At 32.1% G+C, this 72,089-nt stretch overlaps 5 protein-coding genes and 1 pseudogene across 5 annotated transcripts; 2 read left to right on the top strand and 4 right to left on the bottom strand.

The window, feature by feature from the left end:
* Positions 1–9,440: 9,440 nt before the first annotated feature.
* LOC110651654 (zinc finger protein ZAT10) lies at positions 9,441–10,776 on the bottom strand. Its single transcript, XM_021807045.2, has one exon. The coding sequence runs from the start codon at positions 10,355–10,357 to the stop codon at positions 9,623–9,625; it is 735 nt and encodes a 244-aa protein (XP_021662737.2). The 5' UTR covers positions 10,358–10,776; the 3' UTR covers positions 9,441–9,622.
* A 12,425-nt stretch (positions 10,777–23,201) lies between these two features.
* LOC110641270 (ATP-dependent Clp protease proteolytic subunit-related protein 1, chloroplastic) lies at positions 23,202–29,387 on the top strand. Its single transcript, XM_021792935.2, has 9 exons — positions 23,202–23,558; positions 25,726–25,841; positions 26,024–26,227; positions 26,321–26,425; positions 26,576–26,638; positions 26,963–27,074; positions 28,583–28,644; positions 28,768–28,950; positions 29,031–29,387. Exons 1-9 carry the CDS (start codon positions 23,330–23,332, stop codon positions 29,112–29,114), a joined length of 1,158 nt encoding a protein of 385 aa, XP_021648627.2. The 5' UTR covers positions 23,202–23,329; the 3' UTR covers positions 29,115–29,387.
* Positions 29,388–30,965: 1,578 nt separating this feature from the next.
* On the bottom strand, positions 30,966–35,653 carry LOC110641278 (mitotic checkpoint protein BUB3.1). The gene is made up of 9 exons (XM_021792944.2): positions 35,339–35,653; positions 35,102–35,232; positions 33,907–33,989; positions 32,996–33,262; positions 32,753–32,828; positions 32,188–32,268; positions 31,587–31,665; positions 31,402–31,502; positions 30,966–31,328 (listed from the first exon to the last, which is right to left on the bottom strand). Exons 1-9 carry the CDS (start codon positions 35,459–35,461, stop codon positions 31,241–31,243), a joined length of 1,029 nt encoding a protein of 342 aa, XP_021648636.2. The 5' UTR covers positions 35,462–35,653; the 3' UTR covers positions 30,966–31,240.
* Positions 35,654–39,815: 4,162 nt separating this feature from the next.
* LOC110641272 (uncharacterized) lies at positions 39,816–50,226 on the top strand. The gene is made up of 9 exons (XM_021792937.2): positions 39,816–40,139; positions 40,716–40,796; positions 41,394–41,514; positions 41,605–41,699; positions 47,035–47,106; positions 48,279–48,527; positions 48,672–48,780; positions 49,367–49,553; positions 49,818–50,226. Exons 1-9 carry the CDS (start codon positions 40,116–40,118, stop codon positions 49,903–49,905), a joined length of 1,026 nt encoding a protein of 341 aa, XP_021648629.1. The 5' UTR covers positions 39,816–40,115; the 3' UTR covers positions 49,906–50,226.
* A 1,055-nt stretch (positions 50,227–51,281) lies between these two features.
* Positions 51,282–54,207, bottom strand: LOC110641271 (MDIS1-interacting receptor like kinase 2-like). The gene is made up of 3 exons (XM_021792936.2): positions 52,749–54,207; positions 52,068–52,480; positions 51,282–51,429 (listed from the first exon to the last, which is right to left on the bottom strand). Exons 1-2 carry the CDS (start codon positions 53,857–53,859, stop codon positions 52,098–52,100), a joined length of 1,494 nt encoding a protein of 497 aa, XP_021648628.2. The 5' UTR covers positions 53,860–54,207; the 3' UTR covers positions 51,282–51,429; positions 52,068–52,097.
* A 5,609-nt stretch (positions 54,208–59,816) lies between these two features.
* On the bottom strand, positions 59,817–64,876 carry LOC110653049 (probable leucine-rich repeat receptor-like protein kinase At1g35710; annotated as a pseudogene).
* Positions 64,877–72,089: the final 7,213 nt, after the last annotated feature.

Below are 72,089 nucleotides of genomic sequence, written 5' to 3'. Positions count from 1 at the left end.
AATTAAAAGCAAAACTCCCACACGCAAAGAATTTCAAGTATTGTTTATTGGGTTTCTTAATGTGAATGACTTGTGGATCAAGCACAATTAAAGCTCACCCATTAAGCAACGAGTATCCCACTATCCAACCATATATTAATTTATCTACTACATCTCTTACCTAAACTTCTATCCTAAGCTTTAGGAGGTGTCCAACTATGGTTTCTTCCCATTCTTTCTTACTCCTACAAGTATACAAGGACATTCATCCCCTTTTATCCTTATTTTTAATTAACTTTATGTTGAATATCACATTGAAAAAGCTATAAAATGTTAAAAGAGAGTAGGGGTGAGCAATCGATTCAAACCGAACCGAACCGAATCGAATCGAATTAAATTATCAAAACCGAACCGTTAATTTTAGAAACCGAACCGAACCGAAATTAGTGAAAAATCGAATCAAACCGAACCGCTTTAATTCGGTTCGGTTTAAACTGATCGGTTTGATTTTTGATTAATTTTTTAATTTAGACTTGATTTTCAAGTTATTTGGTCTAATTTTAACTTTGGTTTGAACCTAATAACCATTAATCAATGAAATTAAATAATTAATATATATATATAATTAAATATAATTCATAAATTTTTCATAAAAATAAATTAATTCAAAAATCGATTCGGTTCAATTTAGTTCGATTTGACTATATAAATCACTATTCGGTTCTGTTCGGTTTAACTGATTTTTTTTTCTCTTCAAAACCGAACCGAACCGAAATAACCGAAATTTTTATAAATTAAAATCGAACCGAACCGATTAACTTTTAAAACCGAACTGATTGAACCGAATTGAATCGGTTCGGTTTGGTTTTTCGGTTTGAACCGTATTGTGCTCAGCCCTAAAAGAGAGTACAAGAGAGGGAAAGCTAAATCTAATTAGTTTAATCTATTTTGGTGGAGGTAAATTCAAACTCAATAATCGAATTATGCCAATGATTTTCAGCACTCTCCGAGTCAGAGAAAATATCACATAATATCAAATTATGTTACAATTTGGAAATCAAAAAGTATGGTGGGTAGTGTCACAATAAACTAATCAAACCTAAGTGGATCCATGGGCTAGTAAAACTTCTAAACACAGAGCTAAGCCACGAAAAGAAAATAGGAAACTCTAAATAGGCTATCACATGCAATTCAAGTGACAACTAGACTTAAAAAATTTAAGTCTAGTCAAATTGCATTTGAGGACGGAGTGTTATAGTCTCATATTAGAGCTACAAAATGTTAAAGAAAGTATAAGTAAAAGGGACTCAATTACCTAATTAGTTTAAGCTATTTTGATAGAGATAATTCCAAATTCAACAACTAAATCACGCTAACAGTTTTGAGTACTCTCAAAATTAGAAAAAATATCATATTTACTGCTCCACATTTATAGAAGTCTAGTCAAATTGCATTTGAGGACGGAGTGTTATAGTCTCATATTAGAGCTACAAAATGTTAAAGAAAGTATAAGTAAAAGGGACTCAATTACCTAATTAGTTTAAGCTATTTTGATAGAGATAATTCCAAATTCAACAACTAAATCACGCTAACAGTTTTGAGTACTCTCAAAATTAGAAAAAATATCATATTTACTGCTCCACATTTATAGAATTAATCAAAATTATTATTAAAACAAATCTTGCAAAGCCCAGTTGCATCAAAATTACTACTAAACGAGGCTAGGCTAGATAAATACAAGTTAATAGTAGATATCTAAGGGCTATTATATATGTAAGTCAACTAGACAAGGCCAAAGCATTGGACTTGAATCCCTTACAACTACAAGTTAATAGTACAAATCTTAGGGCTATCATATTGCAAGTGGGTTGGTTTTTTAATCACGTAGGGCACGGTAAGTACAGGACAAGTTGAGTAATCCAATTTGGGTTTGATTATTTCAATGATGCAGGCGCAGAACTTTAGTACTCCAGGGGCAGGGGCGGGGATGGCGATGAACCAACCTCAGGCAAGCGGGTCAACGGGTGGTGCGCCGGCACAGCCCAGACAAAGGGTGAGGGCTAGGAGGGGTCAAGCAACTGATCCACACAGCATAGCTGAAAGAGTAGGGCTTCTCGCTACAAAATTTTGGTTGGTTTTTAATTTATTTTGTAGCTCAAAGTCTAGAGTTGTACTTAAAAACACTTTATCTGTTTTATTCTCTCGCGTTTTCTGGGCAACCAAACGAATCAGGCACTGTTTGGGACTATAAATAATTTAATTATTTTAGAAATTTCACAACTAAAATATTTTAATTTTAATTTATTTTTTATATTTTTTAAAAAAAGAAAATATTTTCCTTTAGATTCCTAACATTATTATTATTTTTTTTTTTTTTCATTTGCAGTTACGTAGGGAGAGAATTGCAGAGAGAATGAAGGCCCTGCAGGAACTGGTTCCCAATGGCAACAAGGTAATTTTTCTTTTTAAAAAAAATTCGTAGAAATTCAGAGTCAGCTCCGACTGGGAAGGGTAACTGCTTGGCAGCGCAATAATCGAAAAATTAAAGGGTTATATTAGGGAGAGAATGTTGTGCAATTCACATAACGGTGAAATTCCATGGAATTGTACGTGTTGCTGTGTGATTTCTTTTGGTAGGTAGCTGTCAGTAGTAGAATGCATTGTAGCTTATTTATTTGATTGATTAGGTGACCATCCCGTGTGATTAGTATTTCCTACTGGGATGCATATTTTCCGTGCGTACTTGAAAAAATGGGAGCTGTGAAAGCTAGGTTGGCGGAGAACCGTACTCTGATAAGGTCCGCAATCGCGGGCGAACAAATCGGGATAATTTTTCGGTGCTACTCATTCTCTAATTACATTATTAAATCGATCGTGTTAGTAATGAGAGTTGAAAGTCCTCAATTTTCGGAAAATTAATCAGATTATTTTATCGATCATATCTGAATTTAATTAGAGTTAAATTTAATAATATTTGTAATTACTTATTAATTTTTGGGAAACAAGAATTTTGATGTGGAGATAACATGTATGTGGAATTTTGATGTGGAGATAACACTGCTGTGTGGATTAATTAAGTTTTGAATTGAGTTATTAATACATAATTTATCATATAATATATCTTTTAGCTATACATAAATTATATAATATTTAATTATAAAGTGCATATATAACTTAGGATTAAATATATTATATAATATAATAGCATATCATATAAAATACATTTTAACTATTTATTAATTATATAATATTTAACTATAAGATACAAATATAATTAAGAATAACCCCAGGGGTGTGGTCGAGCGGTAGGGGCTCGTCCTCCCTTAAGCAACGTCCCGGGTTCGATCCCAGGGGTTGTGTATGGAACACTTTAAAACCTGGGGCCAGCTATCCTGCCCTTCGAGGCACCCACAAGCTGGTGCAGGGGGATTAGTCTGGGCTGAGCAAAATGTGTAAAGGCCTGGGATGCCTCCTTGAGAATGCATCTAAAAAAATATATATATAATTAAGAATTAATATATATATATATATATATATATATATATATAAAAGATAATAGTATATTTATAATTATATATATATATATATATATATATATATATATATAAAAGATAATAGTATATTTATAATTAAGAATGATAAGGTAATTTAATTTATTTATAACTAAAATTATTAAGAAAATATAAAAAAAATGAAATATAAAATTAGATTGTATTTATATATAATTATATTGAAAATATATAATATATCTAAAAAACATAAAAAAGCATATATATATAAATTCAGTGCTTGGTTTGATTTCGGTTCGGTACGGTTTTGGTTTAATTTTGGTACGATTTCGGTTCGGTTTTTAGTGAAGAACCAGAACCAAACTAAAGTATCAAAATAAATTCGGTTTAATTCGATTCGATTCAATTCCTATCGATTCGATATGATTCTTCGATTTGGCTCAATTCCCCAATAACCGTGCACAGCTCTAATTTTTAGTTGAATGAAAAAAAAAATAAAAAAAAAACATAAAAAAAGGTCTTCAAGTCCACATAGCTCCCTGTGGACCAATCACAATTATCTCTGTTCATTAAATAGTTATTGAATTAATAATTTATTAATCGAATGTCTATATATTAATTATTTTATCTCCTTTAAAGATTTTTAAAGTAATAATAAAATTACAATTATCTCCATTTCCTTATAAAAGACATCATTTTAATGTAAAATTTCAATAAAGAAAATCTCATAATGTTTTTTAAGAAAAAAAAATGGAGATCCAAATGGAATCATGTCTGAGATGTCGGAGAATATCCCCGGTGAAATGAGAAAAAAAAGAAGCCAATATTTTGGTACGATAAAATCACAATTATTTTTGAATTAATTATTAGATATATTTTCTCACAAAAAAGTGGATCATTCTTCTAATATAAAAAATAGATCTTATATATTTATAAGAGATGAAGCATGTACGTCAAATGTATCTAATAATTTTTCACCGAAAACTAGAAAAATCAGCTCCACCTTGCACCTTGAGAAGGAATTTTTCACCTCAACTTTGATTCTTTACAAGGCGAAAATGGGAAGTGATCCTCACTCTCGATCCACCCCATTGCCATTCCGCAGACAATTATGAATTATATAGCTTGAGATTCATGCCAAACCACTCGTATATGGTACGAGAGTGAAGTTGGTGTGTTCTTTTCCAGGCGTGCATTCTCACACCCCAGAAAGGAAGAAATGATGATTAGGGCTTTCAAGTAATCATGTAAAACTTTAAGGCTTTGAGTTTGGACATTAAAATCTGTGGCCCAATTCCTTGATTTGTGTTTACAAACTTATTGTAATAATCAACTTTGCCATTAACTTCAAATAAAAACTTAAAAAAAAAAAAATCGTAACTCATTAAGAAAAATAGATTAATGAAGATGGATGTGAAGTTGATTTAGATAACCGCAAAACAACAAAAGAAACATCAAAATTATTAAAAATATTAATTCAATTATTGGAACACCATAAAGTAGGCTTATAAAAACAATTTAAGTAGTGGCCTTTTCAACCCAGTCCGAGTTGCAGGTGGATTTGAATTGAAAACTATGAGCCATATATATATATATAGATTATTATTATTATTTTTTTTTTTTTGAAGATAAATAAGCATACATAGACTTAGAGAAATTGTATTTGCTGTTTAGAATGAAAAAAAAAATAGCATAAAGAGGATAGCAACTTGCAAATAATCCAAACATTAACAACCAACTAAACTACCTGATCATAAATAATTAGGCCCCCTCTTCTCTTTTGTCGAGTGATGATAATCTTTTAGCCTGTCAGAATGGAATATATATATATATACATGAAAGTAGTAGTTTCTTCACCTGTTCTTAGACCAAATTAAAATCACAATTAAAGAAGATTTGAAACTTTGAAAGACTACTGATGGCTATCTGTTGATGAAGTTGATGTTTTTATAATTATAAGGTGGTAATGTAGGTGAGGACTTGACCTCACATCACCTCATCTAAATTATATATATTTTTTACATGAAAGTTGATATTTTCTTCATCTAAATTAGATATGCATATACTTAAATGTTGATTCAGCTAGTAAAAGAGATTCATGCAGTCTGAAAATTAATCTAGCAGCATATTTAAATCCACTTGTATAGAAGTATTTTGAAATCTTTTCAGATATGTAAACCTTTCAGACATGTATGGGTATAAAAGAGGTAATATTTTCTATCAGTGATATCCATTTTGTATGGAAAAAAAATAAAATATGGATATGGTTGAGTTACTGCATTACGTTCGTCCAGCGAAAGGGTAAAGGCGGCCGACATATAATTAATATCCATTTATAAAATCCCATTTCATATTTCCCTTTCCAATAATTCAAGACATACATGTATATATATATATATATATATGTAGAATGTCATTTCATATAATAATCTGTTTAACATATATATATATATATATATATATATATATATATAGATTAGAGTTATTAAACTTAACAAGAATAATTAAGTTAGCATTCAGTTTAACCTTCTTTTTTTAAATATATTGCTTTTTATTAGAATTTTATTTTTCCTTTTTGCTTTAAAGACAAAGCAATCATAAAAAAATAGCTTTTTTTTATTTTTATGATATTAAATCATTTATTATGGTGCAATTGAGATAATAATAATAATAATAATAATAATAATAATAATAATAATAATATAATTTTTTAATTTGGGAGAGAGCGCTGAGTAAATTTGTTATTAATTTATTTTTAATTTGAAAGTGGTTGAATTATTTTACATATCAAAAAAATTAATTAAATCAATATTACGATTTATTAGATATTTGAAAATCAAGCTAAGTATGAAATTCCGTCATTCTATCTTTCAATTTAGCTGGAGGAATATTATCAAGAGTGAACTAAGGACTAAAAGTTGGCCTGAGGAGAGCTTTATTTGGATTTTTTCCATCAAGAGTACTAGTTAATTGCTCTAAATGAGGCCATGTGATCCCATCATTAGAGTCTGTTGAAGTTGCCACCAGCAAGTTTGTGATATCTGCTAAATTATTTTTTAAATTTTTTATTTTTTCAATATAATAATAATAATAATAATAATAATAATAATAATAATAATAATAATAATAATTGAATAGGAATAAGATCATTTTGAAATATTACTTTTTATTTTTTTTCTTTTTATAAAAACAGTTTTCTTAATTTTTATTTATTTTAAAAAATCAAATTTTAATGTGTATACTATTTATTTTCAAAAAAAATAAAATACAAAAAATATTATTTTTACACCATATAGCACAAACGGTCAACTTCAATATATGACTCGTCAATTTTATTTTTATTACAATTAGCTAGAAACAATCCAATTAGAAAACAAATTTCTAACAAGGCAGAAATCAACACTTAATTACCAATTAAAAGCAAAACTCCCACACGCAAAGAATTTCAAGTATTGTTTATTGGGTTTCTTAATATGAATGACTTGTGGATCAAGCACAATTAAAGCTCACCCATTAAGCAACGAGTATCCCACTATCCAACCATATATTAATTTATCTACTACATCTCTTACCTAAACTTCTATCCTAAGCTTTAGGAGGTGTCCAACTATGGCTTCTTCCCATTCTTTCTTACTCCTACAAGTAAAGTGTTATATACTACATATACAAGGACATTCATCCCCTTTTATCCTCATTTTTAATTAACTTTATGTTTAATATCACATTGAAAAAGCTATAAAATGTTAAAAGAGAATACAAGAGAGAGAGGGAGAGCCAAATCTAATTAGTTTAATCTATTTTGGTAGAGGTAAATTCAAACTCAATAATCGAATTATGCCAATGATTTTCAACACTCTCCGAGTCAGAGAAAATGTCACATAGTATCAAATTATGTTACAATTTGGGAACAAAAAAGTATGGTGGGTAGTGTTGCAATGAACTAATCAAACCTAAGTGGATTCATAGGCTAGTAAAACATCTAAACACATAGAGCTAAGCCACAAAAAGAAAATAGGAAACTCTAAATAGGCTATCACGTGCAATTCAAGTGACAACTAAATTTAAAAAATTTAAGTCTAATCTAATTGCATTTGAGGAGAGAGTGTTAGAGTCTCACATCAGAGCTACAAAATGTTAAAGAAAGTATAAGTAAAAGGGACCCAATTGCCCAATTAGTTTAAGTTATTTTGATGGAGATAATTCCAAATTCAATAACTAAATCACGTAAATAATTTTGAGTACTCTCAGAATTAGAAAAAATATCATATTTACTGCTCCACATTTATAGAATTAATCAAAATTATTATTAAAACAAATCTTGCAAAGCCCAGTTCCATCAAAATTACAACTAAACGAGGCTAGGCTAGATAAATACAAGTTAATAGTAGATATCTAAGGGCTATTATATATGTAAGTCAACTAGACAAGCATTGGACTTGAACCCCTTACAACTACAAGTTAATAGTACAAATCTTAGGGCTATTATATTGCAAGTGGGTTGGTTTTTTAATCACGTAGGGCACAGTAAGTACAGGACAAGTTGAGTAATCCAATTTGGGTTTGATTATTTCAATGATGCTTCAGTTCCATGTACTAACCATAAAAAAAAAACTAAATTATTATTAAATTATTAATAATTCATAAATAGAATGTATATTAAACTGTTGATTTAATGATTGAATGTCTGTTAAAGATTAAAAATTTAAATTATTGCCTAGTTTTTTTTAAGAATTTTTAATCAATATATTTAAAAAACATATCGACTTATTATAATCACGAATGGAAGTAAAGGAAGGGGAAAGGAATAGGAAAGCTCACATGTGTTGATTGTTTCTACGTGTTGTGCAAAGTATAAGGCTTGTTGAGCTCTTGGATTGGACCAAAAGTGAGCTTCCTCCGCATTTCATTTTTTGGCACCTTCCCTCTCCCTTCTTTATTCAAAGACTTCCCCATTAATTTTTCTCGTTTGGCCAGCTCTGTACTACGTGAGCATGCATTATCGCTTACTTAATAAATTTAAATTTAATTTTTTTATTAAAAAAAACTCTTAAATACTTTTTAAATAGATTAAGTAACATTTTGCTGAGTTGATAAATTTAAATTTAAATTTTTATTTTTTTTTAATTTTTTTATTAAAAAATAAAAATTTTTAAATGCTCCTTAAATAATTTTATTTTACTTTCTTTTACATCAAAAATTATACATTAAGAACGACCATAAATAGATTATAAAATTCAATAATCATATATTTAATTATATAACTGAATTCAAGTTTTTTTTCTCTTTTTTCTTATCTTTTGACAGGAAAATTAGAAGAATAAGGATTGGACCTGTGCTTAACAAGATTATAAATAGAAAATTAAATAATTATATTGTTAGGTACAAAAATACCAGAAAAATAAGTTGTGGCGGATAATACAAATTGTTAGGTACAATGAGGATTGATGATAATGGGAACATGTGCGTTACAGGGAAATCCACACGGAAGATTAGTGGTTCCTAACCCATCACTAGAGCTGGTTCTTCATTGTAAACGCCACTACTACCATCGTGTATTGATGTGTGCCTGCTCAGCTGTTCCCTCGCTGTTCACGCGTCTCTGACTTTTCCTAGTTTCTCCTTCTAATTTTAGCCATGATTAATTATTTAATTTATGAGAAGATTTATAATCTATTTTTATAATTACAATTTTCACTTTTTAATATTAATAATTTTTTAATTTTAATTTTTATTATAATTTATTTTGATTAACAATTTAAAATTTTCTCTCAATTATAATAACTAATTAAATCATAATATTAATTTTTTTATACAATTATTTTATGGGGTTTAACTTAATTTTTTGAAAAAAAAAAGTTTATGCATTGAAATTTGACACTTGCATGCTGCATCATTGCAAAATAAGTGAGATTAACAGAATTAAATCCTGTCATTAGGAAGACGATCCAAAAATATCAAACATCAAACTAAATTTTATTAAATATTGGAGCAAATTTAATGAATGAATAAATGACCAAGAGTAAAAATACAACAAAGAAGATCACAAAATGAACAAATTCTGCACAGAACCATAAAAAAAATAACTCCAATCAAGAATCTTTCTAATTAACCTAATGTGCAAGCTCTGTATCTCATCAATCTTGCAAAGAAATTCCCATTTCAGTTTCTTCTTGCTTAAGCAACAACGATAATTTTGGTTTCTTTCCAGGCAGTGGACTCTCCACTTCTTGCTCTCTGAAAACTTCTTGACTGATTCTTGGATCATTGAACTCAGGCATAGCAGGCACGTTCAGGTCAAATTCGAAGCCGCCGCCTCGGCTTTGACTTTGACTCTGACTTTGGCTTGCGCCACCTTCCGATGAGGCTACAGCGCTGCTGCTATTGTTGTTGCCACCACCAATAGGTCCTTCATAGTGGCGGCGCTTGTGGCCACCTAAGGCTTGACCGGTGGGAAAACTCTTATGGCAGATAGAACACTCATGGGTCCTACCACTGGCAGTGTTGGCGGTGGCGGTAGAGGTGGAGGAGGAAGAAGGATTATGGTTGGCGGTGACAGTGGCAGTCTCAGAGGAAGATTTTTTATGGCTAGCCTTGTGTCCACCAAGAGCTTGATAAGAAGGGAAAACTTTGTCACAAACCGTGCACTTGTAAGAAAGAGTCAAAGCTGGCGGTTTTGGTGGCGGTGGAGATGAAGATGAAGCTTCTTTGCCGCCACCACGAGCAAGCATGATGAGACAGAGAGCGAGATACTCATCCTCGGTAGGAGGGGATTCACTACGAGGCCTCTTGGATCGTTTCCTTTTGGTCCAGGTATCCTCATAGTTTATAGGAGTGGCCGTGGTGGGTGAATTTAGAGCTTCAAGAGCCATAAGAGATGAATTCTTGAATTCTTGATCTTAAATTCTTGAATTCTTGAAGCTAGAAAGTGTGAAAGAGGGAGAGAAATCAAAAGAAAACAAAGGTTTATGAACTTATGAAAGCTGTTTTTCCTATGAAACGTGTGAACAAGAGATAGGAGAGATGCGTTGAGTTTAGCGGAGAAGAGGGTTTATGCATATGTATATATAGGTGGAGTAGGAGAGTTAATGGGGAGAGTGAAGTCGGTCAAGTGAGCTTATCAGGAGAAGAGAGACTAATTCCAAGTCAAAACAATGCTACGCCTGCGTTTTTAACCAACAAAATGAAGAAGAGAGATAGTATATGGGCAAGTTGAAGATGTGGGTCTTCTGGTCGTGTGGTGCACGCTTTCATCCAGGTCATCAACGACAAGGTGGGGAATGGGAAAGGGATGATTTGGTGGAGATTGGTTTATATTTATCTATTCTTTCAATACACAAATATATAAATCTCTTTATATATTTTACCATCCATGCAATTTTTCTTAAGATAAAATGTATTAACATCTTGAATTTGTGATCAATTGCATTTAAATAAAAATTTATTATTATTATATATTATATTTTAAATTTATAATAAATTAAGTGTAAGTAATTTTTTTATTTAATTATTAAAAAAATTATTAACTAAATTTTATTCATCATGAATCTAAGAAACAATCACGTGAGATTCATATATTTAATAAATGAGTCTTATTATATATTTTATATCTTAAATTTACAGTGAATCGAATCAAATTTAAATAAAAAAAAATTAATTACTATTACATATTATTTTAATTGTTGTTGTTTTTTATGTAAGTTCTAGTTGTGTTGGGGTATCTTGAAAGATTATTCCATTTAGTGACTTGATCTCTTTTCTTTGCTTTTCCTTGTTATAAATGGAAACCGGTTGCCCAAGATGCAACTATTCTCTTTTGTTTGATTTCTAAATTATTATATTTTGTGCTTATTAAATGCCCTTTAAAAAATGGATATTCTCTTCTAATTTTAGATGTGAATTGAAAAGAAATTAACATAAAATTTATAGGAGTCAAATGAAATTGGTACACGTATCATCATATGAAGTATATAAGTTCTTTTTAAGGATTTTAATTTATTATTTTCTGGAAAATTTTGTAAAATTAAAAAAAGAACTAAAATTTTTCACTATTTCTAGCTAAGTGACTATTCATAATTCTTGAAAGTTCATAGGAAGATAAAAAACTGAAAAATAAATGCAATCTTTTGATGAAATTCCTCAATTTTACAAAGAAAAAAAGAAAAGAAAAGAAAATATCTCATTTATTATACCCTCAAAAACCATTTTCGTCCCATGAAAATGCCATTTTTTTGTTTGATTATCACTTCTCATATTAATTAGTACAATGCCATGACAATTCAAGGTATATATATATATATATATATTTCCTTTTCACACTGCAAAATGAAAAAAAAAAAAATCACTCTCATTCTCAATTTCTTTGCCAATTAAGTATTGGTTGTATGGTTAATACTCAAACGTAAGGATGGCAACATTTCAGGTTCCATTATGAGAGACATTATGTCCCACTACCTATCTCTAACACCTTGTTTGGATAGGTGAAAAAAAGAAGAAGAAAATAAATAATAAAGAAAAAGTAAATTTAAAAAAATATTTTCCTTTATTTAGATAAAAAAATAAAAATTAGAAGGGAGAGGAAATTATCATATTTTTCTATAGTCATATTTTTTTATAGTTATTTTTTCTCTATTTTAAAGAGAAAGTAAGAAATTAAAGAATAAAAATAACTTACTCTTTATATTTTTTTTTCTTCTTATCCAAACATAAGTAGAAAAATAAAAAATAAAAAATAATAGAGTGTTTAGGTTTGTAAGCTATAGTAAATAAATAAATAAATAAATAAAATCAAAATTTCTTTCATATACTACCATCTATAAATATAAAATTAAAAAAAAAATAATTAAAACTTGTTTAATATTTAAGGTAGTAGCCAGTCTTTCACTACAAGGCGGAAGCAACGCCCACCCTCTTTCCTTGTTGGTTCTAAAGCTTTTTTTGACCACTTAAAACCATATCTCACACGCCACACGCGCTTATACAGTTACTTGGGGAATCTGATTACTGATTAGCGTTTAGGTTTTTAACTCCTCGTTGTCCTTTGTGTGTAGGGGTTTTGTTAGTTTTCTTTTCTTGTGAATGATCGACAGCTTATCTTCCTTAGGAACATCCCATTGTGTGCCACGTGTGTTCATTTAGTCCGATGATTACTTCTCCCTGTGTTTCTAGAAAATCCCTGCTCCTTCCTCTACTCTGAAATTACCTACTTAACCTTGTGTAAGTTTTCCTGAGATTTTTTTTTTATAATAAAATATAAATAAATAAAATATAAAATTTATTTATTAAATTATAAAATTTCAAATTTCTTAATTAAATTGATAAATAAAAAAAAGAATGAAACAATCATCTTTTTATTCTTCTCAATCACAATTCTGACTATTAAAAAGTATTTTCTCTTTTAAATCAATGGAGGAAGAAAAATTCTCTCAAACTTTCATAAGGATTTTTCCATGTCTTCTTGAGAAATTTATTACCAACTAAATGGAATATCTAAAATAGTTATTTAATTATTTCAGAAATTTGTTTTAATATTATATTAATATAATTTTTTTAAATAATTATAATTAATTAATAAATTTTTAATTTGGTGTGAGGATGAGAAGAATAGAAGTAAGAATTATAATGGATTGAATTTTTACAGGTATCAATCTATCGATATGATAAATTTAAATAATACATAATTAGATTTAAGATAATTTTATATTTAAAAAATAATATTCATAATAGATTTAAATTTTATATATTAGATATTCGTAATTCAAATTCGTTTATATAAATATTTAATTAAATATAAAATATATAATTTTATAATAATATTTATAAATTTTATATTTTTATTTTAAATAAATTGAGTTTAAATATTTTATAAAATTATTAAATTTTAAAAATATAAATTATTAATATTATATATAAACTATTATTTAAAATATATAAAATTAAAGAAATTCAAATATTTTTTAAATAATAATAACAAAATTTAGAATGAGTTCATATAATTAATAATAAATTTTATTTTAATTTTAAAAATATTAGTTAGATTTGAATTTGATAAATATTTTTTTTATAAATATTTTATTCGTTATTATTTCAAAATAAAAATTTAAACTTAAAAATATATTAGAATAATATATTTTTAATTACGAAAGATAAATAAGTAATTTTATTTATAAAAAAACGAATTTAATGCAATGTGTAAAAATAAATTCCTGCTTCACGTTTTATCAGAGTAAGAAAAAAATTAATTACACTTTATATATATCCATATGACACAGCTAATATATATCCATAAGACAGCTAAAATAAAGCAACGAATCGGTGGAAATTAAAAATGGAGAATAATTGAAAATGTGAGCAAAGTGCAAAATAAACATTAAAAATGAAAAAAAAAATTATATGTAATACCAAAAGACTGGAGGAGGCTTACTAAAACCAATCAACTCCATCAATTTGGATTCAATTTAATTTTACTTGATAATTAATTAGGTCGATATATTTTTATTTTCAAATAAAAAATAAAAAAATAATTATTTAAATCTTTAAGGTAATAATTAAATATTTTGTCTATATAATTAAATATTTTATTTAATAAAATAATTTATCTTAATTTTTCTTACTTAGAATCGTAACATTATAAAATTTTATATTTTAGATTTATATTTTATCTTTATTAATGAAAGCTGTCATTTGTTTTTTTTCAAAAAATCTAAATTTGAAAAGATAAATTTAATTTTTTTTTATTTGAAATTAAAATTTATTTGTTTGCTTTTAAAATAAGATTTTAAAAAAGGTTCGACCCGATCTATTTATGCAGTCGGATCGGGTTCAAAGCAAATCCAATTCAACTCCACCTGTGAATTGTGAAGTGTCATAGTACGGTGTATTTTTGTGAAAAAGAAAGAATACAGTTGCAAAAGTACAGTCTTAACTCTGAAGTAGTGATAGAGTGTGAAACTGCTGTATTAGCTCCACCGACGCGCAGCCATACGGCACGCAACGCGTCGTTCTTATTAGAGCGAGCCACGTTTCAGTTCTTTTTGGCTGCCTTAACTTGCTAAAAGTTATAACCGACTATCAATTGGATGACAACCACATCCAGCCGTCCATTTGCACACTTCTGCCACGGTTGCACATACCCACTCTTTGCAATTATTTAAAAAAAAAGCTATTATTTAATCTATTTATTTTAATAAAATTATTTATTTAATTTTTTATTTTAAAATAAAAATTAATTAAATTATATATTTTTATTTTATCTATTTTTTTAATATATTTAAATGAAAAAATTATTATTACAGAAATTAAATAATTCAAATAATTAAATTATATAATAAAATTAGAATTAACATCTAAAATAATCAAACCAACTAAAGGGTAGACATAATTAATTTCATTAAAAATTAAAATAATATTTTTTATTAATTTGAATTATTGTTTAAATATAATATTATTAAATATTTAAGCGACTAGCAGCACCTTGACCTCAAAAAATAAAAGAAGAAGTGATGGTTAGTGTAGTAAGGCAGGTTAAGCACATGGCAGTGTGGACAAATTAAAGATAGAGATGACTTTAAAATAAAGGAAGTTTGTTAGAGTGATATTGTCAATGACTTGGATATAACATAAGTGTATTTGTTAATGGTATTTAATACCCTATTTGAAGATGGGAGAATTCTGTTAGGTTTACATTATTTTCCAACCCATTGGTCCCTTTACTTGGATTAGTATCTAATTTATTATTATCATGTTGAATTATATATTGATGGTGGCTAATGAAGTGTTAATTTTCTTAATTTGTTGTTTGTTTGAAGGAAAGTTTAAGTTAAGGCAATGAAAACCAGGTGCTAATCTCATGGATTTACACCAAAATAATTGTTTTTAGTTCATTATTTATTTTTAAATTTATAATTATTTAAATTAACTTTTTATAAAATTAATTTAATTAGCAAAGAAGTAACGAAGAAATTATTTGTGTAGTGGAGAGTTAAAAGGAGTTGTAATAGTGGATGTAGACTGTAGAGATACGGAGCTATTATGTCATCTTCTGATAAGATGTATCAATTTTTTTTTTTTTTTTTGGCAAAAGGCTATTTAATTTTTTGAAACTAATAGCCACATAAATTTTCAAAGTATCAAAATTCAATTAAATTTTTTAATTTAAAAAAATTAAATAAATATTTAAATTTTAAAAATTAATTAAATTAACCTTTTTACTATTTTTTGAATAAATAAATCATTTAATTTTAAAAAATAAATAAAAATATTAAATTATAATTTACCTATATTATAAATATAGCTAAGACTGTATATGAAGATTTTCTAGCGCATCTCATCAAGCAACATCAAGATTGTAACAACCCAGAAAATTAAAAAAAAAAAAAATTAAAAAATGGGATTGGCGTAAACCCACTATCACAGCAGCTTTAAAAAAAAAAAAAATCAAAATAAAAAACGGAAGGAGGAAGCCCCCCCCCATTTTCTTCTCTCCCTTTCCTTCCCTCTCTTCTTCTTCTTCCTTTCTCCGGTGACCGGCCGGCGACGTCCCAAGCAGCTCCCACCGGCCGGCGACCCTCCGGCGACGTCCAGGACCACCAGAAACGGCGGCAAGAGAGGGAGAGGAGAGAGAAAATGCGCGCACAGTGGACAGCGGCTTTCCGGCGCGATTCCGGCTTCATCCGACGTCCGATCGAGGCGATTCTGGTGGCGTTGGAAAGCTTGTTCCGAGAGCTTTCTTTTGATACCAATTTTGAAGCAAATGGAGGTCGGATGAGTGAGATATGGATGAGAGAAATTTCGGGTTTTTCAAGCTTTTTCGTCAGATCTACGACGATCCAACCGTTGGATCGACGATCCGAGACCACATATGGACTGAGGAAGAGGAGAGGAATATGGTGGTATGATCAGACCCGCAAATGTCGCCGGCGACCGGCGGCCAGCCACCGTGCGCGGTGGTGCCGACGGTGGCTCCGGTGAGCTATGGAGATGGTTCAACTTCTAGAGGCTTCCTCATAAATTTTTGGAATTTTTGAGACACAGATAAACTTCGGGTAAGACAATTTTCATTGTTTCTCTGTCTGTGGAGCATAAATACAGTGTTTCTTAAACAGGAAAAATTGGAGAAAAATTCTAAGAAAAATATATGATGAAAGTAAAATTATTTGGAGATATTCTATGGTGTTTGTTGAATTTTTGAGTGATTGTAGAATATTTTTGAAAAATATAGATAGATTTTAGTTAGATTTTTAGCATATGGGCATATAAGATTATTTGAAATTAAGATAATTAAATTTTATATAATTGGTTGAAGCTTGAGGATGGAAGTTTAAATATGTAAATATTTAATTGGGTTGGATTAAGAATACGTTAGATGTTGGAAACTTATGGAATCGAGTAAAATTCTTGAATAAAATATTCATGGGTGATTAGAAAATTATAATTCCTTTTGCAATAGCCTTATAACATTATTAAGGACCGCGGGGCAAAATTTTAAAATTTTTAGAGCTTGTTTGAGTGGGTTTTTGAAAAATATCAATTATAGGGACTAAAACGTAATTTTTAAGATTTTGAGTATAGTCTGATTTGGAGGGCCCAGGAGGGGCCATGTGATATTAATGAGATGTGATTGTGGAAATTGAGAATTTAAAAGTGTTATTTGAGCCTCTTTGCAGGTTGGGTAGGTTCCAGGTATAGGGGAAACTCTGCCGGATTTCCGGCATGAATTAGGCTGTCTATTGCCTCTTTAGAGTTTTATTTTGAGTTAGTACTAATAAATTTATAATTTAATTATTAGGTGATCGAGATCAACTATTTTCCTGCATCCAGCAGCCACAATAGTCGACGGTGTACTGTGAGTAGAATATTAATTTTAATTGTAATTTCGATATTATTATATGTTCAAGCATGCTCATGCATCACTTATATGCATATATTTATGTAGTTAAACTCTAGGCACGATTTATGTTGCATTCATAACTGTTGATGTGCCATGGATGGAGGTGTGGTAATTTGGAGGCGGTGTGCGTGCGTTGGCGTCGTGTGATGTGGTGTGGACTATGGATAGGGGCGGGGTAGTCACGGCTTGAGTAATTCGGGACCCGATCCTTCGAGGGTAGTCACGGCTTGAGTAATTTCTTTGGGACCTCGATTTGGTTATTAAGTGGAAGTCCGAGCTTGAGTAATTCGCTGGCACCAAGTTGGATTTAAGAGAGCTGTATAGGGGATCAGCTCCCATATGTAATGATTGATACTACAGGGTGTGTGAGTGCTCCAAATTACCTTTTTGATGTTATGATGTGAAAATGATGTTGATGTTGCATTTCACTCTACAGGGTGCATTAGTTTTAGATAGTTATAGAGATTATGGTTAAAATTGATATTTTACTCTCTGAGTCGAACGCTCACTCCTGTTCACCATATTTTTCCAGGCTACAGGAGGAGACATTTTTCAAAATAACCTGTCCCTTTCCTCTCAGGTTATGAAAAGATTACTTAATTGTATTATTATTCTCTAAATTTATAATTTAGGACTCCGCTTGTGCTAGTAGTAGCATTAAGCCTATCAGAGACTGTATGAATTCAAGTTTTCATATTAATAAATGAAAAGAAAAAAATTTTATGAGTTTTAAATGGTTATAAATGAGGTAATAGGGTTGAGCTGGGCTCCCCTGATTTTAGTTTTCTGAAAAGTTTTGGGCTAAGTTGGCCCAAAATGAAATTATAACAGTTTAATTTAAATTATCTTATATGCATATTGGGTCTAAATTGTGGGCCTGGTTATGGATTTGAGGAATAGTTAGGCTTACTACGGGCCTCGGGGGCTTTAAGCTGGCCCAGGTCCTAGTGCCGGTCCGACCCATAGGTTGGGTCGTGACAAAGATGGAAATTTACGATATCAATCCATGACGTCCTGGAGTAGATTTATAAATTGTTACTTACAAAATGGTTCAAAAAGTTTATATCTATATAAGTTTCTTGAACTCATAAAGAAGTTTTTAGAATCATTTTGTAAAAAGCAATTTATCAATAGACTCTAAGATATATCATATGCATATCAAAATGTTACAAATTAGATATGCAGGAGTGTTGAAGAAAACTCCATGAACTAAAAAATCTTCATACATAGATTTAGTTAGATTTATATTAGAGATATATTATAATTTAATCTTTTCTTATCTAATTTTAAAAGTTTAAAGGGTTTATTTGGGTGGACATTTTTCGCTCTTGACGATGTGTAGTAGGACAGTGTATTTGGGTGGCTATGCTAGCATTCACCCCTCGACTCTAATTTCTTTTTTCAATCAATGTGCTCAATTTGATGAAGTAAGAGAAAAAGAGATAAAATTTTATAATTTATTTATTGTTTTAATTATATAAATTTTAATAATAATATTTTATTATCTTTTGTATCAAAATAAAATATAACTAAAGATAAAAGTATTAAATGACTTTTTATATAGAGGTGAGAATTAAATAATTATACTTTTATAAAATTTACGTGTCATAAATAATGCAATTAAATGTAGAGTGTTAAGTGACTATTCAAGTAAAGTTCAACGGTGAAAAGATAATTTCGGCCTAACTTTTTACATTAGTAAATGCTCCACTTATTATTATTATTATTATTATTATTTTAAATAATATCCAGTACTCCATTTTGATTATATATATATAATGTAAAATTTTGAGATATCCGCATACGGCTTTGGATATATATAAGTGACTTTATATTTTTAATATTTAAAATAAAAAATATTTATAGCTATTTTGCATTATTGACTAAATCTAATTGTACATATTATATTAATAAATAATTAAATGTATATTATATAATTTGCTTATAATATTATATTATATAATATACTTAATCATAAATTATATATATATTTTTTATAGTTAAGAATTATATATTTAGAAACAGTGAAAAAATATATTATATAATATATTATGTATTAATAATTCAATTTTAAATTTAAATATTAATTTAAATATGACTTTTATAAGAAAATGATTATATAAAATTATTTCAAAAATTGAATGATATTGAAACTAAAAAACTGATGATCGTACCAAATTGAAACATAAATAATGAAGAATTTAATCGAATATGATAGAATTGAAATCGAATTGAAACTGCATACTCTTACTAAATAAAGTGTAATTTTACTTGATGTATGATAGAATTGATGTAAATATATCTTATAATAAAAGCAAACATTGTCACAATACATTTTATTCCAAAATCACATTTGGAATTTTTTTTTTTTTTTATTCTAAGAACTACAAATTGATGGATATTTTGCCTATGCAGTGAGCCAGGAACAAGTATTTTTTCTGGGTCTAGAGTTTGTTTGAAATTGGTTTGTAAATTCTAATTCCTATTTGTGATGTGTTATTATGTGTTAACCAGTGTTTGTTTATAACAGAAAGAAAATTAAATATGCTCTTGTATTTTCAGTTGAAAATTAAGTAAGATTAAAATTAAAATTTAAGTTAAATAAATACTGAATTTTCTCAAATGGATTCAATTTTTGTTAAAAATAAAATAAAATAATAATTTTTTTATTTTATAATTATAAAATATCATTCAGTAATACTGAGAAGATTTAAAAGGGATTCAAGTAATTTAAAATAAAGTTTAATTTTATTTATAATAAATTCAGAAATTAAAAATATTAATTTAGTTTGAATTTAAATAGGTTAATTCTTACCTATTGAATTGATTGATTGGTGGGACTAAAAATTAATTTAATAAAATTTTTGAAATGATTTTTGATAAGTTTTTTTTTAATCAATTATAGCCGAATAAACTGGTCATATTAATAAATTAGTCAATAAACTAATTCAATGGGCAATCCAATTTAATAAATGAGTAAATCACACGTGAATTTGTTTGATATTATTTTGGTTAGCAATTGACATGGACATGACACTGAATTAGGCTTATCCAAGTCCAATGGAGGACAGAAGATGACTTCACTCTTGGCCTCAATCCACTCAGTTAGGTTCATCTATCCTTATAATTTTATTAAAACTTTATTAAATTAAAGTATTATTCTAATTTTATTATATAAATAACAAATAAATTAAAATTAATGGGTTTAAATTTTAATTATTTTTTTCCCTTTGATTTCTTCAGGCATGAGTTATTGATCACCAAGAGGACTTTCTTCAAGTCGTCGAGAGCAAGGTTTGTGTCCATGACAGTACGTGGAGGTACGTTGATCACATGCAAAAAGATAGGTCTCTTTCGGTTGTTCCATGGCTTTTATAGCCTTGTGGGAGCATGAGATATTAGCGGTTTAAGGGTTTAATTGCAGGGCATTGATAGAGCTGTGGTTTTGAGTTTCATGGATTGACACCAATCGTTGGGTGAATTCCATGTACGCATTGACCGAAAGCCTAGCGGCTTGTGGGCTGTCATTGATAATGGGCTTAGCGCTGCAAGCATCTCAGTTTTTGGGACATTTGCATGATCATTACGGTAAAGGGGTTGGCATTGAAGGATCCTATATCTGATGTTCCCCTTAGTCTAGCTTGAGTGGAGGATCACAATTCTCCATTGTTATGTATAAAGGATGAATAGGCCAAAGATATGTCGTTAATCCATTGTGCCAAGTTTCTGGTCACATGACATGGTGAGCACCTCAATTATAACTAGGGATGGGGTATACTTTTATTTAATTAATTATTTATATAAATGATAATAAATATTTAATATTTAAAATTCAAATATCAAAATGTAAAATTCGAATTCGTCTCAAATATTATTTTTTAATTATGAACCAATTCCAAATCTAATTATTTATTACTTAAACTCATCATATTAGTATTCTGTCGGATCTAATATCCATAAATACTCAATCTGTTGCCATAACTAATTATAACCTCTTAATACATTATTGGTACTATAGTTTGCTGGAGAAAAATTATTCATACGCTTAGATTCCATTTATTTTGCATAAAATGTTTTTCTAAAAAATATTTTTCATATTTCTTAATCAATAGAAAAATTAAGTCATTTCATTTTTAAGGAAAATGATTTCATATTTTCAAAATAAAAAATAATTTTCTATTTTTTGGTAATTTTATTAAAATGTAATAATACTTATACACGTTATTTTAATATTATAACTAAAATAAAAAATATTTTTCTAAAATATATTTACTACATATAAATTATTTTTTGGGATGCAAATAGAGTTTTATATATTTTTTTTTCTTCATATTTATATAAAATTTAATATTTATATTTTATATTAATTTGTTGGATTGGATTGTTCATAAGATAATAAAGAAAGTCCATTATATTTTGATTTCATTGGAAAAAAAAAAGTTAAGAAAGTCTTTAATATGCTCGTTAGTTTTTGAAAATTGTATTTTCTTGTTGGAATGCATCTAAAATGTATTCCAATATAAGGAGGCCATACATTATATTAATGAAATATTCAACAATTTTGATTATAATCTCTTGTTTTTTTTTATAAATTTTAAATACCACATTAAATATTTATATAGATGATTTTTTAAAATAATAAAGTAGATATTATGATACAAATGTTGAAAGATATGTATGAAGGAGCAACTATCATTGTGCGTACAGTAGGAGAGGACACGAAAGATTTTCCCATTTCAATTAGATTACACTAAGATTCAACTGTTACTTTTTTACATTAGTTTTAAATGAATTAACGAAACATATAGAAGAGAGTATCCCTTCATGCATGATGTTTACGGATGATATAGTTCTGATAGATGAAATGTCAGAATGAGTCAATAGAAATTTAGAGTTTTGGAAAAATACTCTACAGTCAAAGAGCTTTAAGTCAAGTAGAACGAAGATAAAATACATGCATTTCAAGTTCAGTGAAAGTCGAATGGGTGATAAGGAATGGGTTAGTTTGGATGGAGTGGTACTGTCATAAAGTAATTATTTTAAATATCTCGGCTCAGTCATTCAAGTAAATGAGGGATGTGAGGAGGATGTTAGTCATAGGATTAAAGCCGGATGGTTGAAGTGGAGACGTACCACGAAAGTTTTATGTGATCGCAAGATTCCCAATAAGTTGAAAGGAAAATTTTACCATATAGCCATACGACCAACCATGTTATATGATAGTGAGTGTTGAGCACTGAAGGAGTTGTATGTGTCTAAGATAAGAGTTGTGGAGATGAGAATGTTAAAATAGATGAGTGGTCATACTAGACTAGATAAAGTCTGTAATGAGGGTATTAGAGAAAATGTAAGAGTGGTACCAGTTGAGATAAGGGAGATTGAGATAATTTGGTCATGTGAAGCGTAGACATACGGAGGCTTCAGTTAGATAAGCAGAGCACATTAGGTTAGATAATAAAAAGAAAAGAATAGATAGACCTAAACTGACTTGGGGATAGTATTATAAAGTGACCTAAAAGCATTACACATTTTCGAGAATTTAACACAAAATTATTTAGAGCAGAGAAAGAGAATTCATAACCCCAAATTATAAATTTATATTATCATTTTTTCCATCTAATATGGAAAAAAATAATTAATCCTAGTATTATAACTATATAAATTATTTAAAATAATAAAAATTAAATATAAAACTGAGAAAAAAGAATTCCTTCGAATTTCCAGTTTATAATGTCTTTTTTGACACATATTTTATTAATTAAAAGGGAAATTTGATTCCTCTGATATATTATGCAATAAATAAAAAAAAATAATAGAAAAAAGGAAAAAGACAAAATTAAACCTGAAAAATTCCCAATTCACAAAAGCCTCAAGCTTTCCTATCGTCCCTCTCCTGCGGATGCGCAAAGAGACTTCGGATTGAGAGCAACTTTCAGTCTTGTGTTTATAGAGGAACATGGCAACCTCTCTCTTATCTCAGCTCTCTGCTCCAACTCCTGAAATGGCGAGTCCCTCGACTGGGTTCCCAAAATCCTCTTTCCTCTCTAACACCAAGCTTGTCTTCTTAACCAATCCAAGAAAACAGAGACTGGTTCAACAGAGATGCTACAAGCCCCCTTCTGCATCAGGGAAGTCTTTCGACCACATACCCAACCAGTTCAGACAAGAAAATCTCAAGGATGGAGGTTAGTCTCTTTCTCTCTCTCGCCATTTTCTTTGTTTTTGAGTGTTTTATTGTTTGTTTCGTTGATTTTTGGTTATGGGCGTGATTTTAGTTTCCTCGGTCACAGATTGTTTGTGGGTTTTGAGCTATTATTCGTTATCAATGGAAAAGAGATGAATTTTGGGCATTGATTTTTTTTTTTTTTTTCACTTAGCTGGGTCTGTTCCCAGCTTGGCAATTAAGGCTTTGCCAATAGACCATGAAGTCTGATTTTTTTTTTTTTACCAATTTGTTTTAATCTTGGTTTCGTATTAATTAAAGCAAAGGTGTGCTTAGTCACCCATTTGTTGGATAGCACTGTGGTTGTGACATAAATATGGAATTTGTAACAGGAAGGTCTTGAATGGCAGATAGGCCATTTCTCTATGTTTATTATAAGAATATGATTGACAGCCATGGCCATGGAATTCGTTTTGACTTGGCAGCTGTATATTGGGACTTTGGGAGGCTAGCAGGATTTTTTTCCCCCAAATAATTGGGGAGGGAAGATAACACATAGGGTATGTTGACACTGTAGTTACAAATTCATCTTTTTCTATATTTGTTATAATAATATGATCGACAGCTATGGCCATGAAATTCGATTTGCCTTGGCCACAGTATATTGGGGGGTTAGTAGTTTTTTTTCCCGTCCAAATAGGTGGAACAGGAAGATAACATGAAAGGTCTGTTGACAATGTACTCACAATTCATCTTTGGCACTAGAGCAAGATTTTTGGTATTTCCTATACAATCCTGCTATGATATTTTGGGTTGAGGTGCAAAATCAGTCCGAACAATGAGCATCTGTAATTTTTGGGAGCCTGTTTGAAAGATTGTCGCATAAGGTTTGGAAAAGCAAGTGCTAATTTCAATAGCACCACCAAAAGTGCCTTCACAATATCTTTGGTTGGGCTTAATAGCTTAAAGATGATAGTGCTGAATAATGTGCAAATATTTAATGGACACATGGCCTTTCACACGGAGGTAGTAACTACTAAGCTGTAAAATGTGCAAAATTAAATTCTATTGCAGATGGAGTGGCCACCGAAAATATGTTCAATTGTGCCTTGTCCTTGTGTTGTGTGATTTTTGTCTCCAATAATTTGCCACGCTAGCTTTGCTTGTTTCATGTCAAACCAGGTTGCATTGTTATAGGGGGTTATTTTTTGAAGAGAAGAGATGATGATTATGAGGAAGGTGCTTGCAATAAAATGCTGTATTGTAAAGAACTAAAGATTAATAGGCTTCTTGGCCTGAGCTATTTTAATTTGCCATGTGATTCAAACAGCAATAAATGAATTGGTGCCTCTTTGGATTTGGTGAATTTCTATTTGGTGCTGATTTAGAGAAATCATGCAAAAGTGACTTTCGAGGGCAGGTGGGCCGCAGGCAGTTTTATTTTTCTTGGCTACGGGATGATGTTAGACTGGTATGAATCTATTGTTAGAAGAGAAAACCAATTAGATGTTAGTCTCTTTAGGTTGAATAGTTCGGTGAGATCGTGGACTGATGCTTTCTAGATTAGACTTAAGTGTTAATGAACAAGGTGAAATGCACAAGGCTGGTATGGAGAAAGATGAAGGTAATTCTTAATGATGTTCTTGACTTAGGTTGAAGAATCTGCATGAAAGAAAATGTTGAGTTGTAAAAGATCTTAATAAGTGAGATATTATAGTACCTCATCAGCATAATTAACAGAATAAGTCCTTTTGAGTGTCATGTCACTACTTAGAAGTCTCTGTTTGTGTAAATGGATACATTTTGACCTGCCATAGCTTTGCCCTGATGGAATGAATAAAAGGAAAAATACACACTTATTGGTTCATGCAAGTCTACTTCCTGGGAAAATACACACTTATTGGTTCACACGAGCGGCTTGGCTCATTTATGCCCCTACTTATTTTGCTTGTCATAAATCCCCTTTTCATTTGAGGGGGTCTTCTTGATGGCAATTAGCTGCAGTTTTCTCTTGGCTTATTTTATACATATTTTTTTCTGGTTGCCCTTTATATTATAATTTTTGAGAGCCCCTATCATTATAATGTGACTTGTGAATTTTCCAAGAGCTCTGAATTTTGTTTTCATTCCAAAGCAAGAGGACATAATTCAAACTCTTAACTTTCCTTCTCCATACACAACATCTGCAGTGATGGAAAATTACAAGAATGTACCACGACATCTTTATGGCCTTACTCCTTCACAACTGGACATGTTCATGACTGAAGATAATCCTGTCCGTCGACAGTCAGAAAGTGTTACAGAGGTGTTTTTTTTCCCCCTTTTTAATTATTCAATGGAATCATTTATTTGGACTGGCGTTGATCTATTAATAAGCAATTGCGTATTACTAGTGCTTTTTGGAAGTTGATATCTTCTATAACCTAAATCTTCTTATGGAAAATCAATCATCCTGATAAATTTTTGGTTTTTGATAACTATTTGTAGGAAGGCATCTCTTCTCGAAAGAATTACTTGGATCATGGAGGAATGTACAGTGTATCAGGCATGATGGATAGTGGTCCTTCAAAATACAGCATGAGTGTAAGCATGTACCGTGGAGGAAGCAGAGGATATGGGAGGCCTAGGAGTGCTCCTCCTGATTTGCCTTCTTTGCTCTTAGATGCTCGGATATGCTATCTGGGAATGCCAGTGAGCTACTGCACTTTCTCATTGCTTTTCTTGCTAATGGCTGAAATATTCTCATTACTTGCACCATCTTGATATTGTCTCTGATTCCTGCAGATTGTACCAGCAGTCACTGAGCTTCTTGTTGCTCAGTTTATGTATTTGGATTATGATGACTCTTCAAAGCCTATATATCTTTACATAAACTCATCTGGGACACAGGTAGCGACATTCTTTTTCTCCCCCTTCTAGTGAAATATTGGTTTTGATCTCTAGCTGATATACTGACTAACATTCTGAAGATTCCTGAATCTTATTCACTTTCTAAAATATATTTATCTTTGTTTATTTGGTTTCCTTATGCAAATATAGAATGAGAAGATGGAAACTGTTGGTTCTGAAACGGAGGCATATGCGATTGCTGATGCCATGGCTGTAAGTAACATCATATGTGTATCTGATATTAATTTTCTGTTGATGAATTTCATTAAATAATCAAGATAAATTGGACCTATAAGGTCAAGAACTTTATTCTCTAGTAACAGTGGGCCTTGGCATATATTATCGTAAGTGCTAAGCCTAAAATCTTGTTGAAAGGTCACTACTAGCTCCTTTTTCTTTATATTATGTTCTAAAGTCATGGTTTTTTGTGTATGGATAGCTATATATATGGTTTTTCAATTAATTTATCACCCTTTTTAATCATTCATTTAATGTGTTGAAACTAATTGTGTGCTGTCCTTTTTTATTTGTTTGAAGTATTGCAAATCAACTGTCTATACCGTGAATTGTGGCATGGCATATGGTCAAGCAGCAATGCTTCTATCTCTAGGTGCCAAGGGTTATCGTGCTTTACAGCCAAACTCATCCAGTATGATCTTACTTTTCTTTAAAGTTTAAAATATTAGCATGGCATCTTTGGTGGATATATTTTGCAATTTGGTAACTGTTGGAGCTCTAAGGTGATTTTCTCATCTTTGTTTACTGGTTAAAAAATTAGTAGTCAGAGAAACTTTTACTGGATTTTTCAAACCTTATTTTTGAAAGTTCTAATTTTATGGATAAGATGACCTCTCATAATGTAATGTTGAGGAAAGTATGTGTAGGAACAACTGGAGAGACTGATATTAGGTTATACAACTTTTAAATATTATTTAACTATGAGTTCTGTGTTTTCGCTTCCTATAATGCAGAACAACTGAAATAGTAGGTGCTGCTCCACTGGAGCTCCTTAGGACTAAAAAGGATGGATGATTTAGTTCATTTCTTTCTTTTTAGCACCTCCCTTCTCCAAACTGCTACCAAATGCTGTGATTTTTTTTTTTAAATTTTATTTAATTATTATTGTGTTTGGTGCTGAGCACAAAATTGATTAATCTTCTGAGATGTTGATTTGCATGTTGCGTAACTGGTGAACTTTGAGAGATGGCCCCTCAATTTGTTTTTATTGTTTTCAGAACATTAAAGAATCAGTTCCATTTGTTCAAATTGATTTTTCCTTTATTTTTATAGATTTCCCCTTGGTATATGGCCAATGGTGGGCACCCAAATGTATATACCAACCCAACCAAGGACTGCGACTGACTTTGAATTCACTTCCTTCACATGCTATTGGACAGATATGACTTTGTTTTTCTTATTTCAATTCAATCCATATCCTACCTGTTTGATGCCTCTGATTTCTAAAATCTAAGTGTAAATTTCTTATGGTAGAATCTCTATGCTTGCAACCCATGAACTGTGGTATGTTGGGAACTTATATTCTTTTCCTTATGGTGGTAAGCAGAGCAGTTTAAAATTACCCATACAGATTGTTGATAGCTTATACATACAATACGGTGATGGATATGGAATGAGATTTGGGAAATAGGTTTACTACCATACGGAATGGATATGGTAGTGAGTGTTGGGTAATGAAGGAGTCGTATGTATCTAAGATAAGAGTGCGGAGATGAGAATGTTAAGGTGCATGAGTGGCCATACTAGACTAGATAAAGTCCGTAATGAGATCATTAGAGAAAAGGTAGGAGTGGAGCCAATTGAGGATAAGTTGAGAGAAGGGAGATTGAGGTGGTTTGGTCATGTGAAGCGTAGACATACAGAAGCTCCAATTAGAGACAAGTAGAGCATATTGGGATAGAGATTAGAAAGAAAAGAAGGGGTAGATCTAAACTGACTTGGAGGAGAGTAGTACAATATGACCTAGAAGCATTACACATTTCCGAAAATTTAACCCAAAATCATTTAAAGTGGAGAAAGAGAATCCATATAGCCGACCCCAATAAATTTTTGGGATAAAGGCTTAGTTGAGTTGAATTGAGTTGTATACACGTCGTGCCATATCGCCATGTCTTCTAACAATGTCATTTTGAATTTCAGCAAAGTTGTATCTGCCAAAAGTTAACAAATCAAGTGGGGCTGTGATAGATATGTGGATTAAGGTGCTCTCTCTCTCTCTCTCTCTCTCTCTCTGTGTCTCTCTGTGTCTGTGTGTGTGTGTGTGTGCACGCGCTTGCGTGTGTTAATTGTTCTTTAACAAACACTTCTGCGAACTTTTTTATCAGGCCAAGGAACTTGATGCAAATACTGAGTATTACATTGAACTGCTAGCAAAGGGAACTGGAAAGACAAAGGAAGAAATTAATAAAGACATCCAGCGACCTAAATATTTCAAAGCACAAGAAGCTATAGACTATGGCCTGGCAGATAAAATAGTCGACTCAAGCGATGATGCGTTTGAGAAGCGGGTACTGTTATCATTACACTTGTGCTTTCTATTGCATTGCATGCACCGTATGCACTTCAATAATGAGTTTTTGATATTCAGGATTATGATGCATTGCTTGCTCAATCAAAAGCCATGAGAGCAGCAGCTGCTGGACCGAGAGCAGCTCCTTCAGGATTTAGGTAATTAGGAAGTAGTATAATACGGCAATGTGGAGGAAATTATCAAGGAAGTTTATGCAGTTGAATGTGGAGCTAGTTACTATGACTGGGTAGGCCTTCTTCTTCAATGTTCTTGTTTCTTCATGTAGATAGCCAATGTGTATCTGGGGCAAAGGTCTATATAAAATTTACATGTGTAACAAAGGGCCTTTCATGATAAGTGCTGTAAGCCTGTAATGCAAGCACCTCCATGCTTGATCTTCCGGTTGCTTTTAATATAATTTTGCTTTTTTTTTTTTTCTTTTTTTTTTCTCAGCATTGCCCAGATTCAAAATTTTACGTTGGAATTGGATATTTTGGTAGGAATGGTCTAATATATGCCCACGGCATTTGCTTCTCATACTGTTAATTATAAAGAGTTTTTTTTTTTTTTGGGTTTAATATCCTGCATTTGGTAGTCAATATTGTTGCTGATTACATTTTTACTGCCACTGGCATAGGGGTGGTCGGGGCCAATTCTAGGCATGAATCAGCAGTTTTGATTTAAGGTTATGGGGGACCAGGACTGGTCCTTAACAGTTATTTTTTATTTTATTTTAATTAGTGAATTATTTATTATTTTATTTTGATAACATAATTGAATACATATTTTACTATATTTATAAGTATATATTATTATATTTTGTTATAAAATTTTAATTAATTATAATATTATTTCAAATTTAATAAATAAGTTAATTAATAATAATTTTTTATTATTTTTGAAATTATTTGATATATATTATTATTTTTTAAAAGATAAAATAAAACAGAAAAGTACATATGATACTTGCTGATTTTTGAAATATTATTATTAAAATTTTGTATTTTAAATTTAAGAAATATTTTAAAAATATATATTTGAAATTTCTAAATTTTTAGTCAATATATGTATATATAATTTATTCTAATTTTCGAATGTATTTAAAATTTTAATTAAGAAATAATTAATTTTAGATATATAATATGATGAGTATATCATTACCGCCTGAATTTGTAAATTTAAGAAAATTTTCAAAATTTTTAAAAATTTCATTAGAAAGAATTTTAGATTTTAGTATTTCAAATAAGATTTTAATTGTTAAAATTTAAAAATATTTAAATAAAAATTAATATTTCAAATAATAATTTAATTTTTCTATATAAAATTTAAAATATAGATTAAAAAGAGATGTCATAGTGGAGATTTTCAAGTATTCTTATTAGTTTACGTGACACACTATAAAATCTTTTTAAAGACTTTATATATATATATATATATATATATATATATATATATATATATATATATATTTCATTTCAGTTTAATTCTAATTTAATAAAATTCAAAGGAAATACCTAAAATTGAATAGGTTGATTTTTTTTTATTTATTTAATAGCAATTTTGATCATTTCAATTAATTTCAATCTAATTCTAAAACCTGTCAGCGGCTGGATCTACACTGCCACAACGATTAACGTAAAAATGCTACCGATCTCAGATTACAATTATATAAGCAGTTAAACCCAGCCACTCCCGCTGAAGGGAGAGGGAAGCCGGCTTTTTAAAAAAAATAAAAAAAAAATAATATCAACCGTTAAATATCAAATTGAAATCAAAGCAAAATCAAAATAATCAGAATTGAATTCAAACAAGCAGCCTATGGCTGACTCTATAGGCACTTGGCAAAATTTAGTCTAGCGAACAAAATAAAAAAGAAATGCTAAAAACATAGTTTGATCGACTTTAATACAGCTTAGGCAGTTTCAAGGCTTATAGCCTAAAATGAATCCCAAAGTTAATTTAAAAAAATAATAATAATATTTTTACTATTAGAGAGTAGCCTGGCCAGTGCTCTGCTAACAAACATCTGCATATATAGAAAGATGTAGAAATCCAGTATACAGAATCCAACATATTTCAAGCTTTTAGCATGTATCTATAATGAGTGCTTCAAATATTAAAGGGCTAGAGAGGACATGAAAAATAACGAGAATAATTCTAGCTTAATTCAAAATCAGTTTTCACATAATGTTTGGACAGCTTCATAAAAGAGAAATGAAGCCCACAGAAAATCACTAAAGACCATGTATATTTGAGAATACCACAGAACAGGTCTTCTGGAATTTCAGCTATGCTGGAGGGTTAGGTAACACTTTTGGTTTTGGCTTGACTTCAATTTCATTTACACTGCGCACAAATATAGCGTCTGGTTCATGCCTGCAAAATGAACAAGTAGCTATTAGGACTGAAGAGAGAGAGAGAGAGAGAGAGAGAGCAGAATCATTCTTACGTTTTGTCTCCCTCTTCAAATGTGTAGCTTGATGCCACAGCCAACAGACGACCATCCCTACTAAATGAGAGTGCTGCAATGCTCGATGGATACTTCGAGTACTGGGAAAAAGTACGAGCTTATGAGAATGGGCCATAAGCGTTCCAGAAGTAAATTAAGAATATCAAATGTCAGGCAACCATTACCTGATAAAGCCTCTTTTTATTGTTCCCATCCCACACATTAACAAATCCATCACAACCTCCAGTTGCAAATGTACCATAACTGCAGGTTGAATTTGTAGGCATAGAATAGTAAGGAAAAGACTAGAACAAAAACAAGTTTCTATTATTACCAATGTTGAATGGAACATGTAAACTTCATAGTCACCATCATTTTAAGCACAAAAAATCCAAATAGAACCTGCAAGAATTTTCGATTTTATGCCTTCAAATAACCGGTGGTGGGGCACTCAAAACATTATATACATGAATTTTCAATTGAACAAGCAAAAGGACGATTTGTTTTCAAGAGAGAAATTTCATTTATTTCTCAACACAAGTACTTCTCAGTTAGTTGGGGGAAAGATACACATGTAATGGCAAGAGTTTCCAGTCGATTTGGTCATACAATTCAGTAACCTTTTGCTGGCCTATGATAAATGCAAAAAGAGGTATGTTATCTTGTATATGCTAGAATTTGTGTGACTAGGCCAAACACAAAATCGGATTACCAAAAAAGATTCCTCTGCATTTCTCAATCAAACTGCTCATGAACTCATTCCATAACAAATCTTGAGAAACTTACACAGGGTGAAATGCGATGGCATTTACTGGATAGACAATGTCCCTTCCAGCCTCTGATTTTCGATGACATTTGAATGCATATCTGCAAAAGCCTAAAGTCCATCAATACAGTGAAATGAAAGACAAGATATTCTGCCACAGTAATGCACATGCTGTCTTTTTACATAATTATACCCTGATAGGGAAGGGCCATTTATTGATTAGACTTTCTAACACAAAAATCAGGTGTGGACTTCTGCCATAAAGAGCCAATAATAAAAAGGATGACAAAAAATTCTAACATTCTAGAACACATAGCGCACAAAATGCCAAAATTCATTCACTATTACTTGCTAAAAAAGCATGTATCAAGAAAACTTGATACATGTAGAAATATGAATAGAAGAGGACTAAAAACATGCATCTATCAATCAAATGCCCCTGGCAACATCAAAGTTAGATATCTAGCACAGTAGCATTTATTATTAAAAAACAGTAGTTGATAGGCCTATAAAGTAATCAAGAGAAGTGCAAGATCAACTTCATATCGTGCTTCTTCAAGGTGCAGAGAAAAAAATAATGCATACTTTTTTGCTTGACTAGCCTCTGAAAGATCAAAAAACTCCATTGCAACCCTCCCTTCAACTGAACTAAGAGCATATCCTGCATAGGGTAATCCAGGTGAGGTGATAAGCATCAAAACAGTCGGTTTACTTCAACAAATGGCTGGAAATCTAAAATAAAGCACAAGTAAGAAAGAACAACAATCGTCTTTATTTGGAAAGGGGTAGAAGAGAATATCCTGTCACTTTAGCAGTTAGGGTCAATACCTGTACCATTGGGATAACAGCGCACACATCGAGTTTGATATTTCAGTGAAGATTCCCTTCGTTGGTCAGGTTGAGACATATTTCGCAAATCATAAATATTTACATGTCTTCCTGCAGTAGCTACAACTAAACGATTTCCAACAAGAGATAAAGAGTAAACACGCTCAGGTTGTGGATATGTGCCAACAAGAGTGCGCTCCTGTCCACTTGCACCTCTGGGATCCCAACATTTCAGTGTTTTGTCCCAACTACCAGTGATGACTTGTCCTATAATCATTGAGAGAAGTGAAAAAAGTTGCCACCTTATACTCTTTTTATACATTCTAATAATTTATAGCATTACCACATCGTGGTGATGAAAAAAGTACATGAACAATATGCAGGCATAAATAGAGGAACTAAAACATCTTTAATATAGAAATTAAATAAACAGAAGAGAGCAATCATAAGTTATTTTATACACAACATCTGGTCATCCCTTGAGCCTATAGATGACTTTTAAGCACCCCATTTAAATGGATTACTAAACCTACAGCTTCCGATCACAAATATACCTGGTTTGCAGGGCCTCGGTAAATTTGCCAACTAATAAAAACAATATAGTTTTTTCAACTCAATTCCTAGTCACTTGGCTCAACATCTCACTCACACTCACCACAAGGAAAATTAGTAATTTCCAATTTTTAATAAAAGCTTTCACCTACATTATCAACAATTACCATATAACCATGCATTTAGCTCATTGAGAAAAAAATACTGAGACAAGAAAAGCTTCTAAACTGCCTAACTCACTTCAGCTCATAGGACAAAATATAAAACCGATGTGACTTTAACTTGTAGAAGTTAGAATATACAATTACAAGAAAATAAACAAAAAAAAAAAGTCAATCCTAGTTTATTGTTTAACACACCTGCTGCATAAGAATACTCAATACAACGAACAGGTGCATCATGCCTTCCCAAAATGTCCTCCTTGCCATAGCTAAAAACTAGCCTGAAAGATCAATTCCAAAATCTTAAGTTTGGTAGATAATCTCTCCAAAAATATTTTTGGCTTTGTAAAAACATGGAAAGTTGCTAAAGAGTCCATTGTTATCATCTATACTTTTAAAAGCAGCTTTAATGAAATAAAGAACAGACAGATAACGTAGGTTAAGAACCATCCAACAAAAAAACCATTCTGAAGCAAATGGTAAGCAACTCTTTCCAAATAAAATAGGAATAATAAAACCAGGAACGCTAAGTTGATTTAGCGATGTGAAATGAAATACAGTTAGTTTACTACCAGAAAAAGAAGTGCTCATTTACTACCAGAAAAAGACGTGCTCAAGTAATCATTAATGCAATTGACAAAGGAACTGAGAGGAACGGAAAAATCGTTATGCCCACTGTCTCACAGAGATCTAGAAACTTTTAAACTGATCAGAATGAAATTCTGATTAGCTAATCATTACAAAATCTCAATGTAAAATGGTCAAATTAACTAGCCACTACAGGCTAAGTCAGTAATTACTATATCTAGAAGTATCAGTTGAGTGGCAGATCTCAATTCCTCCAAATTCTTACCCCATTTTTGCTGAATAGGTCAAACATATACTGTTATAGTCAAAGCTTCAAAACCATCTTTAGCTCTTTATATAATTTAGAGAGCTTGTAACTTAGAATCAACATATTACAGTATGAAGAAACCATAAACCATCACAAACCATAATCCAAACATAGTGTCAGGTTTGTTTGGCATTGTTGTTGGAGCTCATCTTTGATAAAAACGCTTTTTAAAACATATTAGTTATAAAATATTAAAAAATAATTTAAAATTAAATCTAATAAATTTTATTCATTATAACATTAAGATATCAAAATAACTTTTTTTCAACCTGCTCTTTGAATGGCATCTGTGGCTTTTTTTCATTTTTCCTAAGAAGTTGTTTTGGCCTCAAACCACCATGCTAAACAGGAACTTAAACTCCTGTTTTACGACATTGCAGACTTGAAAAACAAACTAAGCTAAGATACAGCAATTATAATGGAAAATGAAGTATAATTGCTACAGTTTCTTAGAACCAGACAGAAAACTAGGGCAAAATATACGAAAAATGAACTGACCGTCTCACAGTATTATCAGCGCCAGCGCTGAAACCAGAGGAGTCATCATGGAAGCAGCAATCAAGCACTGGCCCCCCGTGCATAAACTCTCCTCGCAACGCATTAGCGCTCGCATCGTACAATCTCACACTCTACAGACCAAATCAAAAAGCAAAGAATCAGACATCCACCGAGATGGAAAAATTAGAGCGAGCTAGGGATTTCACTAGGGAAATGTTGAGAGGGAAGAAGCTATACCTTGTCCCAGGAGGAGACAAGAAGGTGGTCGCTGTGATTAGAGAAGCGGAGGTTCGATATTCCGTCAGAAGGTGGGCTGGAGAGCTCACGGCCAGAGCCCGGCGGCGGGAGGACAGTTGTCATGTTGAGATTGATTGGGAAAGAGGAGAGCGATGCGAAGCCGTATTGGCTAGGGTTTAGGAAAGGGACGCAGAGAGGGAAGGAGATTCGAAAATTTGAATGCTAAGGTTTTTGAATTCTTTTGTACAGAGGGAGAGGGGGATTTGAATTTAATTCAATTAAAAAAAAAAAAGGGAAAAGGGCCATGGAGATGACTACGTATACAATTAATGCTTCCCCACCCTTTTCCTTAAGTTGTTGGCTTTATGTTTGCCTTTTTTTTATTTTTCTAAATAATGATTATGAGTTATTATTTTATTATGGGATAATTTTAATTGTTGTATATTTTAATTTTTAAAATTAAAATTTTTATTATAAATCTTATACTTTTAATTATTAAATTAAATTAAATTTTATTTAATTATTAAAATCTTCAGCAGTTATATTTAATGTAAAAATTAAAATAATACAATAATTTATCAGTCAGGCCTAACTTAATTAATCTCTTACAATTTAAATTAATATAATATTTTATTTTCTACAGTAGCCCTTTTTTTTCTAAACGAAAATCATCATATGCAATAACAAGCTTCACAGAGAAATCAAGACGCATGAATGATCTATTAGATTCAACTTTATTAATCTAGCCAGCCAACATTATTAGCTGATCTTTTACCAAAACAAAGAGAATCTGCTACCCATAGAGCTGCCATTTTGTACAGTGAATACAATTAATGGTCACTTCAAAATCTGATTCAAACGATTAAATCACTATCCTGCCAATTTCATTACTTCCAAAACAACAATAACTTATCTTTGTAAAGCAAAGGAGCCTAGGGAGAGAAAGGCCCGGCCATGCGGAAAAATTCAGCAATTCCTGCTGCATTTCTGCAAAATACATTCATGCCATCTATATATGTCCTTTTTAAAGGCAACATCCACATTTATTTTAACAGTACCTACAGGAGTGGGGATCCATCTATGAGAGTGTGGATCCAGCGACAGAGGGAGGGAGGGAGGGAGGGGAGGAAGCATGGCCCCTAACTTAGTGAAAATTGTAGTTCTAGTACCAGACTACTTGTAGGGTGTTATAAGTCTTTGTAAAAAACATACTCTTAGTATGGCATTGTAGATTTAAAATTAAATTGGCTCGTAGATTTAAAAGTTTATATTTTGTTGGGCTTTTGAATTTGTAATGTCTTGGTTTAAAATATTGAAGCTTGTGTTATTTATTTTGATATTTAATATATCACATATACTTTTATGGATAAAAAATTTGTAAATATAGATATATTAAGTGTTATTTTGGTCATTTTAAATAAATTCTGGCTCTGCCAGTGTATATCATTCTTATGAGACACCTGAGTAGAATGAGGTTGTATCATAAAGAATAGATTGTATTTTTATTTTAAAAATATTTTAAAATTTTCAAATTAATTCTGTCTTAATTTTTTTAAAGGATCGATAACTTATAAAAAATTAAGAAGAAAAGTTCAAGATGCTGAAAGGTTGCAGTTTCCTCTTCCTTAACTAATTCAACACTCATAAAACCAAGTAAGACCTCTACAAAGTCCATTGATGAATCTTTTCAGATGATCGAGGGGGAGAGAGGAATATGATTGACATGAAAATTATGAGAGGCTTTTCTGCTTATGGTATCACATTTAACGTTTTAAGAAATCCTCAATTTTATGAAATGATGTTTGCAATTGATAGATGTCATAAAGGTTACAAGGATCCATCTTGTGAAAAGGCAAGGACTACTCTTTTAATTAAATGAATGTAAAAGGAATATTGAAAAGGATTTAATTCATGTAAATGGCACTTGGTACAGTCAAGGTGTTTCAATTGCTTTTAATGCATGGACAAATTACAAGAATCAATTTTTCATAAATGTTATTGCTGTAAACAGTCAAGGAGCTATGTTCTTATATGCAAGGGACTTTTCAGGAATTGAAAAAAAAAATTGGAAAAAGAAAATTTTGAATTTTTGTTAAAAGCTATTGATGAAGTGGGTGTTTGTAATTTTCTTCAAATTGTGACTGATAATGTTGATAATTGTAAAGTCGTTGGAAATGAAATCGAAAGGTGCACAAGCATATCTTTTTTGTCACCTTGTGCTATTCATACCTTAAATCTTGTTTTGAAAGACTTTGCAAAAGTATTTCATTGGTTATAAGACACATATAATAGAGGGAAAAACTGTCAAGTATGTTATCATTCACATGCTTTAGCCATGTTTAGAACAAATTCAAAGCTTGGAAAAATTGGAAACAACATAGCGATGAAAAGATGAAGATTATGGGTAATTTGGTTGTAGACATATCAAGTGAAGATTTTTGAGATGAAGTAAAGAACACATTAAATGTCTTGAAACCAATTTATTTACTAATAAAGTTTTGTGATGGCCAAGGACCAAAAACGAGAGAAATTTATAAGAAGGTAAATATCATGCTTGTTGAATTAAAAGACATAATGAAATGTAACAAATACACATCATATTCTCTTTTAAATAAATTCATATATATTTCTATTACATGTGTAGTAATTGTTTATTATGGTTTACTTTTTTATAATTACTAATTTAATTTGTATGTAAATATTAACAAGCACGCAAATTGTTATAATCAAATGGAAGCGATTATAATAGCTAGAGGGTGGAAGATGAATTTTACATGCATTCTTATATTAACAAGCATGCGGATTGTTATAATAAAATGGAAGCGATTATAACAGCTAGATGGTGAAAGATAAATCTTACATGCATTCTTATATTAACAAGCATGTAGATTGTTATAATCAAATGGAAGTGATTATGACAGTTAGATGGTGAAAGATGAATCTTGCATGCATTCTTAGGTTTGCACTCATACTAAAATTTTATGATCATCATTATCTCACTTTATTAGCATCAAGAGGCATTACACTTTGAGATGGATTTTAATCGGATTTGGAATGTATTTAGATTTTAAGAATATTAATCGGATTGCAGCTCGGGCAGAGTGATTTTCGCGGGTACCCTACCCGTTGCCATCCCTATAGATGATTGTAGTATCCGAGTAGAGGAGATGAGATATAAATAAGTGGATAGTGAATATTATGAGAACATAAGTAGCTTTGGAAAAAAAGTAAATGGGCAGATCACATATTTTACTTCAAAATGAGGTTCAAGTATGCTAATCATTACAAAGGAAAAATGATTGAAAACATGTGAATCAGATAAATTAATAAAAATGGGTAATTTTTCCCCCTATTCAACTTCAATGCCAATTAGGGGTTGAAATTTGTTACTTCATTATGCTTGATCAACCATATGATTAATTAATGTTGAAATAACAAATGAGAGTCTTCTGTGGTTTATTTATAATTTATTTTATCTTTATTTTATTATTTTTATCATGAAATTAATGGATTTGGCCATTGTAATGAAACTGTTCGGTTTGAAATGAGTTTGTGTAATATATAATTGGATTTTTGATAGGTTTAAATTTAAAAAATAGTATCTAACTCAGATATGATTTAAATTTTACATATTGAGTATCTATTATTGAATTTATTTATATAAATACTTAATTAAATATAAAATATATATTTTTTATAATAATGTTTATAAATTTTATATTTTTATTTTAAATAAAATAAAATTTAAATATTTTATAAAATTATTAAAATTTTAAAATATAAATTATTAATAAAAAATATTTTTTTATATAGGTTATTAATTAAAATATATAAAATTAAATAGATTATAATATTTTTTTGATAATAATAATTAGATTTCAGTTAATTAATAATAAATTTTAATTTCAAGTTTTAAAAATATTAATGAGTTTGAATTCGGGTGAGATGATTTTTCCGATACCATACTCTTTGCTGTTTCTGGTTGGGCCAAACCCGAACCTAATCCGAGGTTTAAATCTAATATTTTTTTAAGCAATTTACAATTAAGTCTTTATATAAAAGCAAAATCCACATAATAAACGCTAATATGTTTAAGTAATAATTTAATCTTCAAAATTTAATTAACAAACTAGCCCTGTCATCTAAATTAATAGTTAATTACTTTTAGATTTTAAATAATTTAATTCTTAAAATTTTATTTGATAAATTATTTAAATATAAATAAATAATTATTTAAATAAAAAATTTACTTATAAAAATTATTTTACTGATAAAAAAAAATTTTAAAATTAAATTATTTTAAATTAAAAAGCAGTTTACAATAAAAATTAATTTATTAACGAAATTTCAATTTAAGAATTAAATTATTATTAAAAATAGGTTAATGACTAGTATATGAAATTTGGTATATTTTTAATGATTTAGTTGTAAATTACATATATATATATATAATTTTTTTTTCAATAAATTTAAAACAACCGCAAACAGATCTTCACGGCAAAAAATGGAAAATGTCCCCTGTCCAAGGACAAGGATGAACGATCTCTTGATTGCTTCCTCTTTCTACTAAACTTTCAATTAAGAAATGCAATTAACCCAAATCAATAAAAATTAGTATCACTCACTTCAACAATCACAACTTCGCCATTGATTTTTCTCTCTCAAAATCAGATCTCCCTCCTTCTCTATCTCATCCTTTAAACCCTAGAGGAAAATCCATTTCTAGCTCTATAGACTACAACAACTTAAGTCTCTAGCTTCACGATTTCTCTCTGCAATGGTGGTCTGCAAATGCCGTAAGGTAACTTTCTTTGATTCTTTCCCTTTGTGATTCAATTAGCTTTGATATGCGGGATTGGTATATGTCCCTTTTTAGATCTGATTTAGTTAGTTACCTGCTATTCAACGCAAGTTTGAAATCTAATTTGATCTGTGATTTTGCGGTTTTTGTTTACTTAATTTTCGATTGCTTGCAATTCTGTTATATTCGACATTGTTGTTTAATGCCACACTGAATTGAAGGATTTTAGCCGCCATTTTGTTGGTTTCTAGTTTTATTGTAGTTTCTCGTACTGTGAATTTTTTTTTTTGCATTAAGCTAAGAGTTCGGAGCTAGTCATCTAGCCCAGTGCTGATTATTCACCTGCATTGTGTTTGCTATTCAGGGGTTAGTTTTTAGTGCTGTTTAAATACTAAAAGTTTGATTAAGCTTTCGATTACATTTTTGGATGTTGACTATAATTGATTATTTTATTGCTAAAATGGATTAATCTATTGTTTTATGTTTGCCATGGAGCGTTCACTGTTTTGGGTTATTAGTTTTCTGTTGTTTAGTTACTAATATGTGGATTGATGTATGTGGACTTTGCTGTTTCAGGCTACAAAACTATATTGTTTCGTTCATAAGGTTCCTGTTTGTGGAGAATGTATCTGCTTCACGGAGCATCAGATATGTGTGGTATATATATCTAACTCTTTATATCTTTTGTTATTTCATTGTTGTTTACACTCTGGTTATTTGGTCATTTACTTGATGAAAAAAATTAGCATCTTAATGCTACTTTTACGACAATGTGTTCACAAACTTGACATGTTAAGAACAAAATGTCAAAAAGGTTTAGAAAACAGTTCACGAGTAAAACATGTTATTAGGTTTAGTGCGAGCGGCAAGATAGAGCTAAAATAACAGGAACGGTGGAGATGTGAAATTATCAGGTAGAAAGGACATCAGGACTTTGGGAGGGAAATGGCTGGAGAAACAGAGGAACACATTGGTGGTGCTACACAAATGAATATATAACCACACTTTAGGCATAAAATTGCAAATGCAATTTTAAGGTGTTTTCCGGAACTTTTGGAATCAAATTCTTGATAAATGCTTGGTTTGCACAAAATCTGCAGAATATTGTGTGTGTGTGTGTGTAAAATACACACATAACATAAATATGGGTGTGCGTGTATGTTCTATGTTGTGCTTGCATGTATATAACTTAGAAAAATATTTCGACGAACCTAGTTTAGGCTTACTTTGTATTTGTCTTGTCACCTTTTTTAGGTTCGTACTTACTCTGAGTGGGTAATAGATGGAGAGTATGATTGGCCTCCAAAATGTTGCTCGTGCCAAGCTGTGCTTGAAGAGGGGAATGATTCTCAAACCACCCGATTGGGTTGCCTGCGTATGTATTATTGCAAATATAGCTTTGCTCATGCAAATTTTCCATGAAATGCACAAGATGACATGCTTTTATTTCTGGAATTCATTGTAGACGTTTTACACACAAATTGTTTGGTTTCCCATATCAAGAGCTTTCCTCCTCATACTGCACCAGCTGGATATGTATGCCCTTCATGTTCCACATCGGTAAGACTTAAGAAGACTTGAAGGTTTTTTCTAGTATTTATCTGCATTTATTAGTTACACATATTTCTCCTATTTTTATGCACTGGTCTTACTAGTGATGTTTAGTAGTTTTGTACGTTATATGTGGAGTTTAACTCTTGTTGGTGGACCATAGTTATGGAACTTGCATTACTTCTTCTGTGGGGAGAGTTGAGTCTTGATATGTGATCATGTGAAAGCTTTCCACTTGAATATGTGCAGAAGAAGGCTTGGCAATTTTTTTTGCGCAAGTTTTTAAATGATAGACAGAGAATTTTAAAATCTAGATGATTATTTTATTTCTATGAAACTATTGCTTGGAATCTTACCAAGAAGCTGTCATTAACTATTTAAAGTTAATTTTGTTCCATAATTTAATAAGAAATAAAATTTGGGGAACCTTTTGGGCATGGAATGCTTAACTATAGACATTTACATCTTTTTTTATAGCTTGGTGGAAACAAACTGCCTTTTTAGGGGTTCTCTGCAAGGGACAAAAGAAACATTTCCAATTTCTGATCTCAAATTTACTGGGTATGATTGAAGATTTATTTTTATTGCTTTTTTATTGGTATTAGTTTTGCAACTTTGTTTACAAGCAGTTTAGTCAGAACCTTCTTGCCAAGCTACCAGCTTTTTAAAAATTTCTATGATATATTTTTCATTTAGTATTTCTAATTAATTAGGGGTGTGAATTCTCTTTTGAATTAGTTCAATTGAAAAATTCAGCGTTTTAATGCATTTTTTTATTGTGATATGTCATACCCTAGGGATTTCTGATGCATCCTCACTCAGTTGTGATGCTTAATGGTGAGTGATTCTGTTATGATCTCTCGCCCAGAATCGAGTCACGGGCCTATTCTTTTTTGCACCTATTGTTGTTGAAAACGTGAGCTCGTTGAAAGGGAGCTCTAACCTTAGACTCGTTGGAGAAGAGAGAGTCCAGATTTTAATTTAGTTGAAAATAATTCTGCTTGATATTTTATTCATAATCTGATCTCCTTATAAAGAGATTATTACATGATTTTATATTGAATTCTCTATTATTGAAAACCAGCATTTAAGGTCATAATTTAAGATAATGACAATTAGAGTAATATTTTAATTGGGATATTTATTTCTACTAATTAGTTGTTGTTGCTGAATCCACCTTTGATGCTAATTTATTTGTTGCTAGTCTTATCACCATTGACTGGAATCTCTTGTGGATCATGTATTGCTTAAGTCTTACTCACAAATATGCATCCACAACGTCACTCCCCTTCCTGGAGAAAGAGCTTGTCCTAAAGCTCGATAGTAGGGTAAAACTGTGAATCATCCATAGTACTTTTGCCCTGTTGCTTTCTCTGAATCATCCATCTCCAACTAAAATAACTTCTTACATTGATGCCTGGAGGAATATGGTTCATTATAATTATAGCACAGCCACTTTGCTCTTCGTTTAGCCATCTCTGGACAGCTCAATCTTTTAATAAAAGAAGATGAAACACTTCCTAAATTGGAATTCTGTAATGCGCTAGTAGCCTTGGTTACAGGTAGAATTGATGAAGCAGGCGTTGTTCTTGTATTGGACCATGAATTTGTCCAATTTTCTTCTAGCTATTGTTTTCTTTCAAAGACTCTTGCCTGGTTCATAGTTGTCACCAAACTCGGGGGATTTTGCATCCCTACATCGATTCGAATTGGATCTGTTAGGCCTACAGTAAACAAAACAACTTGTTGATCTACCCGAACTATTGTTGCACGAGCTAGGAGGCTCTGGAGCTGATGTTGGTATTCTTTCACAATACCTTTCTGTTTCATTTTAGCCAAATCACCCAAAGGATTGCTACTGAGTGGAGGCTTGAATCTCAAATTGCAATATTCTTTGAACACATTCCACGATAGTCGGGGTTCTTGTTTTAATCTGTAAAACCAGAGTTGTGCCTTTCCCATCATATAGAGTGTTGCAAGGTTCACCTTATCTGTTTCTGGCATCCATTGGTTTGAAAAAAATTGTTCACATTGGTGTAATCAAATCAACGGATCTTCGGATCCATCAAGTGTTGGAAAATCCAACATCGTATACCTTGGTACTACCCCTGCCTTGGGTCAGTGTTATTAAAGGCGAGCGAGGTGCCCAGGCGAGGCGCCAGGCGATGCGAGGCGCCCCTCTGTCGCCTCGACTGGAACGCCTGGCTGGGCTTTGGAGAGGCGACGCCTCAGGCCGGCGAGGCGAGAAGCGACGCAGGCGAGAGGCGACGCCTCATCAAAGCAACGGTAAGTTTTTTTTTTTTTTTTTTTGATGAAAAAACTAATAAACCTACCACAAAAGAGCCACACCGTGAAGACAGTAGCCTCGCTCTCTTCCTCGACCTCACGCTCGTGACAGAGACAAAACAGGACCAACAGGTACGCCATCTCTCTCTCTCTTATCTTCTTCTTCTTCTTCTTCTTCTTCTTCTTCTTTCCTCTCCGATCTCTCTCTCTCACGTCGTCTTCTTCTTCTTTCCTCTCTCCAGTCTCTCTCTCTTAGGTCGTCTTCTTCTTCTTTCCTCTCTCCGATCTCTCTCTCGCACGTCTTTTTCTTCTTGGCTTTCTCCCTCTTCACTTATGCTGCTTTCCCTGTTGCTGCGTAGACCACCTGTTTTTTTTTTTTTCTTTTTTTTTTTTCCCTCTCCTCTCCTTCTTCTTTCAGCAGTCACTTTTTATTTTATTTTTTTCCCCCTCCCCTCCTTATTATTAATTAGTTATTATTATTTATTTATTATTAATTTAATTATTTTATTTTTTATTCTTATTAATTAATTATTTAAATTTTATGGGTATTGCTAAATTAATTTATTTACTTTGTATTCTTGTTTAATTGGTTGATTAATTAACATGGGTATTGTTGATTTATTGGTAATTAGTTTAATTTTTATTTGTTATTCTTGTTAATTTGATTAGTTTTACTTTTTGCCTTGATAATTAGACATTAGTTGTTAATTAATTATTTATTTTATATAGGTATTATTAATTTATTATTAATTTGATTTTTTTACTTTTTATTATTGTTAATTAATTATTTAATTTATATGGGTATTGTTAATTTGTTATTAATTAGTTTACCTTTTACTTGTTATTCTTATTAATTAGTTTTAATTTAATTAATTTTACTTTTTTCTTATTAATTAGATATTAGTTGTTTATTTTATATGAGTATTATTAATTTATTGTTAATTTGATTATTTTCTTTTTGTTCTGAGTAAGTAATTGTGTAATTTATATGGACACTATTAATTTGTTGTTAATTAGTTTACTTTTTACTTCTTATTATTGTTAATTATTTTTTTTTTCTTTTTAATATGCTTTTTTACTTATCAAGATGAATATATATATATATATATATATATATATATATATATATATATATATATATATAATTTAAGCAATTAAGGTTATGGCGCCTTACTTCAAAAAGGCCCTCGCCTCGCCTCTCGCCTCTCGCCTAAGGCCATAGAGTACTTTATCGCCTTAGTGTCGCCTTTCGCCTTAATAACACTGCCTTGGGTCTTGCTTCTATTTTTCTATTAATTCTATTGTTACTGCCTTCATAGTTGTTACTGCTATCTGAGCCGCCCTCTGTTTCCTTGCCTCGGCTCTTGTAAGTTCCCTGAATGAACTCTTGTAATTAACGGGATAAATTTTGCAATTGGGATTTCAGTTTTAACTCTGATTGCTTGATCGGATCTTCCATCCTTAATTCAGCCTATGCTGCTCTTGCTTCAGTCAATGCTTGTGCTTCTTGGAATAGCGCTCTCAATTCTTTTCTCTGATCTGTATTGTCCATGACAACCAGCTCTGATACGAAGTTGTTATGATCTCTCGCCTAGGATCGAATCATGAGCCTTTTCTTTCCTCGATCTATTGTTACCGAAAACGTGAGCTCATTAAAAGAGAGCTTTAACGTTGGACTCATTAGAGAAGAGAGAGTTCAGATCTCAATTAGTTGAAAATAATTCTACTTAATATTTTATTCATAATCTGATCTCCTTATAAAGAGATTATTACATGATTTCATATGGAATTCTCTATTATTGGAAACTAACATTTAAGGCTATAATTTAAGATAATGACAATTACAGTAAATATCTTAATTGGGATATTTGTTTTTGCTAATTAGTTGCTGCTGCTGAATCCACCTTTGATGCTAATTTATTTGTTGCCATTCTTATCACCATTGACAGGAGTCTCTTGTGGATCATGTATTGCATAAGTCTTGCCCACAAATATGCATCCATAACAGATTCGTTGAGAAGCTCAGTTTACTGCTATGTTGTCTATTTAATTGTTTACCACTTTGTTTTCTCTCTCAGTTGTTACTGCCAATAAGTCTTTAGATATTCATGTGGCTATAAATCAGGTTATTCAAATTGTCTCCTGTAGGATCACCCACTGTTTTAGGTGCAGTTCACATATAAGTGGTGTTGTATTGTTGTAACGACTTTGGCTGAAAATTGATTTGCTATCTAAACTTCATCAATGAAGAAAAATCAGAAGACAGATACAATTAGTTTCTTCATGTATCATCTTTGCAGTTCACACCATTTAAACTATTTAATTTTCTCAGCTAGTTTTGCAAAGGATCTTTTAGCAAAGAACTTTCATGATATATGCTGGGAAGGATGAATCAAGGGAGTACATATATTGACATTAGATCATGCATTATTTGGGGGAGTTGCAATGATTGAGCACTCAACTTATGTCCACTTTAATTACAAAATGAGGACGCAAGTCTTAGTCAATTCGCACAGATCGATTATATGATTCCTCCTTTCTTTAGATTTGAAAGAGTGACCAAGACTGTTCAGTGAAAGGATTTATGTTTCTTTCTGTGGTAGTTCAGGAGAATAAAAGTTTGCAACTTTTTCCTGTTAGTTCAAGCCATTCTGTTGTTTTTTGCATTTGGCCTTTTCCTTTTAATTTTGCAAGCATTTCTTATTGAAGGTGGCATTAATGAGACAGTGGTACATGTTTTCAGTTTAGCAGTGCATGTTGCGTATAACAATTCTGAGCCTTAAAAGTTCCATTTTGTGATTACTCAATGATTCAAAGAAAATTTCCTTTCCTCTATTCTGTGTTTAGAACTCTGCTATATGCTCAAAGCTGCTAGTCTTTCTTTGGCATTATATTGTTTACATCTGAATATATTTTGGTCACATGGACAAGGAAAGGGCAAGGAAAGGAAACGTGATGAAATAATTTGTTTCCATAATGGTGTTGTTTAGAAATTGGCTACTCTGTATTTTTTTTTTTACACTACAATTTAGCTCCATCTGGCACTTTGATGTTGCAGATATGGCCTCCCAAGAGTGTTAAAGATTCAGGATCTCGACTTCATTCAAAGCTGAAGGAGGCTATCATGCAGGTAAGTTTCATACTTGAATATTATACTAAACTAATGCTTGCAAAATTGATAGTGTGAAGTTTTCTTTAGTAATGTTTTGTCAAGTAATATATTATGCTAAACCTATTTTTGATTTCCAGTTATTATAGATATCTCAGGTGTTTTATCCTTTGGTTCACCACTTTTTCACCTTTATTTATTATTTTGATTGTGTGGAGCCTGAAAGTTCTGCCATCCTCTTGCCTGGTATGTTGTACTCATATGAAGGTGTGCTTGATTGAATCACTTAGATTTGTCAAGAGTTGGGATGAGGTCTCACAGGTTGTCAATTTCAGAAGTGTCGATGTATGAGTTGCATGGTTATTATACACGTAACCATCAATAACATGAGGACAGTTGAGAGCAGCTGTAAACAACAGAAGGAGAATTAATTTATGTGTGATGATTGCTTTCAGTAATAACTTTTTGGGTGCTTTCTCCACAGACATTTTCAGTAGATTGACAAAAAATGGGTGCAAGAGCAAGTATAAATCGATAGATTCTCTCCTTGAGAAGTCCTGTCAGCTGTAGTGAAGTTTGAACTGTGATGTTACTAATTGTTTCTCCTCTTAATGGGGTAGCTTAGCATGGTCTGTTGGTGACTGATATGATAAAAGATTGCCTTTTCCCCTCTCTGCGTCAAGGTGTTTTAACTTTTTTTGAGAAATTTAAAGATTGTGTATGTTTCTGTTTGTGTACAAGTGAGGAGTTTTACTTTCACCTTTGCATCCTTTAATTGGTGGATACTTCATTAGTTTGAGATTGTCATTGGTGAGGTTTGTCGAACCTTGGCCATATTGGAGATAAAATGAAAGAGGGTCAATCAAGATGGTACGTAGAGAATCAATTGCCCGTATACTAGGGGAAGGAGAAAGAAGGGGAACGGAAAAACCTGAAATGACATGGAGGAAAGTGGAATCAAAGGATTTACAAGTTTTGGAGGACTTGGCATTCAACAGATTTGAATAGTGAAAAAGATCTATATAGTTGACCCCAACTAGTTTGAGGTTAAGGCTTAGTTGTTGTTGGTGCCACTTCTAAAAAATCTCACATATAACTCTAGAACAAGGCACTAATTTGAAGAAGATGAAATTATGGTCTTCCTTATCATTGTTCAGATAAATTTTTGAGCAGTTTTTTTCTTCATCATGCAGACTGGTTTGGAAAAGAACTTATTTGGAAATCATCCTGTTTCTTTGCCGGCACCACCTCCTGCATTTGCCTCAGATCCATTGGTTGCCATTTCTTCATCGTCCTCACTGACAAAAGATGAAATAAATATATCTGAAGGATACTTATCTGCAACTGGAACAGGGCCTCCTAAAATTTCAGTACCAGATATTGTGGAAATTGATAGCCCCAGTTCAGCAGGGAATTATTTGCAGAGCGCCAGTCCCACTGGCGTAAGAATTTCCTATCCTTCTTATTTCACCCTGATATTTTTAGGCATTGTACTCACCTTCATATATGTATCTGTACAATTTGGCTTGTTTTATTGCTTCATTTTCTTACATTGTTTTGGTTTGTAATATTGCTACGCAAGCCAGCCTGGGGCTACAACACGAAAGGGTGGAATCCATGTTGACAGGCAGAATTCAGAAAGTTCATACTATGCAGACGATGAAGATGGGAATCGTAAAAAATATAGTCGAAGGGGTAAGTGGAAACTTTACTATATGTTGGCAAGTTCAAATGACAATGGAGCTTTTGAGCTTTTTAGAATAGCAATTTTTACCAGCTTACAATTAGATTCTGTTGCCTTTGCCTACTATGGTTGTTAAAATATCGAATTGATCCAAAACTATCTAATGCATAAGAAGCTTAGTACAAGCATATGGATTAAATAGACTATCAACAACCAATAAGTGTGATGTAGCGGGCATGAAGGGGATGGTAAATGTGCATGTCTTAATGGGGAGTAGGTTTTTCAGATGGCACAGAGATGAAGAGGGTGTTTTATTTTTATCTTATTTATTATTATTATTATTATTATTATTATTATTATTTATTTATTTATTTTTTTTGGGGGGGGGGGGGGGGGGGGTATATAAAAATTTTAATTTTTGGAAGCATTTATTCTTTTATTCCTAATTATTTATTCATACAGCATGTTGATTAGATATTGTGATGCAATGAACAAGGCCATTCATCTCTCATACTTCCTCAGAATATAGCAAGATTGATGCCAGCTGATTGCTTTATATTTTGTCCAACTTTCAATTTCCAAGTCTTCCAATTGCAGGTCCATTCCGCCACAAGTTCCTTAGAGCATTGCTTCCATTCTGGTCAAGTGCATTACCAACTTTACCAGTAACTGCACCTCCGCGTAAGGATGCATCAAATGCAGATGATGCCTCAGAAGGTCGTGCAAGGCATCAAAGACCATCAAGAATGGATCCAAGAAAAATCCTTCTTTTTATAGCTATCATGTAATGTCCACTTCTTTGTGAATCAATAACCATACAATCCTCACATGAGGATGAATTATAAGAATTATTCAAAAGGTTAATTTCATATTATTAATTTGCTATTATGAATTGCATGAATTAAGTAATCAATAGTAGGTTTTTGTATTGGTTGACTTATGACAAGAATCATATGTTATGAATCAATAGATGTATCATAGCTGTTTTCTCTAGTGTAGGTGCATTATCATCGCTGCTTTTGTTAATACGTGTTGTAATCATGTGCAGGGCTTGCATGGCAACTATGGGTATACTGTATTACAGAATCGCACAGCGGGGTTTTGAGGAAGAGCAGCCGGATGATGAGCAGCAGTAATTCTTACTTGAGGTTGTGATGGAATTATAGTGATCATTTATTGTACCTGTATATGCATGCCTGCCTGGTGGTTAATGGTGATTTTGCTATTGCTGCTGCATTTTGTGTGTGGCTCCTCCCGTGTGTGCATCAGTACTTGTTTATGAGTGAAATGTAGAAGGGGATAGAAGAGAGTTTTATTTCTAGTGTCAATGGCGGTAAAATGTTGCATGATCTACCTTGACAATGTTCCTCTTAGGCCATTTTCATTTTTGTCTATTTGAAGCCATTTTCATTTTTTTTCTATTTGAAATCGAATCTGAGGACCAGGTTAAAAGGAGAGAGGGTTTTTTTTTTTTTTTTATTAAATTGGTTTAATTTGGTAATTATTTGTTCAGTTAATAAATCTTGCAAAAAGCACTTGAGCAGTTCAGGAGCTGTCCTTCCGTTTGGGCTTGTTTTAAAGGGCTCTGAAGCAACCAAAGTCCTTTTAGCAGGAAATTTTGATTTGGCATGGTTATGGTGCTTTGGATCAGCAATATCAATCAATCTATGTAAATTTGTTCCTTCCTAATTACTGGAGGTATGGGATCAAGCAGAGGCCCAATGGTTCGGGCGATAACTGATAGGCTATGTGAAGGAGGTAATTATTTCTTTTTTCATTATAAAAGTGAATTGTTTCAAAATAAATAATTGGAGAAATTTGAATTCGAAACCTCACTTTTTACACGTTAAATATCAATCAAGTTATCCCCTGATTGACACTAAAACGATTGTTTTAGTTCTTCTTGGCCTAAACTAGGTTATATTATAATAATAATTTTTTTTAATAATCTAAAGATTTTTGCATTCTAATACAAATAATCCAGAATTTCAAAATTCTTTTTAATTTTATTTAAATTTTAAAATTAATTTGAGGGAAATGTGTCCAATTTAATATGGCAAGTTGAGTAGTTTTTTTAATTGATAAATAGTGAGACCCAACTCATTGAACACTAATAATTCTTTTAATACACTATTATAATTAATACACACCACAGAAAGGGGTAAGAGGAAAAACAGGCAAGAATTCTCTGCCTATTATTTAAATTACTGAATCCTTAGAATTGCTTGCCCATTGATGGACAAGGACCAACACAATATAAATAGTTAAATACCATACAAGTTGAGCGATGTCAGATCATTGTAATTTGGCCTACAAACTAAGATCATTATATGCTTCTTAAATTTTTATTTTTAAAATATTTTAAAATTTTCAAATTAGTTCTGTCTTAACTTTTTTAAAAACTGATGGATATTAAATTAAAATATCATTTGAACTAAAACCAACTTCTATCTTAGATAATCATATCATCATAAAAATAAAAGTATATGTAGATGGTGGTATTGCAAAATAATTACTAAAGTCATTGCACAATCTTATTTATATTTATTGTTCTTTTAAGCAGAAGCAAATGCTAAACAACACAAAACGATTTTTACAAGATTAAATGGCCATTTGAACAATTTCTTCACGCCATTGTTTTCTTGTAATCCCAGCTGCACCTGCTCTCACACAAACACATTTCTGTTATCTTTAAATATTATATGAATGCATATTAAACTTTAAAGGGTAAATTATGAACATCTCTACATTTATATTCTTGCTTTTCTAGAAGTCAATTAAATAACCCTAATTTTTTTTAAAGTATAATCCTTCTGTCACATTTTAATTTTTTCACCTTTGATAAGTTATCTTAGATGAAAAAAGATATTAGTTTCTCAACAATCATTTTTAGGGATTAAAAAAATTGTTTTATTTGAAGATAAAAGAACCAAAAGTTGTTCTTAATCAGGAGCTAAAATATAGATAATTTAGCAGAAAGACCAAGACATAATATAATTAGAAAAAATTAGTGTTTTTGTTGGGGTGAGATTTTGGCTAAGGTTATGTACTATGCTGATGTTTACTGTAACAAGAATAGTAGAGAGGAGAAAGCTGAAGAAGAAGGTATTGTAAGAAAATCAATGTTAAAAATGGAGAAGAAGAAGAAAATTTATGTTTTGTAGTTGCATGTTGTAAGATTTTTATTTTTTTTTTTCCTTGTTTATCTCCTCTCTGTCTCCAACATTTTTTTTCACTTCTAAAAAAGAATAAATATATGTATTTTATAAAATTTTCTGTGGTAAAAAAGATAGCTCACCTTGCAAACTTGATAATAACCTTTTCCTAGCTAATTTTTCTCCACCACACAGTTGTCTTGATTCATCAGATGACATAGAGGTATTTCCTGAAGAGGTTGAGGCAATGGACCTGGCTTGTGAACAAGAAACTCTCTACATACTTGCTGCATTGTTGGTCTAGATTTTGGGTTGGATCGCAAGCATGCCAAGGCTAATGTGACCACAAGGATCACACTTTGAGCAACCACTTGATTGCTGGGAGGAAGGAAACGTGAATCTAACACATCTTTCAACATTATGTGTGGATTCGATGGTGATGACAGTAATGAAGAAAGAAGTTCTCCAGGATGCTTTCCCATAACTATTTCCAGTGCCACCACTCCAAAGCTATATACATCACAGCTTTCATTCACGACCATAGTATATGCAAGTTCTATATTAAAAGGATTAAAAAAGAAAACATTTTTAGAGAGCGCAACGTGGATAAAAACACTTGCATAAACGAATGTAATATAAAAAGATGATTCATTTTCATCATTTTTTATTTGGGTATCAATGATCTTTTCTAAGACTTGTTTCCCTATTTTATTGGTATTATTAGTTAAGAGGAATTAATATGTGGACTTCTTGTCCACTGTGAGTGCTCTGTATTAAAGCAAATAAGTTTGAAAAGCTAAATGAGCAGAAAGGGAATTGTTTACCTGGAGCAATATATCCATGAGTGCCAGCAAGTAGAGTTTGATTGGATGAATCAGGATAAAGAAATCTTGCTGTTCCAAAATCAGATACAATACCCTCCCAATCAGGGTTCAACAAAATGTTGTTGCTTGATATGTCTCTATGAATAATTGGTGGGCTACAATCATGATGCAAGTATGATAAAGCATGTGCCATTCCTTTGATAATGTTCACCCTTTTCTTCCAATCCAATTCCACAGCTTCATCATCATTTCTTAGGACACAGAATAAACTTCCCTTTTCTTTGTACTCATAAATCAAGAACATTGCTCTGTGATGTAAACAGAAACCATACAGCTTGACAATGTTCTTGTGACGAATTTCTGTTAACAATTTCACCTCATTATTGAAACATTTGTCAAAACTTGGCTCCTCTGCTTCCATTTTATGGAGTTTCTTCAAGGCAATTAACCTGCCACTAGGAAGTTGTGCCTTGTAAACACTACCATAGCCACCAGTTCCAATGCAGTATCTAAAGTCAAAATTCTCAGTTGCTTCAATGACATCCTCAAAGGCAATTCTTCCATCATAGTTCCACACTGAGAATATGTCTCCATTTTTTGATTCTTTTGCCTTAGGTTGTGAATTTTTGATCTTGTGCCAACGATAGAGGAATAATGATCCAAGAATCAAGAAGGAAAGAAACAAGGTGATGGGAAGAAAGATCTCTGAATAGTGCGTCCGCTTTTTTGAGCTTGCAGAGCTAATGCTTGCTGTGGGTGAAAAAAAGCAAACACTGTTTATTTCGTCGATGTATAAGCCCTTGTTTCCAGCAAAACTATCAATGGAAAAGGATCTACTGAAGTTGCAGGGAATGGGGCCGGTAAGATTATTGTGGCTTAGATCTAGAGATGTCAAATAAGGTAAATCACCTCGAGTAAAAGGAATTGGGCCGGAAAGATTATTGTGGCCTAGATCTAGAGATCTCAAATAAGGTAAATCACCTTGAGTAAATGGAATTGAGCCGGTGAGCATGTTAAAAGACAAATCAAGAGTAACCAAATTTTTTAGCTGCCCCAATTCCTGTGGAATAGACCCATAAAAATAATTCCCTCTAAGGAATAGAGTTCTCATATCGGATAAATGGCCTAGAGTAGAAGGAATTGAGCCGTTGAGAAAATTGTAATCCACGTATAAATATTGAAGGCTACTTATGTTCCCAATTTCAGGGGGGATGGCACCATAAATGTTATTGCCGGCCAGTTCAAGTACCCTTAATTTTGAAAGAGCTCCAAGTTGAGGTGGGATTCAAAAATCTGATGGCCTGTGACATCAAGACGAATAAGGTTTGGGAAGCAAGAAAAGTTTAATTCTGAAACTTATCTGATATGTTCAAGTTTGAGGGTGGATAAATCACAGTGACACTTCCAGCATCATTGCAGGTAATACCAAGCCCATAGCAATAACTTGTAGAATTTATGATAACATCATAAGGTATCCACCACTCACTCTCTAGTAGAGCTTTGGCTTCCAGTTGTAGAGATGAGGGTCGGGACGTCACAGCAGAAAGGCTTGTGGAGACATTACTAGCCATATAGAAGAAAATGATGGTAGCCAATATCGTTAAGTTGATGGAAGAGGCAACATTGTAGAAAGCCATTTTGGAAGATGAGAAAGCTTGGCCTTGGGCAAATATAGGATGTCTTGGTCTCTTAGGTAATATTTGACAGATGACTAGTAGAATGAAGAGGAGGGATTGGAAGTGTAGTTGACTGACTTTACGGTATAATCTTGTAATTAAGTGGGTGTTTTCTTCAGCTTTGCCCTCCCTCCGTGTGATAATAAAACTAAAGTGGGTTAAATTTGTAGATTATAAGAAAATTGATTCATAATATTTTCTAATTAAATCTAAAAAAGAAAAGAAAAGTTAAAAAAAAAATCATTTATTTGTTTCTATTTCATTTTTAGAGATAAACAAATATTTATTTCATTTACTGCTGCCTTTAAATATAATTAGTAACATATATAGAAATAAATTTATATTTGACACTAATTTAGCTTTTCTATATTATTATATATAAATAACTCCGCCTAAGTAGTTTGCGCTTAGCCGGTCCCAAGTCCGGATAAAGGAGGAGAGTTGCGGTAGGTAACAACCAGCGTAAAAATTTTGTCACACCCTATGATATGGATTCAAATGATATAAATGTTGGGGCGTCCTCTACTAACGACGCGCTACATCGGAGCCCGGGTGTAGTGAGAAATATGCAAGGGTGTAGGGCGTTTACCGAAAGCGACCCGCTATGCCGGCGCCCGGGTGTGGTGTTAAGTGAGTAAGGGTTCCCACATCATGGACGGGTGTGGGTAAAGAAGTTAGTCCATAGGACAGATAGTAGAATAAATAGTGGAACAGAACACAAGATAGACATAGAAAACAATAGAAGATATCATAGAAGGAGACCAATTAGGAAGGAGCAGGATAGGAGGAGGATCAGGGTTGGTATTTGGAATGTTGGATCACTTACAGGAAAATTAATGGAGCTTGTGGATACCTTGGAAAGGAGAAGGGTGAATATTGCTTGTATTCAGGAGACTAAATGGGGAGGAGAGAAAAGTAAGGAAGTGGGTAATTCTGGGTACAAACTGTGGTTTACCAGAAATGAGAGAAACAAGAACGGAGTGGGCATAATCATAGACAGGACATTGAAAGACGCAGTAATAGCTGTGAAAATAGTAGGAGATAGAATTATATTAGTAAAGCTAGTACTAGAAGGAGAAACAATAAATATAGTTAGTGCTTATGCCCCATAAATAGAACTAGACAGTGAGAGTAAACAAAAGTTTTGGGAAGATATGGATGATTTAATGCAAAACATACTGAATGAAAAAAATGTTTTCATTGGTGGAGATTCGAATGGGCATGTAGGAAGTGATAGACAAGGTTATGAGAATGTTCATGGAGGTTTTAGTTTTGGCAGTCGAAATGAGGAGGGAAAAAGCATCTTGGATTTTGCTATGGCATACGACCTAATACTAGCAAATACCTACTTTATAAAAAGAGAGTCACATTTAGTGACTTTCAAAAGTGGGCAACATAGAAGCCAAATCGACTTCCTCTTAACTAGGAAGACAAATAGAGCTCTATGCAAGGATTGCAAGGTCATTCCAGGAGAGGCTTTAACAAGTCAACATCGGTTGGTGGTCTTGGATGTCAAGTTTAGGAACAATTCAAGTAAGGTCAGAAGAAATAGTGTAGCTCGAACAAAGTGGTGGGAGTTCAAAGGAGTAAAGCAAGTGAAGTTCAAAAATGAGCTTCTCGAGTCCGAAGTATAGAAGTTGGATATGGAGACTAAGTGAAGTTCAAAAATGAGCTTCTCGAATCCGAAGTATGGAAGTTGGATATGGAGGCCAATGATATGTGGATACAGATGGCATCAAAGATTAGAGAAGTAGCTAGAAAAGTACTTGGAGAGTCTAAAGGACATGGACCACCCTCAAAAGAGAGATGGTGGTGGAATGAGGAAGTACAAAAGGCAGTGAAGAGAAAAAGAGAATGGTATAAGAAATTACCTAAATGTGATAATAATGAGGCATATGAACAGTACAAGATAGCAAAGAAAGAGGCAAAAAAGGCAGTTAGTCAAGCAAGAGCACAGGCCTTTGAAAAGTTATATGAGAAACTTGGAACTAAAGAAGGGGAGAAAGATATTTATAGATTAGCAAGGAGGAGAGAAAGGAAATGTCAAGATCTCAATCAAGTTAGGTGCATTAAGGATAAAGAAGGAAAAGTGTTGGTGAAAGATAAGGATATTAAAGAAAGATGGAGAAATTATTTTAATGATCTCTTTAATAATAGTCAAAATGGTAATAGCGTGAATATAGATTATAGAACAATAGAAAAGAATGTGAATTATACTAGAAGGATTAGATCTTTAGAAGTAAAGGAAGCACTTAAGAGAATGAAAGTGGGTAAAGCCTATGGACCCGATGAAATACCAATTGAAGTGTGAAAGTATTTGGGAGATATGGGAGTGGCATGGTTAACTAAATTATTTAATAAGATTCTAAACTCAAAGAAAATGCCTGATGAATGGAGGAAGAGTATTTTAGTACCTATTTTTAAAAATAAGGGAGACATACAGAGTTGCTCAAACTATAGGGGAATTAAACTCATGAGCCATACTATGAAGTTGTGGGAGAGAGTTGTGGAGCATCGACTACGTCATGATACTTCTATCTCTCTCAATCAATTTGGTTTCATGCCCGGTCGTTCAACTATAGAAGCGATCTTTCTCATTAGAAGCTTGATGGAGAAATATAGAGATGTGAAGAAAGATCTACACATGGTTTTTATTGATTTGGAGAAGGCTTATAATAGTGTTCCAAGAGAGGTCTTATGGAATGTGTTAGAACAAAAGAGGGTATCTACTAGGTACATACAAGTATTGAAAGATATGTATGAAGGAGCAACTACTATTGTGTGCACAGTGGGAGGGGACACAAGAGATTTTCCGATCTCAATTGGATTACACCAAGGATTAGCCATAAGCCCTTATCTTTTTACATTAGTTTTAGATGAACTGACGAAACATATACAAGAGAGTATTCCTTGGTGCATGATGTTTGCGGATGATATTGTTCTGATAGATGAGACACGAGAAGGAGTCAATAGAAAGCTAGAACTTTGGAGAAGTACTTTAGAGTCAAAGGGTTTTAAGTTAAGTAGAACGAAGACAGAATACATGCATTACAAGTTCAGTGAAGGCCAAATTGGTGATAGGGAAGGAGTTAGTTTGAATGGAGTGATACTGCCCCAAAGTAATCACTTTAAATATCTAGGCTCAGTCCTTCAAGTAGATGGGGGATGTGAGGAGGATGTTAGTCATAGAATTAAAACCGGATGGTTGAAGTGGAGACGTGCCATGGGAGTTTTATGTGATCGTAAGATTCCCAATAAATTGCAAGGAAAATTTTATCGTACAGCCATACGACCGGCTATATTATATGGTAGTGAGTGTTGGGCACTAAAAGAGTCGTATGCATCTAAGATAAGAGTTGCAGAGATGAGAATGTTAAGGTGGATGAGTGGCCATACTAGGCTAGATAAAGTCCGTAATGAGAGTATTAGAGAAAAGGTAGGAGTGGTGCCAATGGAAGATAAGTTGAGAGAAGGGAGATTAAGGTGGTTTGGTCATGTGAAGCGTGGACATACGGAGGCTCCAGTTAGACGAGTAGAGCACATTAGGTTAGAGGATAGAAAGAAAAAAAGGAGTAAACCTAAATTGACTTGGAGGAGAGTAGTACAGCATGACCTAGAAGCATTACACATTTCTGAGGATTTAACCCAAAATCGTTCAGAGTGGAGAAAGCGAATCCATATAGCCGACCCCAAATTTTTGGGATAAAGGCTTAGTTGAGTTGAGTTGAGTTGTATATTATTATATATAAATGTATGAAGGAGAGAACATTAATTTTATCCAAATTGCTTTTCATTCTTAAAATTAATTATAATTATATTTCATTATTTAAATTAATTTTAAAGTTTATAGAAATTTAAAATTCTTATTTTTAAAGTTTATATAATTTTAAAATTTTTAATCCTACTTATACTTAACTTCAATTAAATATAAAATTTTGTAAGAAGTAATTTATTAAAATAAAAAAAATAATAAATAAAAAAATTATTATTAAACTATCCATAATTTTTTATTATAATCTATATAGTATATAAATGTAGGAGGGGGAACATTAACATTACCAAAAATACCCTTCATAATTTATGTTATTTACAATTATATATTTTTTTATTATTTAAATTAATAAAAAACTAAATTTAATTAGTTATTAAAAATCAATATATTTAAGAAAAGAGTTAAAATTTCTTAAGAGAATACTTATTTTTGGTCATACATGTACATTTAATCTAAGAGTCTAATAATTTGTTTCTTGTGTTTGAAAAAGAAAATGACAATTATTGAAATGAGTATTTAGTTCTTCTTTGTCCAAACTAGGCTTTGGAATAATAATTCAATTTTTTTTAATAATTTAAACATTTTTGTGCTCTAATTTAAATGTTTAAATCTTGATACAATTGCTCAATATTTGATAATTTGTGTAAATTTTATTCAAATTTTAAAATCAATTTGAGAGAAATGTGTCCAAATTAATATGACAAGTCAAGTTTTTTTTTTTTTAATAAATAGTGCACGGTAAAAACATAAATACATTAAAGTTGATCTTCTAAATAAATTTAACTAAAAGTGATAAGTGACACTTTATTAGATTTTTTATTTTTATGTATTATCTCTTCTATTTTTTATTTTTTAATTTAAATTTTCAATTCATATGAATAATATATCATAACAAATTACCTAATAACATATTAAATTTTATTAGATTTATTATAATATCTATAAATTTTTAAAGTATAAATTTTACTAAAAATAATATTTAAAAATTTTTAGTCGTATATAAATCAGATTGAGAGGGAAATATATATATATATATATATATATATATATATATATATATATAATTTCATATTTTGAAATGATAAAAAATAGTAGTTCACTGTACACTTTTCTAATCATATCACAATTTCTTAGCCTAGCCAATGCGTTTAGACTTGACTAACATAGTAAGTCTTGCATATTTTATTGTTCTCTCCATGATAGAGACTTCATTGTCACCTCATTGGAGCCTATAAATTAATTTCAAATCACTAAAACAGCACAACTATTCCTTATATATATATATATATATATATATATATATTCCATGGAATAAATTTTCTATAGTTAGGCATGAAAGCAGTAGCAGAACCATCTTCATCATCATCAGCAAGAAAGCAACTTTGGTTACACAACAAAAGGCAATATTTACGAGAATAAAAGGTTACATTTAATTATTATTATTATGGTTATTTTTATTATTATTATGCTGTAAATGTGTTTTATTCTTCTCATGTGAAGAGAAATTCTTATAGGTATACTTTCATATTGTTCTACTTGTTTTCTAGCAAGATAAAAAAAAAAAGAAAAGTTACTTTGTATGAAGCAAAATGCAAAAATTAAACCAAACCAAACTAAAAATGATGCAAATAATAAAATTATTAAGAAGGCAAAAGTATCATAACTAAGCCAAAATGTTAAAAAAAACACAAACTCTCTCCTAGACAAGTTTCTAAGGACTATTCATCTGGAGACCATAATTGAATACTTCTCAGCACCTTTTTACACAAAATTACAAGAATGGTAATTTATGATTATCAAAACACAATTTAGTGTAAGCCATTATTAGCCTGAGGGAGCTTCAATTTCAGAAGATGAGATAGGCCTGCAACTTCATGCAGCCTGACTGTCCTTGCCAACGCCCTCCTGCTCTGGTCCAATAGTATCAAGCAAGAAACATATCTTATGTCAGAATGAAATTGATATGAATAGATGCAAAATCATATCAAATTATCCAACAATGAAATCTGAAGAACATGAATAGTAAGCTCAAGTGTTAAGTAGTGTTAAATTAAAAATAATACATATTTAAATATATAATTATATTTGTTTTAGTTTTTTTTTTCATTTTATTTAAAAAACTAGATTTTTTGTTTTTTGAAAAAAACCGACTCCTTTCTCTTATTTATAGATTTCATAAAGATATTTGGTTAACAGGTGTGTCATTTTCCTTGTGCTTCAGGAGAGAGTTCGTCTTTTTAACATTTTGGCTTAGTTTTATGATACTTTTGCCTTTTTAATAAAAATTATTAAAAAAGATATTAGCTATTCATTCGGTGCAGGCTTCATACTGTGATAACTCACCTTCATCACTTGCTTATAAACTTTTCTAACTAATTTTGCTCCACTATGCAGATGTCTTGATTCATCAGATGCCATAAAGGAATTTCCTGAAGAAGTTGAGGCAATGGAACTGGCTTGTGAATAAGAAACTCTCTACACACTTGCTGCATCGTTGGTCGAGATTTTGGGTTGGATCGCAGGCATGCTAGGGCTAATGTGACCACAAGAATCACACTTTGAGCAACAACTTGATTGGTGGGAGGAAGGAGACGTGAATCTAACACATCTTTCAACATTACGTGTGGATCTGATGTTGATGATGGTAATGAGGAAAGAAGTTCTCCCGGATGCTTTCCCATGACTATTTCCATTGCCACCACTCCAAAGCTATACACATCGCATTTTTCATTCACGACCATAGTATATGCAAGCTCTACATTAAAGGGAAACAAGGGAACATTTTTTAGAGTGGACCAAAAGACTCTTGCATAATCAAATTTAATATAACGTGATTCATTTTTCCTCCCAATTTCAATCCCGGATCAGCTTTGATTTGGGTGTCAAATGATATTCCCCTTTTTAAGTTAAGTGGAATTAATCTAAGGACTCTTGTTCATTGTGAGTGCCCTGTATTATAAGTTTCAAAATTTAAATCAGCAGAATAACAAGTGTTTACCTGGAGCAATATAACCATGCGTGCCAGCAAGTATAGTTTGATTGGATGAATCAGGATAAAGAAATCTTGCTGTTCCAAAATCAGATACAATACCCTCCCAATCAGAGTTCAACAAAATGTTGTTGCTTGATATGTCTCGATGAACAATTGGTGGGCTACAATCATGATGCAAGTACGATAAAGCATGTGCTATTCTTTTTACAATGTTCACCCTTTTCTTCCAACCTAATTCCACAGCTTCATCATCATTTCTTAGGACACAGAATAAACTTCCCTTTTCCATGTACTCATAAATCAAGAACATTGCTCTTTGATGCAAACAGAAACCTTACAGCTTGACAATGTTCTTGTGACGAATTTCTGTTAACAGTTTCACCTCATTCTTAAAACATTTGTCAAAACTTGGCTCCTCTGCTTCGATTCTGTGGAGTTTCTTCAAGGCAATTACTCTGCCACTTGGAAGTTGTGCCTTATAAACACTCCCATAGCCACCAGTTCCAATGCAGTATCCAATGTCGAAATTCTCAGTTGCTTCGATGACATCTTCAAAGGCAATCCTTCCGTCATAGTTCCATACTGAGAATATGTCTCCATTTCTTGATTCTTTTCGCTCAGGTTGTGAACTGTTAATCTTGCGCCATCGGTAGAGGAAAAAAGATCCAAGAATCAAGAAGGCAAGAAACAAGGTCATGGGAAGAAAGATCTTTAAATAATGCATCCATTTGTTTCTTGTTTTTGGGTTTGCAGAGCCGATGCCTATTGGGGTAGCAGAGTTGACCATCATTTGGGGTGAAAGGCAAACATTTGTTCTGTTCTTGCTTAAACCCTCGTTGCCCATAAAACTATCATCTGTATAAGATATCAAGTTGCATGGGATTCGACCAATGAAATAGTTATATGAAAAATTGATTTGGTCAAAGAAGATACCATCAAAACCAGGAATGGTGCCAGTAAGCTTATTATAGCTTAGATTCAGGAAACTTAAGTTTCGCAAGGACCCTAATTCAAGAGGTATCTCTCCACTGATTAAGTTGTGACTAAGATTTAAAGTGTACAACCTTCTAAGGTTACCAAAATGGTGAGGAATGGGTCCTTCCAATTTGTTATTGGAAAGGTCTAATTCTAGCAGCGTGACGAGCCCTCCAATTTCAATTGGTATTGTGCCTAACAACATGTTATTGGCAAGGTACAACCGCTGCAACGCATGCAAGTTGCCAAGTTCTCCAGGTATTGGACCTTCTAAGAGATTTGAATCAAGGATGAAATATGTTATCCTAGTCAATTGTCCTAGGGATGGGGGAATTGAACCTCTTAGGTTGTTCATGCCAAGATCCAATATAAGTAAATTTTTCAGATCTCCTAAGTTGGAAGGAATGAAACCATTGATTTGATTCCGTGAAAGATTCAATTGCAGCAAATTAATTAAATGACTTAAAGATGAAGGAATTGACCCAATGAGCATATTATCAGACAAATCAATAGTAATTAAATTTTTGAGTTGCCCTAATTCTTGTGGAATAAACCAATTGAATAAATTCCTAAAAAGGGATAGAGATTTCAAATGGAATAAATCACCTAGAGTAGATGGGATTGGACCTATGAAAATATTGTTACTCATGTCTAAATTTTGAAGGCTACTCATGTTCCCAATTTTAGGAGGGATGGCACCACGAAAATGATTGTGTTGCATGTATAGCTTAGTAAGATTGGTTAAAAGACCAAGAGTAAGTGGAAATGGGCCAACAAGCCTGTTATCAGACAAATCAAGAGTAACCAAATCTTTGAGTTGTCCTAACTCTTTTGGAATTAACCCACTGAGAATATTGTCACCCACATCTAAATTTTGAAGGCTACTCATGTTCCCAATTTCAGGAGGGATGGCACCACGAAAAGACCAAGAGTAAGTGGAAATGGGCCAACAAGCCTGTTATCAGACAAATCAAGAGTAACCAAATCTTTGAGTTGCCCTAACTCTTTTGGAATTAACCCACTGAGAATATTGTCACCCACGTCTAAATTTTGAAGGCTACTCATGTTCCCAATTTCAGGAGGGATGACACCACGAAAATGATTGTGTTGCATGTATAGCTTAGTAAGATTGGATAAAAGACCAAGAGTAAGTGGAAATGGGCCAACAAGCCTGTTATCAGACAAATCAAGAGTAACCAACTCTTTGAGTTGCCCTAACTCTTTTGGAATTAACCCACTGAGAATATTGTCACCCACGTCTAAATTTTGAAGGCTACTCATGTTCCCAATTTCAGGAGGGATGGCACCACGAAAATGATTGTTTTGCATGTATAGCTGAGTAAGATTGGTTAAAAGACCGAGAGTAAGTGGAAATGGGCCAACAAGCCTGTTATCAGACAAATCAAGAGTAACCAAATCTTTGAGTTGTCCTAACTCTTTTGGAATTAACCCACTGAGAATATTGTCACCCACATCTAAATTTTGAAGGCTACTCATGTTCCCAATTTCAGGAGGGATGGCACCACGAAAAGACCAAGAGTAAGTGGAAATGGGCCAACAAGCCTGTTATCAGACAAATCAAGAGTAACCAAATCTTTGAGTTGCCCTAACTCTTTTGGAATTAACCCACTGAGAATATTGTCACCCACGTCTAAATTTTGAAGGCTACTCATGTTCCCAATTTCAGGAGGGATGACACCACGAAAATGATTGTGTTGCATGTATAGCTTAGTAAGATTGGTTAAAAGACCAAGAGTAAGTGGAAATGGGCCAACAAGCCTGTTATCAGACAAATCAAGAGTAACCAACTCTTTGAGTTGCCCTAACTCTTTTGGAATTAACCCACTGAGAATATTGTCACCCACGTCTAAATTTTGAAGGCTACTCATGTTCCCAATTTCAGGAGGGATGGCACCACGAAAATGATTGTTTTGCATGTATAGCTGAGTAAGATTGGTTAAAAGACCGAGAGTAAGTGGAAATGGGCCAACAAGCCTGTTATCAGACAAATCAAGAGTAACCAAATCTTTGAGTTGCCCTAACTCTTTTGGAATTAACCCATTGAGAATATTGTCACCCACGTCTAAATTTTGAAGGCTACTTATGTTCCCAATTTCAGGGGGGATGGCACCATAAATGTAATTGAAGGATAGGTCAAGTACCCTTAGTTTGGTAAGAGCTCCAAGTTGAGGAGGGATTCTGTCAGAAATCTCATGGCCTCTGAGAACAAGAAGAGTAAGGTTTGGGAAGCAAGAAAAGTTAAATTTACAAAACTTATTTCCTATGTTCAAGTGTGAGGGTGGATAAATTTCAGTGACACTTCCAGCTCTATTGCAGGTAATACCAGGCCAATTGCAATAACTACTAGAATTTATGATAACATCACGATATATATTAGGCCACTTACGATGTAAAGAGGAGATATTGGAGCAGGATTTCCACCACCCACTATCTAATAGAGCCTTGCCTTCCAGTTGTAGAGATGAGGGTTGGGACGTCACATTTGCAAGGCTTGTGGAGGCATTACTAGCCGTATAGAAGAAAATGATGGTAGCCAATATTGTTAAGTTGATGGAAGAGGCAATATTGTGGAAAGCCATTTTGGAAGATCAGAAATCTTGGCCTTTGGCAAATATAGGATTTCTTGGTCTCTTAGTTAACATTTGATAGATGACTAGTAGAATAAAGAATAGGGATTGGAAGTGCAGTTGACTGACTTTGAGTTATAATCTTGTAATTAAGTGGGTGTTTCTTCAGCTTTGCCCTTCCACCGTATGATAATAAAACTAAAGAGCGGTGAATTTGTAGATTTTAAGAAAATTGATTCGTAATATTTTCTAATTAAATCTAAAAAAGAAAAGAAAAGTTCAAATAATAAGAAAAGAAAAAAATAAAAAAAGTAGTTCACTTTTCTTATTATATCATAATGTTCTAAACCAGCCAATACGTTTGGAGTTGACTAGCATAGCAAGTCTTCCATATTTTATTGTTCTATTTCTTCTGGTTTTCACCATGATAGACTTCAGTTCACGAGAAGAAGTGGAATTCACAATTGTTATAACAAGTCTTCATCTCTTTTGAAAGATGACTAGTGGAATGAACGGTAACGATTGAAAGTGCAATTGACTGACTTCAATGTATAATCTTGTAATTAAATGAGCGTTTTCTTCACTCTTGTATTAATTAATTAGGACTTTTAACTAAATATTCACAGATTCACGGTAAAGGTTTAAAAAGGGAATCCAAGTTTTCTTTATTTACAAATCAATTTTTATGCATTAAATTTATTTCTTTATTTAATCAAACCAAACTCTATCATCAAACTATAAATATTTTCATGATTTTAATATATATATATATATATATATATATATATATATATATATATATATATATATATATATATATATATATAAATACTTTTAAAATCTTGAAATATAATTTTTAATCAAATTTAAATATAACATCATACCATTAAAAGATTTTTTTTTTCAAAAAAAAAGCCCTTGTATTTTAATCTTAAAAATAAAATATTTTAATAGTAATGTAGCATCATTATTTCCCCCTTTATTAATAGAGAATGAAATTAAATACTTACATTAATAAATATTCAATCTTATTTAATTGGACATGATTTCAAATATTTGAAATATTAAATTCATATCCTAATAAAATTTGATCGAATGAAATACCTAAAAATATTCACAGATTGCCATCTCATCTACATCCTACAATAATTTCATAAATGGTATCATTAAAAAAGAAAATAGATTACGCTATGCAATTATCAAAAACCAAATCACCCATAACAATTGAATTTACAAATAACTCCTCAAAAATCCTAGATGAGGATTAATGCATTGTGCAAGGGGATTCAATTCCCTTGATACGTGGTCAACAAGTGAAGAGCACAACCCGTCATGGGGGATGGGCGAGTTTTCTTGCAGTGAGCGTTGTGCTAAATCTAGGAGTGCGATGGAACATTGGTTAAGCATGAAAATTTTCTTAGCGTGTGGGAAGATAAATGGGTCCCTTTGGGTTTCTAATTTCAATCTAATCAATTCATTCCCATCAATCTTTAATTATTTTAATTTACATTATATCTAAAATAATTTATAAATTAAAAATTTATTTGAAAGCAATTTGATAATGTACTATTTAATTTAAAAATGACATGTTTGAATTAATTGAATTAACTTAAATTTTAATTTAATAAATAAATAAATAATAAACAATTTGATAATCAGCTCATCCTCAAATTAAAAAAAAAATTGTTAAATTGTCTCAATTTAGAGTAAGGTAACAGATCGCTTGTCAATCATCAACGTAGTTGACTTTAAGTCAACACAATTAAATTTCATTAGACTCTCACACTAATGATAATAATTATAATTTTTTAATTTTATTAATTATATGAAAATATAAAATATTATTTTATATTTTTATTTTAATTAATACTATAAAAATATAATAATTAAAATTACATTAGTGAAATTAAGCATTTGGCTTTTAATAAAATAACCATTCTTATTTTTATGTTTTGATTCCTTAGGTTAGAAAGAGAAATGATGATTTTTTTAGTCATAGTGAATTCCTTAATCTGTGAGAATGTGAATAAAAAAAAAAAGTTTTTCAACACTCATAATAGAATCATTCTCATTCATTTTAATACCTAAATTAGTTTTTTCCTGATCAAATGGAGCCTAAATTCAAAAAAAAATCACCATTTTAATTTATGTTATTTTAACATATCATTTTATATATTAAATATTTATAAAATTACCATTTTAATATAACATTTCTAATAATATTGCCTTTGGACGGTTATCAAAAAAAAAAAAATTGTCCACTATCAATAGAGCTGACTTCAAGTCAACACAATTATATTAAGGAGCACATTTTCTTCTAATGAGCCAATTTGCTTCTACTAGGCCAAAGTTAAAGTGTAACACCCCTGATTTTTTATATATTATTATTGGGCTTCGTGTAGGTATCCTCAATTCGCGAAAATTCGACAGTTGTCCGGATCTGTGAATTTCCTACGCATGCACTACCACCGGAAAAGTCTCCGAATTGGACCGAGGTTTTGGCTACCCCCCCATTGTCAGCATCCCGAGCGTGCTCGAAGTCGGAATCGGCAAAGGTAAACCCGAACCTTGCTTTTTCATAATTTTCTAGTGCTTAAATAGGATTAAAAATCCATAAAATATTCGTGGTAGCTTAGAAAATTATGATTCTTTTTGCAATAGCTTAGTAATATTTCTAAGGACCATGGCAAGTAGTTTTATAATTTTTAGAGCTTATTTGAGCAGTTTTTGCAAAAATGATCAATTATAAGGACTAAATTGAAATTTTACATATTGTGATGAATGATTGATTTGATGGGCCCAGGAGGGGCTGTGTGATGTGATTGAGTTGTGGATATAGAAGTGTGTTTTGAGCCCTTTTGCAGGTTGGGTAGGTCCTAGGTATAGGGGAGACTCTGCCGGATTTTCGGCACGACTTAGGACGTATTGGGTCTTTTCTTGATTTGTATTGGGTCATTTGTATTAAATAATTGTAATATAATTGTCAGGTGAGCCAGGACAGCCTTCTTCCTCCGCCCAGCCGCCACAGTGATTGCCGTCAAGTCTGTGAGTAAAATATTAATTTTAATTGTAATTTCGATATTATTATATGTTCAAGCATGCCAATGCATCACTTATATGCATATATTTATGTAGTTAAACTCTAGGCACGATTTATGATGCATTGATAACTGTTAAAGTGCCATGATGTTGTTGCGGTAATTTGGAGCAGTGTGCGTGCGTTGGCGTGCGTGTGATGTGGTGTGGACTATGGATAGGACGGGTAGTCACGGCTTGAGTTCTTCACTGGGACCCGATCCTTCGAGGGGTAGTCACGGCTTGAGTTCTTCACTGGGACCCTCGATTTGGTTTATTAAGCGAAAGTCCGGATTGAGTTCTTCGCTGGCACCAGGTTGGATTTAAGAGAGCTGTATAGGGGATAAGCTCCCATATGTTATGATTGATGCTACAGGGTGCGTGAGTGCTCCAAATTACCTTTTTGATGTTATAATGTGAAAATGTTGTTGATGTTGCATTTCACTCTACAGGGTGCATTAGTTTTAGATAGTTATAGAGATTATGGTTAAAATTGATATTTTACTCTCTGAGTCGAACGCTCACTCCTGTTCAATATTTTTTTCAGGCTACAGGAGGATTTTATTTTGGTTAACCTGCTTTTCTCCTTCGTAGGTTGTTTATCGATATTTATGTAAATTTATTTACTCCTAGAATTTCCGCATGTGTTAGAAGTATTTATTTGATTATGGTCTGTAATATTATTATCATGTTGGACCTGTAAACGTATAATGATATGCATGTTTGATGGATTAGATGAGGGAGCTGAGCTCCCATTTATTTTTATGAGGATATGAGTATGTGGAGGGTGAGCTGAGCTCCCCAATTGAGTATTTATTATGTTTACAGGTCGGGTGAGTCGAAAACTCCCCGTTGGAAAGTTCATTTTATGGCCGGACTCTGTCTGTTTGTTTTCTTGATATTGGGCCCAAATGGGCCTTAGAGTTGGGTTAATGAATAGTTAGGCTTACTACGGGCCTCGGGGGCTTTAGGCTGGCCCAGGTCCTAGTGCCGGTCTGGCCCATAGGTTGGGTCGTGACAATTGTGGTATCAGAGCTTAGGCTCCAGATTCATAGAGAAAAATTATCTAAGTGTTGGGAAGAGTCTACTAGGAGTCACATGCGGACTATAGGATTCTGTTTCGTCTTTTCCTGTAATTCTTTGTTTCTAGATTCTACGTTATACCTCGGGAAATATAAGATTACCTCAGTTAGTGTCTTGATTTTCGTGGAGTACATAGAAACATGAAATAGATTTAGCAAACTTATTGAGGTCTACATTGGAAACACGTACTCCAATAAATACTATATTTTCGTTAGTATGGGTTTAAATGGTGTGCCCATTTCGTGCAAGGCATGAGTACATAAAAGTGAGTCTTGAAAGTACAGTTGCCCTAGATAAGGATGAGGATACCATTGCTGGCAGTCATCAGTGGATGACCCGCATGAATAAGTTTATGATAATAGAAGATTCAAGAGAGATAAGAGATTAAGAGACCTAGTCTGCCAGGACGTATCGTAGTAACTATACAATATTCTCGATGTCCTGCCTGTAAGTCGCAGACTGATCCGACATGAGATTATTGTGTAGAGCTGCGTACTTCCCTGTAGTACTTATGATGAGGATGTTTGCAGGCAGTCTCTGTTTTGGTACAGTAATACCATAACAGAGTTCTATATCTGCAGAGGAGTTGGGAACTCCTAGTTAGGGGTCTAGAGTTAGAATATTGAGAGGTCACAGTGGGGTGATAACTAGAGTCAGTGACTCAGTTACCCTAGCATGAGCTAGAGTTACAATAAGAATTGCCATCAGACCAGAGGTTTTGGATTAGTTGCAAAGTAAAGGTGACACCTATAGAGTGAGATTATCTAGTATTCAGTATGGAATTTTGGATGGTTTTTGCAGTATGACAAACATTTGGTTAGAACTTAGTGAGAATAGTATACCTTGTGTGTATCAGTATGAAATAAAGTACAACCCTACTACCTAGGGAAAGTCAGAACTATGAATTGATGATTCACAGAGCTATAATATGATAGGAGAGTCATTAATTTGACATGGTTTTGGGCAAGGTGGTAAATGTAGTATCTTTGTTGCAGCAAGTTAGGGTATAGTCCTATCTTTTCAGAAGGGATCGAAAGTTATTACTAATAATGGTGACCAACAAAATAGTACTGAGATGGGACTGTAGAGTGTGGTAGAGAGAAGTTGGCTCTGTATCCTGCGGAGGATGCAAGTTCTATTATAGGAATCATATATAATCGATCACGATGGATGTAAATCCTTTGAATTGATGACGGGTTTGGGTGCCCTAACCTTAAGTTTTGGCTAATTGAGTAAACATGGATAATAATAATAATAACAAATAAATAAAATTACTACAGAATCAGTTCTCGAGGTGGTAAGGGTATTATGTAAGCTAAAGGATAAGAATAGAGATAATACAATAAAAGTATGACTGTAATTTGCTGAGTTCCTTTCTAATTTCAAATTATTCAAAATAATAGTATAATCTAATTATAATAGTGTTAAGAGTAATAAATTAGCGAAGATAAATCACAGAAGGCCAATGGATAAAGAAAGTGCAGAATGAAAGTTTGGACAATTGATTGCAGATGCAATATAATCTAAATGCTAGTGGAAGTACTAGCTAGAGTGGTCTAAGGACCAAATCTGATTAGCACAGACATATGATAACGCGATAGAGACTCTGAAAGATATAGTTAGCAAGTACAGCTATTATGTTAGGAAGAAGAATGGAACCAGGGATAGAATAGTCAAGTTCTATTTTGGGTAAGACAAAGGAAATAAATGAAAGGACAACCTAAAGAGCGCATAATAAAAGGAACAAAGTTAAGATATAGGATAGGCTAAGTGTTATTCTTGGCAAGGAGAATGACAAGGATGGAAAATCCAAAATGGGACCACATTAGTGAGAAAAGTGATGGAGGTATGGAATACAATAATAATGAGTAAATGTTAGAAGGTGTGCGATGGTATTGCGGACTACCTAAATAGGTAGAGAAAGAGAAGTTAGTAAGCAGTAAGTTGAATAAAAGTCAGCCTAAGGGATCAAATAGGTATGATGAGAGGAAAAGAATGATAGATAATGACACATAGGTTTTAGGTTAGACTTTTGAGATAGTGAGAAGGTAGTTAGAGGTTCGTTATGAATGTCAGGCAAACATTTTTAGTGTGATCAACAGAATCACTTTGCATGACGCAATAACGACAGAGCAAATGAGGGGTAGAATAAAAAGTGACAAGTATGGATGGTAATAAATCACTAGAAAGTTTAAGGATCAAATTAATGACCATAGATAAGGGTGGAATTAGTGTTTGAAGAATCTATTAGCGAGAGAAATCTTTCAGGATTCAACAAGGGTTAAGGGCACAATATAAACAATGATAGATATAAATCATAAGTCGAGTATAAGTAAAGTTAATAAATTATAAAATATTATGTCAGGAAGGACGATGGTATAGTAAAGGGTTCATCCAGATGATACCTTATAGGTAGAGCACAATTGTGCTAGGAGATGATGAAATTTGAAGAGAAAAACTAAGAAACATAGGTTAAACATTATTATATGGACAATCGGGCGTAGTTGAATATAAAGGATATTTTTCTTTCTTTTCAAGTTTAGCTCGTGTTTTTGATTCCAGAGCGTTATATAAGGAGCAGAGACTGAGGCAAGGAGACCTAGTTATTTGAGATTTTGATAGGCACCAATTCATATACAATTTCCTAATATGAGAATGACAGTAAGTGCATACCTAGTGTTAAGTATGAAAGGACGATCAGAGTAATGACAGGAGTTAAATTGAGTTAGCTACTAAGGCTTGCGACTATTTTAAACTATGAGCTAGATGAAGTACTATTTATGGATGAGTTTCAATAGATGAAATTGTTGCTGATGGGTAATTTGAGGTTGAAGTTTAGAAAGCTATGGGCAGTATATATGATTATATTAAGGAGAATGAACACGTGAAGTATCTTGTTTGGAATTAAGGCATGACACATATTTCCTACAGCCGTGTTAGTTCAGATGGAACTTATAGTTTATGGGGCTCATATTCGTCCAGGATAAGCAATTTCCTACTAAGGCTGGTAGGGAATGATAATGTTCTGATAGTTAAGTTGGAAAAAAGGGGGTACAAAAAAAAATTCTGTATGGGTAATTATAAGTGTTATATAAGGTGAAAAATGTGCTGGTAGGAGTAAATCATAGGGTTAGAATTCTCGAAGTAATGAAACTAGTAATCAAGATAAGACTACGAAAT

Source organism: Hevea brasiliensis, chromosome 14, assembly GCF_030052815.1.
Source record: "Hevea brasiliensis isolate MT/VB/25A 57/8 chromosome 14, ASM3005281v1, whole genome shotgun sequence".
NCBI classification, from domain to species: Eukaryota; Viridiplantae; Streptophyta; class Magnoliopsida; order Malpighiales; family Euphorbiaceae; genus Hevea; species Hevea brasiliensis.
The sequence above is the reverse complement of the archived record's forward strand: the minus strand, read 5'-3'. Positions and strand labels throughout refer to the sequence as shown.

Bases quoted from the DNA above. Each gene is read 5' to 3' on its own strand.
- LOC110651654 (XM_021807045.2), bottom strand. From the start codon at position 10,357: ATGGCTCTTGAAGCTCTAAATTCACCCACCACGGCCACTCCTATAAAC.
- LOC110641270 (XM_021792935.2), top strand. From the start codon at position 23,330: ATGGCAACCTCTCTCTTATCTCAGCTCTCTGCTCCAACTCCTGAAATG. The intron at 25,842-26,023 runs GTGTTTTTTTTC...AACTATTTGTAG, and splicing joins AGTCAGAAAGTGTTACAGAG to GAAGGCATCTCTTCTCGAAA. The intron at 26,639-26,962 runs GTAAGTAACATC...ATTTGTTTGAAG, and splicing joins CGATTGCTGATGCCATGGCT to TATTGCAAATCAACTGTCTA.
- LOC110641278 (XM_021792944.2), bottom strand. From the start codon at position 35,461: ATGACAACTGTCCTCCCGCCGCCGGGCTCTGGCCGTGAGCTCTCCAGC. The intron at 31,666-32,187 runs GTAAGTTTCTCA...TTCAACCTGCAG, and splicing joins GCCATCGCATTTCACCCTGT to TTATGGTACATTTGCAACTG. The intron at 31,329-31,401 runs GTAAGAATGATT...TTCATTTTGCAG, and splicing joins TTTGAAGAGGGAGACAAAAC to GCATGAACCAGACGCTATAT.
- LOC110641272 (XM_021792937.2), top strand. From the start codon at position 40,116: ATGGTGGTCTGCAAATGCCGTAAG. The intron at 40,140-40,715 runs GTAACTTTCTTT...TTGCTGTTTCAG, and splicing joins TGGTCTGCAAATGCCGTAAG to GCTACAAAACTATATTGTTT. The intron at 48,781-49,366 runs GTAAGTGGAAAC...TTCCAATTGCAG, and splicing joins TAAAAAATATAGTCGAAGGG to GTCCATTCCGCCACAAGTTC.
- LOC110641271 (XM_021792936.2), bottom strand. From the start codon at position 53,859: ATGAGAACTCTATTCCTTAGAGGGAATTATTTTTATGGGTCTATTCCA. The intron at 52,481-52,748 runs GTAAACAATTCC...CTTTTAATATAG, and splicing joins TCATGGATATATTGCTCCAG to AACTTGCATATACTATGGTC.